Here is a 72,089-nt window from a genome sequence, read left to right on the forward strand (position 1 = left end):
TTTTATTTTACACAACTCAGCACTGTACAAAAATCTTTGTCATCTGCCAAACACATAAGTCATAATTCATTTCATTATTCTCTCTCCCAAAGCCATTTGACATTCTTTCTTCAGTGGAAAAGTACAGCAGAATTGTTGATGAATCTTCATTCACTGTGTTAAATGGAAAGAAGTGGAGTCATTCGGGTCCTCTCTTCTCCACTATAAAATATTTTTCATCAAAACTATTTGGAATCAATGATCTTTTGTTTGTTATGTGAATGCGATGGTTAATAGTGAGAATTGGTTCCCAAACTAAAGTGTGACCAAAATATCTCAGTATGGTCTTAAACATGTCTAAATACCATATAATATTTATTAATAATCAAATCAATGATTAAGACATAAGCATCCCAATTGTGCCATTCTGCAAAAAAGCTGTAGTTTTATTGGCCCTGTAAAAACAAAAGACTTCTTTCACTTTGTGACAGTACAAATAGTTGTGGCAGTGACACTTGGAAGTAACTCCACTTCTCCATACTATATGCAAAATAAAGGTTGTTTATGGGCATCTATGGTTCTTTGAATAAACATTTAACATCCATGGAAACTTTTCTTTGCAGAAAAGGTTCTTTATAGTGGAAAAAGATTCAGGGTTTCAAAGGTTCTTCAGATTATTGAAATGTTCTTTGCACAGGGACCAAAAAGAACCAATTCTGTTTTCGATTCATTAAGGCTCAAGAAATTTGTAGACATCCATGCCCTAACTTCATTTAAACATGCCAACAATCTTTCTAATTCGTAGCAGAGAACGAAGATGTATCATAACGATCACAAGTGCAGTATGGAGTACCTCAAGGCTCAGTACTAGGGATGTTACTCTTCACGCTTTACATGTTACCCTTGGGAGATATCATAAGGAAACATGGTGTTAGCTTTCACTGTTATGCTGATGATACTCAGCTCTATATTTCTTCACAGCCCGGCAGAACATACCAATTTGAAAAACTAACGGAATGCATAACAGAATACATAGTCGATTGTAACGCACTAGAACTTCATAATCATCGGGAAGAAGGAGGCGGGAACCAGCGGAAAATCAAAATCACAACTTTAATAATCAAATAAACTCAAAACACCATGGCAGCCCCTAACGGCCGACTGCCGCACACAAACAAAACTAAAACACAAACTAAATACTATACTCCTCTACATACGCTACGTTCTCAAATCTAAGGCAATTTGATAATACCTAGAATATCAAAATCAACTGAGGGTGGCAGGTCCTTTTCCTATTTGGTGCCTAAACTCTGGAATAACCTACCTAACATTGTTTGGGTGGCAGACACACTCTTGCAGTTTACTGGACTGGAGTGATGTGGATTACTTGTGGATTATTGTGATTGTGTTTGTGACTGTTTGGGCTCTCATTCTGATGACACCCATTCACTGCAGAGCATCCATTACTGAGATACTGATGCAGTGCTACATTTCTCCAGATCTGAGGAAGTTATCTATATCCTGAATGGCCTGAGAGTGAGGAATATTTAAGCTAATTTCCATTTTTGGAAAATCACTATTCCTTTAAGAAATTTGCTGTATAAAGTGTGACATGACTTAATATTAAAAGCTAATCATTTATAGCCCTTCTCATTTTTAGTCAAGCCTTTCTTCACTTATGAGAGCAAATATATAAAAAGCAGTTCTAGAGTCTCCTGAGGTGTTGTCTTCTGAGATGTTATGACTGTCTGATTGACTGCATACTTGGGATGTGGTTGATTGAATGAAAACTTAATGACTTATTCAGACATTTGTTCTGTTCTGAAATGCTCGGATGTTGATCCCTTCATAAACTACAATAGGAAAAATATGACTATGTATCACAAACACAAATACTTTCTAATGGTTTATAATTTTTAAACATTTGTTTATGCTTATATATATATATACCTGATTTGGCACAGGGAATGCATCTGCTATATTTGGATGATTGTCACTGTTTCTGTAGCTCAGTTATATGACCATTTTAATCATTAATTTTAAATAAACAGATAAAGTACAAGAAACAGCTTTCCCATAAGAGCTTGTACATGTACAGTTTTACTATGGATAATGCTGGATTATTCTTAAAATCTTTTGATGCTGAATTCTATGATTGACCACTCACTATCATGTATTCAACAGAGAAAAAGCATTATTATTATTATTTAAAAAAAAAAATCTCAACATTGTGTCGGTAATAATAAAAACAGAAAAGATAACAGAGTCTAAATCTCATGACATGTAATTATTATTATTACAGGCAATTAAAACAGCATGCAATGACTGAGGTTAGCAGATGTGGGAAAATTAAGTTTCATGTCTCACTGCCCTTAAAATATCAGGAGACAATTGCAGATGCAGAAAGTTGGATCTATCCCCCACCACACACGCACACATACTAGGTGCCATATGAAGAAAACAAGAAATGGAGGAGGTGACTGCATACATTTGTGGGTGGTAAGGAGGACCAGCAGAGCTGTGGAGTATAGAGTGGCAAGCTGTTTCAAACTCTTGGAGATTGGAAGACTAAGGTGGAGCTTCTGTGACAGAGTACCAAGATGGAGCCAAAGGGATGGAGATCTCAGGTGAAGCCAAAAAACTTTAGGGCCCAAGGAACCGCTGACGTGCAGGAACCTGGGGCTAAGACAGACGAGGTGAGAGAAAAGGAGATGGAAGGAGGAGTGACAGAGCCGAGAGAGGAAAAAAAAGATTTGTTCCGGGCCCTAGATGCACTGCCGCTCTGCCCTCCACCAGCTGTGTGATCCCCTCCGTGGTGCCTGGTGGTGGCACTGGATGGCCCTCGGTGGACGGCATGACACTCCTCCGCAGACTTGTGGACGGCGACGGCTCCTCTGATTTTGGGCAGCCGGCAGGAGTCCCCGTTCCCCGTTCCCTGCTCCTCCGGATTCCTTCATGGATGGCAGCAGGCTCCGGGGCTGCGGCACCAATGTAACGCATTAAAAACTTCATATTCACAGGAAGAAGGAGGTGGGAACTTCGGCACCAATGTAATGCATTAAAAACCGGCAGACAATCAAAAAATACTTTAATAATAAAAATAAAGACAAAACAGTGCGGCAGCCCCTCACGGACGACTGCCGCACACAAACAAAACCAAAACACAAACTAAAATCCAGGCCTGGTCCTCTCTCGTCCTTCACTTTCATCGCTCCTGTTTTATATCCTTCCATCTCCTCCGTGGGACTCGAGACCGGTGGGTCGAGCAGGTGTTGCTCATTTCTAATCACTCCACCGGCCTCGCACCGTTCCCACGGCTCTCGGCCCCGCCCCACTCATCACAATATTGTTTAATAGAACTGTAAACTTTTAACACAGACTGCACAGGACTACACAAAGTGCACGTGTGCATACTAAAAAAGCAGTGCAGACAACAAACGTGCAAAACTGTGGTGGAAAATAGATTGGGATGTGAGAGTGGTTTAAATCAGTCCAGTGTGTGAATGAGTTGAGGAGTCTGATGGCTTGGGGGAAGAAGCAACATGCAATCTGACTGTGAGAGCATGAATACCTGTCCTCACTATCTGCTGCAGGGTCCTGCGATCTGCAGTGGTGCAGTTACCAAACCAGACAGTGATACAGCTGCTCAGGATGCTCTCAATAGTACCTCTGTAGAAAGTGGTGAGGATGAGGTGTGGGAGATGTGGTCTCCTCAGCTTTCGTAGGAAGTACAGATACTACCTACCTTCAAGATTCCTTGTCAAAGAAATCCCACACGCTATCAGCGTACTACTGTTCAGGGAAAACTGCTGGACAACGGACTGGTGCAGTGGAGAACTCCACAATTAACCCTTCACATTGACTGTCTTCATAAAGAAACTCTCTCATTGCTGGTGCTGGAAGAATCTGCCATTGACATTGTCCTGGGACGCCCTTGGATGGCTAAACACTAGCCTAATATTAATTGGAACTCAGGAGGTGTTGACCAGTGGAGTAATTTTTGTATTCAACACTGCCTCAAATCACTTCCTGTTCCTTTACCAAGAACTGCAATCCTTCGATCGACAACCATTGAGAGCCCAGAAACTACTGTCAAAATTCCAGGACATCTTTAGCAAAGCCGTTGCAATAAAACCATGGGACTGTGCGATAGAGCTCATGCCTGGTGCCAAACTACCGAAAGATAAAATATGCTCCCTATCAGTCCCGGAGCACAAGGCCATGGATGAGTACATCAAGGAAGCATTATACAGGGGTTCATTCAACCATCCACCTCTCCAGCGGTTTCTAGTTTCTTCTTCATGGCCAAGAAGGATGCTGACCTTCAACCATGCATTGACTATTGCAATCTAAACTCCTACATGGTAAAGTTTGCTTCCTTTGGTACCAGCGGCCCTAAAGGAACTGTGTGGAGCTCACATGTTCTCTAAGCTAGACCTATGCAGTGCCTATAACCTCATCCGCATATGTCAAGGAGATGAGTGGAAGACCACAATCCATCCCGGCATTATGAATACCTGTCATGCTGTATGGACTCTCCAACTCACCTTCAATCTTTCAGAACTTTATGAATTAAATCTTCTGGGACATGCTCCACAAATTCGTTATTGAATACATAGAAAACATCCTCATTTACTTCTTCAATCTCTGTGACCATATCAACCATGTTCAACAGGTACTCAGCCGGCTCCATCAAAATCATCTCTACCTGAAACAAAAGAAATGTGAGTTCCACCAACCTACCATCCAGTTCCTCCACTACGTCATCATGCTGGAAGGTATGCAGACGGATTGTACCAGCGGTAAAGAATTGGCCACAACCTCTTAAGATCAAGAATCTTCAATGCTTCAATGCTAAGTATTTTGTAAACTTCTACCATCAATTCATCTGTGGTTACAGTGAACTCTCAGCTCCACTGACCTCTCTCCTACGCAAGAAACCTAAACATCTCTTTTGGATGCCGGATGCAGTCAAACACTTCCAGAAGCTAAAAGCCACCTTCTGCACTGATCCAGCTCTCCACGACCCAGACTCAACTACATCATTCATCCTGGAAGTGGATGCTTCATCCCTTGGAGTGGGAGCCGTTTTATCCCAGCAGAGAGGTGAGCACCCAGTACTCCATCCAAGTGCCCACTTCTTTAAAAAACTATGCCCTGTTGGAGCAGAATTATGACAAGAACTGCTTACCAATAAGCTGGCCCTCAAAGAGTTGAATGAAGGGAGCAAATCATCCATTTGAAGATACTTACTATAAGAACTTACAGTACCTCAGAGAAGCGAAGTGCCTAAATACCAGACAGCCTCGATACAATACAATACAATGTTTATTTATATAGCACATTTAAAACAACCAAAGTCGACCAAAGTGTTGCACAGAGAATGGAAAACAAGTTAACAAGTTAATAAACAATAAAATACAAACTATAAAACTCACACTGTAAAATGGATTAGGTTCACTAAAATAAAGGATCATTGCATAGCAAGTCAAAATTTATTAAATGCCAAGGAGAAGAAATAAGTTTAAAGAGTAGACTTTAAAACAGATAGAGTTAGGGAAGTTCTGATATGAATTGGGAGACTATTCCACAACTTAGGGCCAACAACAGAAAAAGTATGATCACCTCTGTTTTTGAGACATTCACTGGGAATTTGCGATAACCCAGAATCAGCGGATCTGAGTGCTCTTGCCTGAGTGTATGGCTGTAACAAATCAGATAGGTACTGTAGAGCCTGATTATGGAGAGATTTATAGACAAACAGTAAAACATTTAAATCAATTCTATATTTGACTGGCAGCCACTGCAATAAAACAAAACTGGTGTGATAGACTCATGTTTGCGGTTCCCATAAAAAAGCAGAGCTGCTGCATTCTAAACCAACTGTAGACACGAAACACATGACTGAGGAGCACCGATATACAATGAGCTGCAGTAATCCAATCATGATACACCAGACAGGCTCAATGGGCATCAACTTCATAGTCACATACCGTCTGTGATACAAAACAGTTTAATGTTGTTATAGGTAATGTGTCTTTAATCCATTAGGTGGTAACCTAGTGTTTTCTAAGAGTGGAGTTGCAGACACTAAGAAGAACTTGAGTTTGCCAGTTCCTAAGACTAGTCACATTGTGCTTTCATGTACAGTCAAAAGTTCGATGTTAATAAAGCTCAGACTTTGAGGAAACTAAGTTGCTTTATTGAAACATCACACCATCCGGGCCATAAGAATACGAAAGCCGGTGCTCAATTCGGAATCCACTCACCCGACCCTGTATTTGACGAACCGGAACCTGTGCTCCCTCCAAGAAATATGTGTATCATCTGGTCTCTCAACAACGACACCCCTGCCACCACCATAGAAGAACCTGCTCCACCAGGAGTTCCAGAAGGTAGAACATATGTACCAACCTCCTTCTGAATTCCAGGTTCCGGTAATCTAGCAGTGAACCTTCTCACTAGAGGGAAGGTGTTGGTGGCCCAAGATGTCACCCGATTAGTGAAAGGATGCTCAGTCTGTGCCATCATCTCAACATCTTGTCATCTGCCTAAAGGCAAAATGATACCGCTGCCTATTCTGTGTTGACCCTGGTCCCACCTAGGGGTTGACTTTGCCACCGACTTACCAGCCTCTAATGAATTTATCACCATCCTCTTTGCAGTAGACCAATTCTCCAAGGCCTGCAAACTCATCTCGCTCAAAAGTCTAACAGACCTTAAAACAACAGAGGCCCTCTTCAACCATGTCTTCCCTCTTCAACCATTATCTTTATGTTACCTGCATATTCCTTGTCCTATTCCTTGATAAACTTTGACACAATTACAAATTGTCATTAACAATTGACACAGAGGACTTTCAACATATTCATGGAATGGCTCTTTCAGAGCCTGCTGGACACATTTGGCACACTATTTTCAAAATTAATATGATATGTGACTGTTTCATTCTAATCTTATATTCTGTATGTACAGATAGTCTGTAAATGAACATACACTAGCTTGTGATGCTACAACCCAAAATGACTGAGGCTAGAACTGCTTGCAGCATTTATATTTGTGTAATTTCTATATTTGTGCACATCTTGAGCAAACAGCAGAGGAAAACTGTAGCAAAGGAGATTTTGGCAAGCCTTCTTTTAAATTGATTTTTGATATGGGCCAAAATGCTGGACTTCAAACAATATGTGTTCTGGCCATTTAGACTTCCGTCTATTTTAAGTGAATATCTAGTGCTGGATTTGTGCCATTTTATACTTACTGCTGTCAAAAGGACTGAGAAATGGTCTTATAGTTTCAGAAGACTTAGAATATTGAGCACAAGTGATATCAACTTATATTATGATGCTATTTCAGCCCCACTTTTTTATGTGGGAAAAAGCAGCATGAACGATTTGCTAAACTGCGTCCTTTGTGTGCCACCAAAGATAGATAGCTGGGTTTGGAATAACAAGAGGGTGAGTGATTGACAGAATCTCATTTTTGGGTAAAGTGTTCTCCTAAACAGTTGTAGAGGGCAAGAAAACCTTACCTGTGTTACAAGCCTGACCTGCCATGCACTACTGCAACACATCAGAGAAAACACCTGCTTTACACATCTACTCAACAGAGATTCAGACCTCACACACATTCTTCTTTAATAAACACACTCAACATTAGATACAGTATAGTGCAAATCAAAGTAAATGCATTAACAGCATGTGATGATCAGACAAAGATGAGAAATAAAAATTTGGCACTAGATAAGTCTGTAAAATGCAGATGAAGCAGGTTTGTTGAACAGTAATGAAGCATCTGTGAATCTAAACATGTACTTATAATTACACTTGTCACTGTGAGGCATTTAAGCTGCAGATTTGGATGGTTTTTTCTCTCATCCTAGTAATTACATCGTCCCTCTTCCTTTTTAAACTGTTCCTGGGGCTTTTAACAGCCAAGATAATTTGGAATTGAATCTAAATCAAAGCTTCTCTTTAAAAGCACACAGCAGGCTTAATTAAAACATAGAAGACAGCTGAGTATAAATAATGTATGCTTTTGTGTGAGGTGTGATATTTGCAACAATGAATATTAATTATGCATAAACTTTAGTTTTCAATAAGTCAGAGACACATTGATAGCTTTCAATGACATGACAGAGCACGATAATTCCCATTTTATTGTTCAGTTTTCTCCCATTCCTACAAGCCAAACAGAACGCAATTTAGAAATTAAGAAATTCATAGAAATTATGTCTATGGATTCACACAAAAGCTCAACTAAATATGGATCAGATAAATAGTTAACAAACCAAGTACAATGGTGGCCCAATGGTACTACTCTGCCTTTTGGATATTTACATACATATTTATTTATTTATTTAATTTAATTTTTTATTTATTTATTTATTTATTTTTGTTTGTTATTTTATCCATGTTTGCTGTTTTATTAATTAATAACCGATAATACAGGTTAACATATGTTGTGAAATCTGCTGTTTTACTTTATATGTATTTTACATTTCATAAAAACACAGTTATTTTTGTAAAGTCAGTGCCAATAAAAAGACTGGTTGCCATCCTGATAATTTACAGTAATCCAGTAGTTTAAGTTGTTTGTTGATGGAAATTATTATAATTAGCTTTTTATTCCAAAAAGCAGAACTTTTGGCCAACAGTGCAAAGAATAACATAATCATTGACACTCATTTACTTTCATTTGATTAGACACATATACCCTACATCTGATATATATAGGATTTTATCATTATCACATATAAAGTTTTTTAGATTTATTTTAGAAAGTCCTAAAACTTTTATTGTCAGGTTTAAATTAAAAAATAAAACAATGTGGTCTTAGATTTTTAGATCACCTGATATTTATTGAGTTGTTATTACACACTCACACACACACACACACACACACACACACGCACACACACACACACACACACACACACACACAGTATATCTCAAGCCTTTAGCGTACAATGCTCGTGTCGTTGACAAGCAGATAATACGCGTGTTATCGGAGTTATGACGTGATCCCGTCACCATGGCTCCAGCCTCAGCAGCTGATGAGAGGAGCCCTCTGCTGTTCTCGGGCTTCACATCACACACAGAGCTCGGGCAGAGCATGATGATGATGATGATGATGATGGAGCAGTCAGAGCGATCTGCCCAGGTGTGTGTGGGAGATTTATAGATGCACACCCGTTGAAACAGCTCGGCAGGTCCACTAACACACCAACCTGACCCGCCGGATACCAGACGTCGACTGTTTCCCGCTGATGATGGATATTTGATTCAGCTTACAGAAGTACGGGCGCTTGAGATGCAGGTGAGTCAAAGTTCTTCTTGTTTTTTTTTTTTTAGATTAGCTGAATATTTAACTGAAAAAAAAAAAAAAAAAAAACACTTAATGAGACATTGAGCTGCAGTCTGGCTTTAAATAATGGTTCTTGGCAGAAAGCGTGCTTTTATCAGAGATTTGATGGAATTACGCGAAGGGAGAGATTCGAAAAGGACTCATTTGGGTTATTTACTACGAGCAAGCGGCTGATTAGATTCCGCTTTCATCTGAATGAATTCAAGCTGTACGCAGTGGAAACGCGCTGAAGACCAAGTAAGTTTCTCTTATTTATTTATTTACCTGAATATTTATTTTATAAAAAAAATCTGTTGTCGACGCTCCGCACGAGGCTGACTCTGAAGCAACACAGTGTTGTTTGTATTCAGGGCTGGAGAGTAACGAAATAAATGTAAAGTATACAAAATATGATCAACTGTATTTCGTTATAATTACATTTTAAATAAGGGGTAATCAGATTCCAGTTACATCTGAAAAGTATTTTAGATGACCAAAGAGAACCATTTCTCAATGTAATACTTCAGTAAACAGTCTGGGGATTTCAACCAACTCAGCGACTGATTCTCTGCTGAAACAAGAACTGCGTGCAGCAGCTGTTCATTCAGCAACTACTAGTGAGCGATACACACTCATCATCACGACACTTTACATTCAGTCAACAGATCCATACGAACCATGCATGAAATAAAAGTTTATAAAGTCAAACGATAACTTTATGTGCTTTACAGATTAACTTAAAGTCTTTATTTATTTTGAAGGGGTGAAACGGATCGTAGTTGATCGTTTGCACTTTTTTCTAAGTCTTGCCGATTCAAGCGTTTTAAACCATTCGGAGCTTGCGCAGTCATTCAATGCACGCGCTGCGAGCGGCGTTTCAGACAGTGGATTACACAGAACTGATTCATCTTTCACGCATCCTTGCTTCTGAATGAAAACATACACACAATACACATACATACATAAATACACACATCTCTAAATAAATGTCTCTGCAAGTATTATCGTAAACACAGTCGGTAATGTCTTAAGTAAACGTATACAGTGAAGAAAGAAATCATGTGCAATATTGTATTGGACCTGTGCATTCAGTCTTAAAGGGGCAGCAGCCTTTAACTGCTGTTCTGTTAGTAGCATTCATTCACAAAGTAAAATCGGACCATTCTGTTTTTACTTCAAAATGTTTCATTATATAATCCAAATAACATGTATTTAGTATATTTTTGGATAATAATTCAAATGGTTTCCTCTCCATCAGTTAACATATGGAGAAGACAAAAGATTAAACAAATCCAGCATTTAGACATTTTAACTAGAATATGAGTCCATAATCCATAATAAAACCTCCTCCAGTGAAAAAGTGCATCTCCGGTTGTCTCTCACCTCAAAATCCAGCCACAGATTAGTTTAGAGCTGTTTTGGCTTGTAAACGCTGCTTGATTAAACAGGATAAATATGTAAAGTTACATGAGCAAAACAAGCTGTCATCTCATATCAATGCAGTAAAATCACAGTTTTATTTCTGAATAATAACTGCTGTTATGGAATACTTCCAGCTTTTTGACTGTATCCGATGTCCATATCACTCCACCATGTCCTTATCAAATGCCAAATGTTGACAGAAGTTCAAGGAGCCCAAAAACAGTTATGATTCCTCAAACACTCTGCTCAGGGTTTGTTTATAAGAAACTTCTGGACCAATGAGAACTCACCGTGTGTGAGGCACAACGCTGCAGTAATAATAATGAAGCAATCGACAAAATGTCCTGTCACTTCATCTGTTCCTGTCTGTTCAGGAGGCAGTGGTGTGAAGCAGCATTTCATTTACACTCAATCAAAGACTAAATCCTCAGATCACCACAATAATGCAAATCTAGTTTCAGCTGTAGTCCAGAGATTCAGGTGTGTTTATCAGTGAAATGCATGACGTTTGTCTGCCCACATGCTGTTTTCTTGCCCTATGGTCAGTCTGTGTCCAGATTCTGAGCTATAGTTCCTTCTGATTGCACAGCAGCTTTTGACCTCTTACTGTACTCATACACACACAGATACAGAGAGACAGCATCACAATAACAGATCATCTTTACACCCTGAATAGGGCCACAGGGAGCACAGTGAACCCTCTGAATCATTCATTAATGGATGACCTGCTTAAAATGTATCCAGTGTGGCTTTAATATTTCTACATATTGCAAAGATAATGGAAGAAATCTGCAAAGTGCACAAAGCAAATCTTACATCTGAGGTGTTGGTTACACACATCTACAGAACTGGACTGAGTTTCCCAAATGCATTGTTAGCCAACTATGGTCACAAGTTCTGACCTTACTGTCACACTGTTTTGACTAGTTGGTTAGTTTCTCAAAGTTAATCGGCACGTTATACAGTATATCTCAAACACCCCGAACAGAATAGAGGCGCTTCTGCACACAGCCAATTATTATTATTATTATTTTTATACAGTTTTTTTTTTTTTTTATCAAAGAATCGCAACACAACTATTTCCAACATTGATTATAAATCATCATATTATTCTGATATCTGAAGATCATGTGACACCAAAGACTGGAGTAATGATGCTGAAAATACAGCTTTGATTCACAGGAATAATTTATATTTTAAAGTATATTAAAATAGAAAACTATATAATAAACTATAATACATAATATTATATATACTAGGCTATTTCACAAATTTATAGTTTTTTTCATCACTTAGGCCAAAAAAGCTCAATGTGGGTGCTCTACCATGCAAAAATGAGAACAAAACATCAAAGTAGGCATACCACAGATCCAGAGAGAGAGAAATAATTGTGTTCTCACCACAGGTGACTTTTTGAGCTTGAATGACTGATGTAGATCGTTTAAGCTCGAAACATCACCTCTGGTCAGAACACAATTAAATATTTCTCTATCTCTGGAGCTGCGGTGTGCCTACAATGATGTTTTGTTCGCAAATACAAATATGTGCAATAATCTTATACTATTTATTCACTTTACATCCAAGTACATTCCTACAACGTTATTTTGTGTGTGTGCTTTATTTAGAAATACATATGTTATTCATTTATACATATGTGTATTTTAATTCACACCTTTTTTATTATGTGTGTTGTTGTTGTCTCTGTGTACTGGAAGCTTGTGACACTAAAACAAATCCCTTGTATGTGCAAACATCCTTGGCAATGAAGCTCTTTTTAACTTATGATATGCGTGTGTGATATACAGTAGGCCAACTACAGTAAATGCATATTTTTTTGATCAAAGAGAACTTATAGAATTAATATAGAGTGCTTTGGGTGCTTGACACTTCATTGGTCATTTTTTGTTTTAAGAATGATATTCAAGGTCAAGAATACACTGGAAGTTACTTAAATCCAAATTGTTTATCCTAGTTAGGCTATACATTAGAGAAAGACTTTCCTTATCGATAACGTTTTCCCTGAGGTAAAATGCACGTTTTCTTGCATGGCTGGATGTTGTAATCACATTGTTTGCATTCACTCAAACCAATTTGCTGAAGTCGAACTCGTTAGAGTCCTGCTCGCTGTGAAGCGTGAGAGACCAGCCGGCGGAGGACTCCGCTTGGTCTTAAAGCCTCCCTCGAAGTCAAGTCAAGTCAAGTCTGCTTTATTGTCAATTCTTTCACATGTATAGTACATACATAGAGAGAATCAAAATTGCGTTACTCTCAGACCCTTGGTGGGTACAGATAACACTAACAGTAGAACATTAAATACAGATAATAAAATAATAATATATAAAGTACAACTATACAAATATACAAATAGGTCAAATACCAAACAATACTATACAAACTACACAAATAAAAAATAAAGATAAGTAAAGCAGCACAAGGGACATGGCAGATACCAATGCAAACCCGTAAAGTAAACAGCGCAGATACAGTGACTAGTGTAAAAAGAGCTTAGTTTGTTAAAGTGTCAATGCTGAATGAGGTAGTGAGCAGACCAATGCTGCACAAAGTGTCTGGTGCAGGTCACAGAGTGTTTTAGGGAGCTGGTGGGGTTGGGGGTGCTGAATTCAGTGGTGCATGGGGAAAAATAGGGGAGGGGGGAGTTCAGCTTCCTGACAGCCTGGTGGATGAAGCTGTCCTTCAGTCTGCTGATCCTGGCCTGGAGACTCCACAGTCTCCTCCCTGATGGTAGCAGGCTGAAGAAGCTGTGTGATGGGTGTGTGGGATCACCTGCGATGCAGAGGGCTTTGCAAGTGAGATGGGTTCCATAAATGTCCTGGAGGGAGGGGAGAGAGACACCAATGATCTTCTCAGCTGCTCTCACTATGCGATGCAGAGTCTTTCGGCAGGACGCGTTGCAGGTGCCATACCACACAGTGATGCAGCTCGACAGGATGCTCTCGATGGTGCCTCTGCAGAAGGTGTACATGACTGGGGCTTGATGCATGACTAGCCATTCAAAGCACATGAGAATAGGAGTAAGTGCAACTGTACGGCAGTCACTGAAGCAGGATGGAGACGGCTTCTTCAGGACTGGAATGATGATGGAATGATGGTAGCTTTGAAGCATGTGGGGACAACAGCCTGTCTTAGTGTTAATGTCTGTGAAGACATCAATAGCCACGTTTCCACTGTCGGGCCAAAAGCCATGAATCCAGTATCTCTGCTTGCCGCTGTGTTGCGTTTACTGCTTCAATTAAATGATTGATAGTGATACAAGTCCGAGCTGCTGTGATTGGTTTGGAAATATTTTTCCATATTTAGGATCCACATATACTAAATGAGGTAAGGGTGTAGAGTTACATTCAAGCCATTTTAAGACACAAATACATTTTCATAGGGAAAAAAACATTTAAGTGTGTAATTTTCATTAAAAGGATGGCTTTTAAAATTAGTTACTACATGGGGAAATTTAATTTTTTTGTTATATGTGATAGTATGACTGTATTTGTCATGGACTTGCTGTGCAGTTCTCTGAAGTCTTGGACTTTAATGCGGCAGGTTTTATCAGGTCATCTGAGCGACTGAGGCAGAACATTAGGTCAAGGAGCCGACAACTTGACAAATGTTTCTAGCAGCACTTCTGGGCTTTTGGGAGGCAGTTTTTACTGATCACTCTTCAGGCACCACAGCGTCATGGACACAGACTTAATGCTCTTTCTTAGAACAAGGTGTGTCTTTGTGTATGTGTGTGTGTGTGTGTGTGCGTGAGAGAGAGAGAGAGAGAGAGAGAGAGAGAGAGAGACAGAGAGGATGAACTCAAGGACAGGTTCAACTTTAAAGTGGAGCCTAGGACTTTGGCTTGGTTCTCTGTTTTGATCAAAATGTATTATGATAACTGTATGGATATGCATTTTCATTAGTTTGCAATGTGTGCATAGTTAATGGTTGCTTTGACTATGTAAAGCTCTTTGAGAAGCTACTTTGAAAGATGTTTAGACAGTACGAGAGTTAGAAGTCACGAAAAAAGCTTTCTTTAATGGAGAGTTCATGATGGATGTTCCTCTGTCTTACCACTTTTTCAGCATCTTGCCTTGCCTCTGGAAGTATTCTTCTCATTTACTTTCTCTACAGAGATGAACCACTGTAAACTAACTTTGATTATAAATAATTTACATTAGTAAACTGTTCAGTAGATTATTCAAGCAGCTTGTAGGTCTGGGTTTATACAGATTCAAAGTATATAATTGAAAATCAATTTCTCAATTGACAAAATAAGCGTCTGGAGCTCAACTGTTGCTTAAGTGTGCTTAATTGTACTGAATGTGCACTTTTAGTGTACTTTAGATCTTAAAAGTATATTAAAAAACTGTTATTGCAGATCATTTGATGAAATAAAAGTCCCTTGAGTGTACTTAATGAGACACGCTTTCATGACTGTTTCTAACAAACTCGAGTACACCTATACACTTTCTAAAAATGTAAAAATGTAAGTTTTAAATTTAAATCATGTTTTTAATAATCTTTTGTTGTGCTTTAAAGAAGTACACTTATTTTGATACGTTGGCGTTTTAAAATATGTTTCCAGCTGTCCAGCACTCCTTCAGCGTGGCCTTCAAGAGACTATCAGTCAACCCTGAACAGATGAATTCACACACACACATCAGTCTCTTTCTGATGAGTCTCACTGGGAAACTTGCTGGGAAATCTTTTTTTTTATTATATTTCAAACACTATTACCAGCTCGTCACTGCATTTGATGTCAGAAGGAAACCTTCTCCAGTGCACTGTTGTGCTGGTGATGAAACTGTCCTGCTGTTATTGATTGATATCAGATTCCACAAAGCATCTTTGACAGCATTTTTTGTTGTTGTTGTTGTTTTGTTTTTTTGCATGCAACATTTCATTATACCATGGTGTATGTTTTATTGTAGGTTGTATTTATTTATTTATTTTTTAGGCTCTTAATGTATGTAATTGTCATATATTCATGATGTCATGGTTCAGGATAGTCACTAGAAGGGTTATTAGTTTACTAAAATTAAAGCCAGAAGAAAAGTTTTCTCATTACTTAAAATAAAATAAAGAAAACAATGGCAGCATGGTTGCTAGTATGGTACTGTTTATATACAGCTCTTAACTGTTAACTTACAACTATTAATTTTTTTTACAGTGTTTTACTGTAATTCTACCATGGAAATTAACTCCACTCCCATTGCTTCAAACAGTTTGAGTTTAAAAACTAGCATTCATACAACGTTAGTACTCTGACCTTATTTCATTTGAGTCCACTGAGAAGAAATATTTCTTAATATGAAACTGCAAACACTTATAACAGTAAAATAACCAAAAACATGACTTTTACTCAAATCACTGCAGTTCATTGTCAGCTATAACACACATGTATGTGCTGAAATACTTAACTCCGAGATCATCACTGAATCAGTGACTCCTTCACTGTCTTTATATAAAGCAGCAGAAGATCAGTGTTTGTAGCTTATCATTGACTGAAGCACAGGTTCTAGTCTCCAGCACAATGGTGAACCACAAAACTACATTAAACTAACACATCTCTCTTGTTCAAACACACATTAATACAGTCGAGTTCAGTATTTACTCTCCTTATCAGTGTATGACTATGCATAACTTCTTTTCTATGGATGTTCATAAATATAATTTTTACAAAAATAGGTACACAGACAGTGCTGAAGTAACGCGAGTTACTTAATCAGATAATTTTTTTTCAAGTAACTATTAAAGTAACACATTACTTTTTAATCTACAAGAAACTTTTTCAAAAAAGTAACGCTAGTACCATTCGCAAAAATACAAACAGATTTAGTATTCATAAGAATTAATTAAAACTCAGATTATGACACAAACCTGCAATAATTAAATGTTAAACAACAAAAATGTATCTAATCCCATTTTATAATGTCTTTGCTGCTGACCTTTGATAATCCAGTTCAAACAAACCAAAAAGCAACATTTACTTTAGATAAATTAACAATTGTGCTCCATTGTTTTGTTTTGTTTTGTTTTTATTTCTTAAGAGTGTTGAACCTTCTTCTCCTGTGTCCTACTCTACAGATGTGGATTTACTTTTCCCTCATCCTGAGGTTTATTCTTTACACTTTTTGGTGTGAAAGGGCTTTTATACTTGCTATAAATATAACTTCTTATATTAAAAACAATCAAGCCCTGCTCATATTTAAAAAGTAAAGAGAAAGTAACGCAAAAGTAATGTAATGCAATGTAATGTTACTTTCATAAAAAGTAACTAAGTAACGTAATTAGTTACTTTTTTAGGGAGTAACTGTAACGATCGTGTTCCAGTGAGACACAGGAGAGAGATAGATCCAGTAGCAGGTATGATATTTATTAGGGGTAATCCAAATCATCGTAAACACAAGCCAAGGTCAAAACCAGAAAGCAGTCCAAAACAAACAAACAAAGGAAGAAACAGGAAAGGGAATGGAATGGGGACTCGGAAAATGAGGGGTCTTGGAGGACGAGGAGACACTGAAGAATCTCGGAGGACGAGAAGACTGAGAACATGAAAGGTAAGGACTCCATACAGACAACAGGAAAGACTGGTAAATATAGGGAGGCTAATGACAATTAAGTTAAGTCACCTGGTGCAATTAGCAGGAGTAAGGGTAAAGACCAAAGACACAAAGAGACCAGGAGGGAGGTGGAGTGGTGGAGGACCAGGGGGAGGGATGAAGGGCCAGGTAAAATGGGGAAACAGAGACAAGAGGAGTGCAACACAAAACAAGGAGTCCAGGAGGGAGGTGGACCGGCGGAGCATCAGGGGGAGGGACGGAGGGCCAGGTCCATAGGTGGAAAACAGACAGAAGAACAAAAACAAAACAACCACAAAAAACACAAGTCCAGGAAGGACATAACATGACGCCCACCAGGGCGGAGCAGAAGACCACCACATACATCCGTATGGTCGAAACAGATGCCCCCCAGGGCGGAGCAGGAGACCACCACATCCGTGCGGCCGAATAAACAGGAGGGCAAGTCTGGTTGGGCAAGTCTGAAACAGAGAACATGAACAAGTTAAGAGTAGCCTCCGTGGCCACAACAGGATCAGTCGGGTGCTCAGAGAGTTCGACTGAGACGTGACGAGGCTCTGGAAGTTCCGCAGAGGTGAGGAGAGACTCTGGTAGATCAGCCGAGCCAAGGAGAGACTCTAGTAGTTCAGCAGAAACGTGGAACGGCTCTGGTAGTTCATCAGAGACGTGGAAAGGCTCTGATAGTTCAGCAGAGACGTGACGAGACTCTGGTAATCATGGTGTTTATACTGGATTCCAGAAGATCAATGCTGACTTGACTTTGCTCATGAAGATTATTGGTGACTTGTTTTTGTTCATGAAGATCATTGGTGACTTGTATTTGTTCATGATGATCAATGGTGACTTGCCTTTGTTCATGAAGATCAATGTTGATTTGCCTTTGTTCATGAAGATCACTGGTGACTTGAATTCTCCCATGAAGAACCCCGGTGACTTGACTCTGTCCTTGAAGATCACCGGTGACTTGACTCTGTCCTTGAAGATCACCAGTGACTTGACTCTGTCCTTGAAGATCACCAGTGACTTGACTCTGTCCTTGAAGATCACCAGTGACTTGACTCTGTCCTTGAAGATCACCAGTGACTTGACTCTGTCCTTGAAGATCACCAGTGACTTGACTCTGTCCTTGAAGATCACCAGTGACTTGACTGGACTCTGGAAGGTCAACGGTGACTAGTCCTGACTCTGGAGGGTAAACGGTAACTAGCCCTGACTCTGGAAGGTCAGCGGTGACTAACCCTGACTCTGGAAGGTCAACGGTGAATAGCCCTGACTCTGGAAGGTCAACGGTGACTGGCCCTGACTCTGGAAGGTCAACGGTGACTGGTCCTGACTCTGGAAGGTCCACGGTGACTAGCCCTGACTCTGGAAGGTCAACGGTGACTGGTCCTGACTCTGGAAGGTCCACGGTGACTAGCCCTGACTCTGGAAGGTCAACGGTGACTAGCCATGACTCTGGAAGGTCAACGGTGACTAACTCTGACTCTGGAGGGTCCACGAGCACCTGACTCGACTCTGGAAGGTCAACGGGAACCTGACTAGACTCTAGAGGGTCCACGGGAACCTGACTCAACTCTGGAGGGTCAATTATGACTGTCATCCTGTACAGAGGCGCTGGACAAGTCGACCATCTTGTGCCATGACTCTGGACCGGCGGCCATCTTGGGTAGTGGCGTTGGACCGGCAGCCATCTTGGGCAGTGGCGATGGGCTGGCGGCCATCTTGGGTAGTGGCAATGAGCTGGCGGCCACCTTAGGCAATGGTGTTGGACCGGCAGCCATCTTGGGCAGTGGCGATGAGCTGACGGCCATCTTGGGCAGTATTGCTGGGCTGGTGGCCATCTTGCGTCGTGATGCTGGGCTGGCGGCCATCTTGTGCTGTGGCACTGGGCTGGTGGCCATCTTGCATCGTGGCGCTAGGTTGGTGACCACCTTGTGCTGTGGCGCTGGGCTGGCGGCCATCTTGGGCAGTGGCGCTGGACTTGCGGCCATAATGGCGGCCATGTGCTTCCTCTCCCCTCTCCGTCCGCCATGAAAACAACCAGGCAGGTTCCCTCAAAACCACTCCTATCCCGCTCGGTGGTTGGGGAGGAAACGTGAAAAGACATACCACTGGATCTGATGGATGGAGTCCTTCTGTAATGATCGTGTTCCAGTGAGACACAGGATAGAGATAGATCCAGTAGCAGGTATGATATTTATTAGGGGTAATCCAAATTGTCGTAAACACAAGCCAGGGTCAAAACCAGAAAGCAGTCCAAAACAAACAAACAAAGGAAGGAACAGGAAAGGGAATGGAATGGGAACTCGAAAAACGAGGGGTCTCGGAGGACGAGAATACACTGAAGAATCTCGGAGGACGAGAAGACTGAGAACACGAAAGGTAAAGACTCCATACAGACAACAGGAAAGACTGGTAAATATAGGGAGGCTAATGACTATTAAGTGAAGGCACCTGGTGCAATTAGCAGGAGTGCAACTACTGTGATGAAAGGACAAGACTAGTGGAATTCTAGTACCCACGGTGAAGTGCCTATGGTGACGTGAGCCCACTAGTGGACACCCAGGGAAACAGAGACTAGACAGCGTGACAGTAACACAATATTGTAATGCATCACTCTTAACCCCTTTGCGTGCAAACATCGCTGACGGCCCCAGTTTATTATTGTTTCACTTTCACAGCACATTAAACATCACTGTCTTACTTCATCTGGACAAACTGTGCATCAATGGAAAGTTTAAAGACTCAAGCTTCGATATTTGACCAATATTTTGATAAAACATTGTTGCAGTGACAGATATTTAGTGATTTATGTCAGGAGTGCAAAATAATAAATCCGTATTATGCCACATTTTGAATAGAAATTCACAACTCACTCATATTCAGTCACGTCAAGAGCGGTTTATTTGTGTTCACATAGACTCACTGAACAGCGTCAATAAGGATTTACAGACCAAAGATGCATATCTGCGGAGATATATGGATATATTTACTGATGTTTACTTCATATTTCTTCAGACAGAATCGTCATTTATATTCATTTTCCACGGATTTACGCGATCAGATGATAAACAGCCTCTCCCAGCGTTCTGTGTGTGTTTGCTGTGCCGGCAGCTCGTGCGGTGTGTGACTCAGACTCTGATTGGGTCTTTCAAAAGTCAATCTTAGAGTTTCATATCTGGACACCGCCCCATCGTGTCACATGCTTCCTGCACACTTCCTGGTAGTTATCTGGCCAAAACAACACTGAAACACCTCTGTACACACAAAATATCTGAATAATAAACCCGCGATTACGATAGTAAAGCTTGGTATGAGAATTTCTTGAGATCTGGGGCGTTTTTATAAAAAAAATCGAAAATGTACATCGGAAATGCTAACTTGTGCAGCGATGAAAAAGGCTACAAATAACATATTTTTACAACAGTAAACGACCAAATTCCACCCCTGATCGCTAAAGGAAGTTATTATAAACACTCGATCGGGGTTTAAAGTGAGTTTTGAGTAAAAGTGTACTAATAATTTCATAAATTGTCAGATGTAGCTTGATGCTAACGTTAGCACCAATGCTACTAATAGCAGGTGCTTTTCTTCTTCATAATGCATTTTTGTCTCAATAATTCACGTAAGGTCGTAAGAAAATGTTTTGTTGTATTTTTATAGTAAGACTTTTGATAAATAAGGGCTAAATGCAAAGAGAGACTGAAGTGAGATCGCTGCTTTGTTGCTTTGTAAAGCCTGAAAAACCACAATCAAGGCTAATAAAGGTGGAATAAAAACAAAAGAATAATGATAAAAGAATAATGCGGATAATGTGTCATACTTGGCGGAGGTGTGAAAGAACCGTTTGGTGAGAACGATACAATCATGATTCGGGCAGTTTTGAACAGTGAAACATACACAAAGAGCACAGGAGAGTTTACATGTGAGATCTTATAGAGATGACAAGGGCCATAAATCAATCTGATTAGCCTTCTCTAAAAACACACATGACATGGCCTTAGAAAATATTTCATAAAATTCACAGTTTTACAGATTCGATTATGAAATTTTTTATGAAGTCTTGGAAGACTTGTGGCCTTAGCTACACTGTGTTTTCAAACTCATTTCCTACATCAACATTTTTTTAAATACATTTAAAACATATGTTTTTAATATTTTTATTTTTGTTTTTATGTTTGAGCTTATATATCTCTATTATCATAACAGTCTGAGTGATTCTGATTCCTGAACAGTAAACTTTAAAGTGTCAGCTTTGTGAACAAAGGTTGATTATGTATCTAGTCAGAAAGAATCATGAGCAGAAACCTTTTTATTTTGGGTATGTAATTTCGGTCTCCATGCCAAAAAAGGGGGGTTACTAGTAAGGGGTTAAAAGTAACTTTCCCCAACGCTGTACACAGACTAATTTTGAAACAATATATAAGTGTTCATTTTCATAACGTTAGGTAATTTTGATTGACAGATGCTATGAAATTTGATTGGCTGATGATGGCCATGTTTTTCGAAGTCATTTCTTAGGATATGTTAGGACGTCCGCCAAAGAAGATTTGTACCAATTTTCAAATTCATCAATAATATTGTTTTGAAGTTATCAGAGTCTTTCTGTAACGAGGAGTCTCAGAGTCGTTCGGATCCAAATGCAGTGCTTTATTTAAGAATGGTCAAACAGGCAGAATTCAGGAATGGCGCCTCTAACACTCCAAGAAAAAAAGAAGCAAAAGCGGTCACTGGGGTGGTACCTTTACAAAAGGTGCAGTTTTAAACTAATGTATCAATATGCACCTGATTAGGTACATACAAGTACCTTTTGAGAAGGTACCACCTCTGTACCATTTTTTCTATGAGTGTAACTAGCTGTAATATGCAAAATTTGGTGAAGATCAGATGAACTAGGTTTTTTAGATAATTCAAAATGGTGAAAAAAAAAATTATAGATGAAAACTGAAACAAAACGTAATCTTTCATGCCAAACATATATTTTGTAGGATTTGACTAAAGATGTGTGTCTGTGTGCTTCAGTAGCGGTGCATGATTGGGCCATCCTGCTGAGTTTGGGAGCTTTTATGGTCTCTGATCTCGCCCGTGTACTTTTAGGGCAGAAGAAGAAGAATCTGTACAAACACAGTATCCAGCATCTTCAGTGCCTACCCCCCTCATTAAAGAGAATGTTTACATGGTAACTAAAACAAGCCAAGGCAAACTTTATGCATAAACTTGTATCTAAACTCGTATTTAGTATATTAGTGGCAATTTGAGGAGTTATAGTGCAGAACCAGTGACTGCTGGAGCACCTTTACATTCCATTGGCATGGCTGGCCAATCAGAACCCACGGACAGCAAAACAGACTGTAATCATGCTATCTGATGGGATTTCAAATTGAAATGTATCCATGTTTGAGCACTCGGCACACTTCCTCTGGGAGTGGTGCGGCGTGGCTCTGTGAACGAGGCAGCTGCGTGTGTATAATAATTCAGTACAGAGTATAGAGCCTCTGCTGCTGACAGATCATCAGTCACTCTTGTGATATGAGGAGTCATGGCAGCTTTATGCTGCTGCTCGATCACCCCAGTACATTTCACCGTGGAGGGCCATTAATGTGTGCTTCAGATGAAATTATGATGAAACACAGATCAGATGAAAGAGGCTCAAGCACTGACAGCCATGTAGACTCATCTGTATTGGGCTGTTCATGACGGTGCCATTAAACAGTCAGTGGGCTGGAGAAGAAGAAGTCATTTACTCACGGTGGGCAAAGGTAAAGAAGGCATTCATCATTACAGTTATGTTATCATTTGCTCATTGTCCCGTATGCCGTTTGTATCTTTTCCGTGATTTTCTGAAGAATGTTCTATATATATTATGAAAAATATTATGGCCTAAATTTAAGATTCATGAATTTAAATTGTATATACATTTTCGATCAACTACACAGTTTTAACATCTACATTTATGCATTTAGCAGACACTTTTTTTCCAAAGCAACTTACAGTGCATTCAGATACATTTTACCAGTATGTATGTTCCCTTGGAATCAAACCCATGACATTTTGCATCGCTAACACAATACTCTACTACTGAGCCACAGGAACATTTTTAACATTAAATAATAAACAGATGCATATTTGTCAGCCATGCATAAATGAAACAGATGAGAAAATGAAAAATGATATTAAATATAATCAAATGGATGCAAATAATAAATAATAATAAACCATTATATAGACAGAAATGCATCGCTAAACTGGAATATTCAATTTCTATATATTTGTTTAAATGCTCACAGTGATTGTTGAAAGATAATCCTCTGTTTAAAACAAATATGGTGCTTATATCATGACAGAAAAATTTATAACAATAGTATATTTTTTTATGTATACCTATAATATAAAATAATACGTTTAATAAACATTTATTTTTAAATATATAGCTATATTTGTTTTACAATTTCCAAAATAAATTGAAATGTTACATTTGTGTTATAGCACATTATAATATGGTCTGATGATGTTTCTTGATGCTTTCACACCCATCATGTAATCTTATCACACTGTGTACTATGCAGTAAATGGTCACTGAAGAAACATCCTGACACTCGGTTTTTCTGAGGATTTTTTTCCTGCACCTCCCAGACCCACAGGATCTGTGTGGTACGGGAAGAGAATGCTCATCAATCTGAACACTTTCACATGACACTGGTCCTGAACCGGTCCTCCAAGAGACTAAATTCATCAAGCCGAGTTCTTCAGAGACACAAAGGTGATTTAGTGCCGTGCCATTCGTGAAGAGGACCGTGCTCTGCTGAGAAGCTTGGCAGAATAAACGCTGCGGCCAGCATATCGTCTGCCATGTGTAATCCAATATAGCGGCTGATGCATTATTCATGCTTCTCCAGTGGTCTGCGCACCTGGCCCTAATTCATGATGTCTGGAGATCCACCCGCTGTGTGCTGATCATATGCAGCGCTTTGATCCTCCAGAAGAGTAATCTCCCTTAAATAGAGCTTTGAATAATCAATGCACCCACAACAGATGTATCAATAGTGAGCTGGTTGAGCTGTATTTGTGCTCGTTTAGTCATGTTAATGAAAGGAGTCTCTGAAGGAAGTAAGCAGTATCATGACATCCATGTATCTGTTGATGTCTATTATTAGAGCTCAGCTCTGTTGCTGCCTATATTCACATCATGTCAGAATGATCAGATTTATGAGATGTTGAAATGTCCGAGGCTGCGTCCCAAAGCTCAAACAGCTGACATGTTGCCTCGCTTCCCTGTAAGTTCATGACCTCTTAAGCAGCATTTGTGTTAGACTTCTCACTGTAACAAAAGCTTTTCATTTCAGAAAAATGCTGATCTTTGGATCTTTATTACTGTTCAAAATTTTTTGACTGGTAGTGTGTGTATGTAGTCTATGTATCACACTCGTATCTTTTTTTGGATAAGAATAAAACATCAGGTCCGAAAATATGTCTTTTTTTATTTAAATCTAGCTTATTCGCATTGGCCGATGGAAACCTCTATGAACACAGTCTACTTAACCTGGCCAAAAAATAGCGGGGGACAAATTTATTTTTTATTAAAAAATGTGATTACCAATCCACCCCTGGATGTGAGCGTATTTTTCAGAGTTCAGGTCCAGAAACGCTCACCTCAAGCATCATGATGAGTTTGATTGTAATCTTGGAGCAGATCATGAACATGAAACAGGGGCATGAAAATTCCATAGTTTATTATTCTACTTATATCTAACCATGGAAATGAAGACCATGGTTGTACTTGTTGTGATCACCTCTAACTAATTAGTTAAACTCTGGATTATATGCAAGAACTTGTTCATTTCATTGGGGCAAAGCATAATTGAACAGAATAGCTTTAGTAGCTTCTTTCTCTTTAAATGTTTAGTTCTAATTAATTTTGATTGAAGTAAAATGTTAAGAGCATGAGTAAATTCATTCACACACCAGCAGACCTGTAACAGAATCACGGACCCAACAGTTTATTTAGCGGCGTTTTTCTTTCTTATGGTTTTGTTTTCTATCCTAGCAGTCCGACTCCTGTGCCTGAAGCAACTGGACCGTTCGCTGGAGGACCATACCAGGAACTTTCTAGATCTGGTGTGCCTTACCCACTTCCCCGACCGCTCGCTCTCTAACTTCTATTACACCGTCCTCTGTGAGCGGTGTAAGGCACGCCTGCCAGCGAACGGTCCCAGAGAGGATTTCATTGCCTTTGTGGAGTGGGTGCTGGAGAAAAATGGATCTTCATTTACCATCTGCACCGCCAAAAAGGATATCTCCAGCTCCACTTCCGAACCAGAGACCAGCCAGCCGCCATCCTGCCACACGGAGCCAGAGCCCGCCGCAGAGCCCGAGCCTGTCAGTGTCGGAGAACAAGGACCGAGAGCGCGACTGACCAGGTGTGTGAGCCGGCAACACTCGTGGGAGTATTTGTGGAAATCGAGGACGTGGAGGAAAGCCCTGCCCACTCTTCTGCGACTGAGGGTGAACTGCATTCGGCTTCTGGGAATTATATGGAGGACCTTTATAGACTGGTTTGTGGAGGTAAACCCTGAATCTCCTGTTTCTCCGCTGGTTCCACCCAGCCCTGAATCTCCTGTTTTCTCCACTGGCTCTGTCCAGCCCTAATCCTCCTGTGTTTCCTCCCATCCTCCCGCTCTCATCTCCTCCTAGACCAGCCAGTTCCTCTGCCTCATCTCCGCTGGTGCCAGTCAGTCCTGCAGCTCACCCTCAGTCAGCGCCATCTGGGCGCTCCGGTCAGCCTCGGGACTTCCAGTCTCCAGCTCCGCCTTGGCGTAAGGATTCCCTGTCTCCGCCTCCAGCCTCCGAGCCCTGGACTCCTCCTCAGTCCTTCGACCCAGCGGCTCTGCCTCAGCTCTTAGCTCCCTCATCTCCACCGTGGCCCGGGATCCCACGAGCTCCACCGGGCTCCCTCGTCCCTCTGGCTCCACCTTGGTCAGTCGGCTTCGCCTCCTCACTCCATCCCTCCGGCTCTGTCAGGCTCCTTCCCTTTGGTTCCGCCTCCATCCTCATTCACTCTGGCTATGCAGTGGTCTTCAGGGCCCCGCCTCCACCTTGGTCGCCTGAGCCTTCTGCTCTGCCTTGCTCTGCTCTGCTCCATCATGGGCTCCTCACCCACCGGCGCAGTCTCTGTCTGTCGGCCCCCTGGTTTTGTAGGCTCCTCCTCCACCATGGCTCCTCCCGCTGTCGACTCCCCTGTGGGTCATCATCCTGGCTGGTCTCTGGAGCACCATCTGGCTCTTCCTGCTCCGGGCTCCTCCTTGGCTCCTCCCTCCTACTCCATCCTGGGTCCTCTCCTTTGCCAGCCCTATGCCCACCTCCTCCCTCTGCTAACCCCCACCCTCCCTCTGCTGGTATTCCTCTTGCGGTGCGAGGACGCACCATTCCGGGAGGGGGCAAACTGTTACATACATGGACTTTAAGTTCCCTTATTTGGTCATCTTCCTTTTCTTGTTTGGTTAATTGATTAATCCCCACCTGTCTCCATTCACCTGATTTCTCCCTCGTGTTTAAATACACTTTTGAGTTCCTCCTCCTCCGTGATTGATGTTGTATCCTTAGTTAAGTTAATGTATAATGTTGGATGTGCCCTTATTCTACCTCGATCATTAAAAGTACCTTTTTGTATATCGTCTTCCTCATGTGCCTTCATTCACACACCAGCAGACATGTAACACTTATATAAATTAGGTGTTAATTATTTACAAATGCTAAAGTTCTTAAAGGTATAGATCACCCAAAAATGAAAATTGGCATTTATGCACCATCACATCATTCTGTTGAACATAAAAGAAGATAATTTGAGAAATTATTTTTGTCCATACAATCGAAATCAAGGGTAACTAAAATGATTTGGTAACGTGCTGCAAAATAACTTTTGTGTTCCACAGAAGAAAGAAAGTTGTACATGTTTGGAAGCACAAGAGGATAAGGAAATTATTACAGAATTTATTAGGATTACATTTTCTGCATTCTACTGTCAAGTGCATATGAAAAAGTTGGTTGGAGTTGCTGTAAATCCAGTAATATATACAATTATTTGTCTCTGTCCAGTTTTATTTTTTTATTCCAATTTTAGGCCCTGTAACACAGCAAAATATTCACGGGGAACTCATGGACTGGATTTGTTCAGGGATTAATTTTAACCCCAATCCAGCCCTGAATGGTAACAATAGTCTTTAAAATCATCTGTTAGTGTTTTATTGAAGAACCAAAGCCATACATTTATATTATGACAAAATGTATAGGCAAACTAAATTAATCACACTCATTCTGTTCATTCCTGTTGGAAAAGCCCCTCACTTCCTTTGCGACATAAATCAGTATTGCTCATGAATGTATAGACATGGCTGCATTTCTGTCTCTGGCCCCACCACGTGGATGAGTAAAGGACCCCCAGTTATGGATCTTCTCCTTCATCTTGCCGGGAGCTGCAAGGATCCTGACAGTCTGAGAGAAGTGAAAGACGATTCATCAGTGTGACGTTAAGAGGTCACGTCCTAGTGTTTCTGACCAGCACATTAGAGTTTCCAAAGCTCATTCCCGCTGTCATCACACCACTGTGAAGCCAGACACAACAAACACAGCAGTGTTTGATAGACGAGTCCTTGATAAATGAAGACATCAGAGATGATGAAAAGGAAAGGTCTAATGCATATAAAAGGCTAGTTTCAAAAACACGAGCCAAGGTTTTAGAAATGGACTCTAAAATTCATGCTGTTCATGCTGGTTTCATGTGTTTCTGAATTACTTTTGTGTAGCATTTTCAATTTCACTGCTGATTCAATGACTTCAAGTATGTATAGCCATCAAGTAAAGAGTAATAAAATATTTTCCTTGCACCTTTTCCTGATCTCAGTCATTATTTCAAATAGCTTTTTCAAGGTTTTGTTTTTAATTAAATATCATGATTCAAATTATTATTTTTTTCACTTCAATAACCAAACAGACTATATCAAAACTGAAACCATATCACAGCTGTATCAAGCCATATCAAGTCAATGTCTGTCAAATCAAATTTGTAAAGATTCAGTTTGAGATGCCAAATATCAGAGAGCTTGCAGTGTCTGAATGTGTCATTGCTGCACTGTAAAGGTAATTCTTCCTCATGCAGAGCTCGACAGATTGAGATGAAAAATAAGAACAATTTAATTTCAATAGAATTCTTAGTTGTTTATGTCATGACTCCAGGATGTGTATGTCTTATATTGTTAAGTCTTAGTCGAAACCAAGTCATTAAAGGATGGGTTCTGAAGTAGTGCTGAAAATGTGCTCACTCTCAGGCAATGTAAGATGTAGATAAGTTTGTTTCTTCATCAGATTTGGAGAAATGTAGCATTTTACCTCTTGCTGCATGAAAGTCCAAATACCTGATAAAAACATCACAATAATTCACAAGTAATCCACAGCACTCCAGTCCATCAGTTAACATCTGTGTGTTTGTAAGAAACAGGGCCCGGTTTTCCCGATAACGCTCACTCTTAGCGCTAAGAAGACCTCGAAAGATATATCTTACCAAAGTTGTTTATATTCCTAAGTGTGTTCCCCGAAGTGTCCTTTAGGAAGCTTCTTAGCACGCTGCCTCTTAAGTCCGACGTCACAAGAGCGCTGTCCCGAGTGAAGGTGCTGAATTAGTTGGCATCGATTGCTCAGGAATCGATTTTCCACTTCACGCGAAGGAGCAATACAGCGTTAAGAAAGACAACACGTTCTATGCAAATGAAACATTCATCAGATTATTATAGTAACATTTATTTTAACATTTTAAGTTACCAGTATAATATAGACTATAAATTTAATTATCAAATGGTCAGTTATATGTTCACACGATATGTTATGACGGTTGGACGAACTGGGTATCCCTCGATAATCATCCACCCTCCTTATCCCGTTGTGCCACTTGTGCCGCTTCTTGACATGGGTTTAACGACTTATAAAAATTATATAATACACTTTTATATTAATGGTAAGGTACTTTACAATCTGAATTGATTGGCAAGCAGCTGCAGTTACTTATGTTTAATGCAGTATTGATTGCAATTGGTTTATGTTATAAATAAAAAGCAATCTATCTACAATGAACAGAGAGAGAGAGAGAGTTAGATAGAGAATATGATGGGGAAGCAACGTAAAAAAGGGCACCAAGTTTCTCGTCAGAGGAACTTGAAGTTTTGCGATAGGGACGAGTGTGCGATCCACAGGATGTAATCCCCGGCATGGCGCAGAAGGGCGTTGGTGACCGTGTGGACGCACCTCGACACCGAGGTCTTGATTAGGCCGTAACCCTCTCCCACGACCTCGATGAAGCTCTCTGTAGCAAAAAATAAAAAAAGTAGCGCTGGGCTTCAGGGCTCAAAGCAGAATTCCTCCGTGTTATCCTGGCAAGCGCAGGTCTGAGAAGGTCCAGCAGCTCCATAATGAGTTGTCTTGGGAGGCGAATTTTTTTTAATATAGCCATGTCAGGCAAAATGTCAGAAGGGCTAAAGTTTTGTCGAATAAAAAAATTGACATGGACTAAACGGCAAGGACACGTTGGATCGCTGCTATGGTTGGTCGCTTACTGGACACAACCATGATTACCCATTTATAGATCTTAGCCATTTAGAGCCAAAATGTTTGTCCGATTTTAATTATCAAAAAATGTATTGCCAATTCGCTTTAATTACATTACGAAAAAGCCTAGGCTAATTATCACCATATTAGTTCTGATACCACATAAAGTCAACTTCATCAATAGGCCTGTATCCATTGCGAACATAATTTATTATGAGTCTTAAAAAATAACATAACATCATTGTTGATCCACAACATTGTCAACATACCATAGTTTGACTTGTACTGCACTGCGCTGATTTCTAAAGACTGCTGTACAGAGTCTTGAGCTCAAACAACGCTAAGAGAGAGCTTACGAATGGTCCAGACCAACCTTACGAAAGTGTGACTTACAGAAGATATACTTAGCGTACGAACGTGTCGGGAATCGTGCCATAAGGTTAAGAGAGAGGTTAAGGAATAGGTTAAGAACTACTTAGCGATAAGAATGTTTTGGGGAACCGGGCCAAGATCCATTAGGATCTTAAAACCGTTGCTTTCATAATCCATAATACCACTTCTTCAGTGGCACTCAAGTGAACAAGATCACAGAAAGAAAAGCCCCAACTTTGAAAGATGCTGTATAATCGTTTATCTTGATCTCACAAAAGCATTGTTTATTAACCTGTTTTATAGGGAGGGAACCACTAACTAAGGTTTATGTTTAAGGCACAACAGACAATTCAATAAAGCAAGTTAGTAGAATAAATGTTTCTCATTATTTTCATAATTATCTGATATGTCAATATGTCTTGGCGAGCTACCTCCAATCAGCAGTGGTGTCAAAAGTATTGGCATTCATTACTCAAGTAGAAGTATAGATACTAGGGTTTAAAAAGACTTTTGTAGAAGTTGAAGTATCAACTCAAGCTTTTTACTCAAGTAAAAGTGTAAAAGTACTGGTTTAAAAAACTACTTAAAGTATAAAAGTAAAAGTAATGTAAGGAAAAAAAATGCCATTAAGAACAAAAGCTTGGGCCGTGCCACAAGGGCCTATTGTGCACTACCCCACCTCCTCAAAAAAAAAAATTTCTAAAGGCCATAATGACTATAATGTTATATTAAAATGTTCATGTTGAAAAATTTGGGAGGCACCAGGCTACCTGTTTCAGCCGCATATATGCCCATTGAAAATGAACTCATTTTAGTACAATGCAAATACATTAAAGAGCTAGAGATATGATGACTAGTTGCCAATAAGTATTGTTATGGTGCAAAAAGTCAAACTTCAGAGGCATGTCATCAATAACCTTGAATGGAATGTAAATGTACATCGAAGCTTAGCTGCAGGAATCTGTGAGGGGAATGGACAAGAACATTGGTGCAGGCTAAGAAACAATTACTCTTGTGTGGTTGACTATTTACAATAAACATTATAGTGCTGTCAAAATGAATGATTAATCTAAGTGATTATTCAAAAACTAAAAATGAAAAATAACTCATAATCCTGATACCTTCTTGATTGATAGCTTCTTGTATTCGGTACATATGTCTGCTATGTCCAGTGTTCGGAGGGTAACGAGTTACAAAGTTGATATAGAGCTTCACAGTCCCACCCACAGCCCGAGAGAGCTCTGGTGCCGGAAGTAAATTTCCCATTCATTTCTCCCATTCACTTTTGGAAAAATCCGTATCTAAAGAGTTTTAGAGCATGTGTGAGGATAACCAGCTACGGCTGAACTCATAAGCATATAACATATCATTTCAAGTGAAAAAATTAAGACAAAATCCAAAAAAAGTCAAAGGTACAAGATTGTGTACATATTTTCATTTCGAGCGCAGGAACTACTCATCCCATAAACCATCGCGCCCCATTGAATTCGACTGAAGCCACAACTGTGAACAAGGCAACGAGCCTTTTGAGCGACATCCAAATCTGATGACGGCCGCTCGCGCAAACTTTTTCCTCCAGTGAATTTTATTTTATATAGTGAATGTGCAATAATAGCAATTCTTCCAGTATTAATCGTGTAAATAAATAGTGTTTTATATATGTATTGTGTATTGATTTTTATTTTATCATCGTGTATTTTATATTGTCTGCGTGTGTGAAAGTGGTTAACGATCACGTCAGCAATGGTGCAGTGCTTTGTATCTGACTGCAATCACTGCTCAGTTGTCAACACATGTCGTTGCCATTACACAAATGTTCAGTAAATGCACAAAAAGGTATGTCTAGGCTAAATATTGTTTTGACAGTGGCATTATAAAATGCTTGATATGACTCATTTCATATGGAGGCTACAGTAGCCTAGCTAAAGTGGACGATAATGCTAACTAAAGTTACCAACCTCCCTGCAAAACTCTCAATGGCAGCCAAGGAGATCATGATTGCACTGATAAGTCTACCGTGCAAAAACGCAATACAGGTTTTTATTTTATTTTATTTTTTTATTAATGATCTTCAGTCTTCACGGACCTTCGAGGGGTTTAACCAGACGATTATACAAGCTCCACCAATCAGATGCATCACTGTGGGATTGTGGGATTGTTCAGGATTGTGGGTAATGAAGTACTTAGCCAAGACATAGCGAATAAAAGGCATTTAGATCAAAACAAGGTTAGTGCCCCCATGATCTTTTTACGTTTATATGAGCATATACTGTTGCTTAGTACAGCCGTAGCTGGTTTTAAGTCTACCATGTATGGTTACGTTTTAATGGCTTATACCCTAAATGTCAATGCAGAAATTGCATTGAATTTTTAGTTCCGGCACCAGCTGTGGGTGGGACTGTGATGCTCTATAGCCTAGATATCACAACATTGTCATTTGTGTCATTAATCGCAAACGATAATTTATTAAAACATCTCACTACCCAACTACCTACAGTAGCTTAATTTGTGGAGGACGAAGAGAAAGCACCCATTTGGCAAATGAGCCAGTAGTGAGAAATAAATAATAACTTTTAAGTAGGGTCCAGTGCCTTTTCGATACTTTTAAAATGGTACTGGCGCCTCAACGTGCCTGAACCGATACTTAAAAAAAAAAAAAAGAACTATGGATAACATTAAAGAACATTACAAATATTTAAAATAAATCCATAGCTTTCACCTTGGATGCTCTCATTTCCCAAGTTGTGCTTCCCTTAATCTAAGGCTAATAAATGTATTTCACAATCTGGGTCATTATTTAATACAAAAGTACACATAATGTTTCTACTGTATCTCTGTCACTCACTCTGATATTTAGTTAAGATGAGTGCTGTCTGTCACTGTCTTAAATCAGTTCTGTGAATTACTGTATGCTCATTCTTTATAAAGTAGCAACAATCTCGTTTTTAAAATACAGTACTGTGCAAAAGTCTTATGGAAAAGAAAGAATAGTGTTTTCACCCCAAAAAAGGGTTTTAAGCCAGTTATTTATATCTTTTGCTGCAATGTGTCAGTAGGACAGTAGTTTGCCATTAATTTTAATAATAATCTAGTGCGATTTTGAATGCACAAGCAGTTTGACGATGGCAAAATGAATGTTTGGAATTGTAAACTGATATTTTATACTGACAGTGACACTCTACAGCAAAAGATATAAATAACTGGCCGAACACCATTCTTTTAAGTGAAAATACTGCCTAAGACTTTTGCACAGTAGTGTATGTACGTATGATTAAATGAGGTATATTTAAATAAGTGTAAGGAAACAGCTGTTTCGTGATTAGCGGTCACAAGCGAAAACTTTACACTAGATGAGAAACCGACTGATCGTGACCTTTTGTAAACTGTATTTATGACAAAGAACTTCACAGATACAGATATTCTAACAATCTATCGGTAAACACACACCTTGTGTCCTCTGTCTCTGTTTGAGCTCGCGCTGCTCCACCGTGGTCGGTGGATTGAAGAGCGCGCTGAAAGACGGGAGGAGACCGGACTGACGCCGGTTTCATTTGAAATTTAAGCGGACTGACTCTGAGGCGATCGCATACTACTGGTTCCAACCTACTTTTAAGAAATATATTTTTTGATAAACGAACCCAAAACTGTCTATGCAGTGTGCTGTGACTTGTGTCATGTGCAGGTGTGATGGATCGCGTATGGACCAATAGGGTGTCGGAATGGTATATGTGTATACTTCTCATCCAACCACAATCAAATTCACTCCATCCTGATGGCGCGATTTATCTGGATAGGGTTTTTTTCTTTCTCTCTCTCTGAACGATAACAATCCGGTATGAAATAGCAGTAACGAAGCTATTTTTTTTAAATGTAAGGAGTAGAAAGTACAGATACTTGCGTGAAAATGTAAGGAGTAGAAGTAAAAAGTCGGCTGAAAAATAATTACTCAAGTAAAGTATAGATACCCCAAATTTCTACTTAAGTACAGTAACGAAGTATTTGTACTTCGTTACTTGACACCTCTGCCAATCAGGCTGCGAACTAGTGGTAGCTCTGCTCTAAACACATGTCTGTCATCAGGCATATAAGAACATACCACAAAGAATGTGAAGTACTTCTACAATATAAGTGAAATAAACCACATTAGAAACGTAACGAGACAATGCTTAAAGCTGCGGTAGGTAACTTTTGACGTTCTAGCGGTTAATAAACAGAACTGCTTGCGTCTTGCGGAAGAACATCGTGGCCGGAGCTACTTCTCTCTGTTTATGTCTATGAAGAATCACAAAGGTACTGGATTACTCCGCCGCGGTATCCCCGAAGCAATCTAAAATAGTCCGAATATAAATACTTATTATAGGTGCACCCTAGTGATTCAGGACAAGCCAAAAACACGGTTTGGAAAATGGATTCATGGTGTACTCGCTTATTATATACATTTTTCTACATTTTGAACACAAACAAAGTTACGGAGCGCAGCTCTGATTGGTTGTTTCTTAACGGGAGCGAATGGCTTTCTGCAAATGGCAATAGGACACTGGGAGGAGCCAGAGGAGCTTGATTTTTTTCACAGATTATCTGTCTCATATTCTACTGTCAGGACATAATGACAGGTTTAACAAATATGTAAAAAAATATATTTTACAAAAGTTACCTACTGCAGCTTTAAGACGGAGCATAAAACTTTCTCGATCAGGACAGTGTTTGGAACCAGAGGCGTCATTCTGAATCCAGCTTCCAAAAGACAAATCTACTAAATTCAAATCTGCATTCGCTGGCAGGTGTTGAGCCAGAGACAGACTCGTTTATACAGCACTGCGCATTATAACCAATCACACACTCTGTTACAGAATAAAAAGACCAATCAGAGGTCTTCAGATGAGTCATCGCTGAAATGGTGACTGAATACCTCTTTCTGACGAATTCTCTCTTCAGAAATAACAAAGTGCACATTTTTGTACAAATCTGTAAAATATTCATTTCATAGTTTAAACAGCTTCAGTGATTTTAATGGAAGTTTTTGAGAGTGCTTGAACTTTGACCATAATAGATCAACATAATCTATAAAGGTGAGAATCAAGATATTTCTATGATATAGTAAATGTGTTTGGGAATAAAATAAATAAATAAAACATGATTGTTGTTATGGCTGTGTGTCACATGACGAACACCCTCCAATACTTGTGCCCCCTAAAAACTATGAGTGCATGATGCCCCTGTCTGGAACCATTAGCCATGCTTGCTTGCTTCCATTTCAAAAGCTGATTCTTTCTACTACTTACACCCATGTGACAGTGTGAACAAAGCCTCCAACGGCCAGAGCTGAATGGAGAACTGGAAGGCAAGCACAATACTTTTTTGAGGGAGGCCTGGCCTCGGTGGGACTTAGCCCTTTCCTCTTCTTTGATGACAGATCAGGACGGCTTCTGCAGCTCAGAGTCTAATGTCACTTTGGGGCAGGGGCCCTGGTGCTTGGGAACAGGGCAGTGTTTGGTAGACGTAGGGCAATGTTGCAGCTCATGTTCTGGCATCTTCAAACTACTGCCATGCTGGAGTGCTTGGGCAGGAAATGGCACATGGCTTGTGACAACTTCTGTGTTACAGTGAAGCATTCCACAAATCTGTCTACAGCGGAGCCAAACACCCCAGTGGAGGAGACTGGGAAGTCGGGGAAGGCAGCTGTGTTTGCATCCTGAAAATGCAGATGAGCTTGCTATTCTTACTGGGCTGTACACAACTATATTCTCTCTGAAGAAAGCGATCCAGGGTCCTCCAAGGGTCATGCCGCTCGTTCCAGACGAGGGGCAATGATCTTCACGAGAAAAGCACTGGGGAATCATCTTGCTGTGTGGCACGCAGGCCTTGCACCAACATGAGCTCGCTCAAGCCTGTCTGCTCAGCCCTCTGACTCCACTGTTTCTTCTTCCAAGGCTCTTCAATGTAGAAAGTGATCTGCAAATGTAGCAAGACGAGACCCATGCTCTCGCAATGAGAGCAATCCCTCCCCATGAGTGCTGCCTCAGCGAGAGCACAGCCCAAGCAAGCGACATACTCACTGTGCTTGTCTGAGGCGTGCATTGCCCTGCATGTGCCACACTTGTGGTATGACATCTTGCAACAAATCTTGCTACAATTTGCCCAATTAGAAGAAGAAATCTGACCTTGTTCATCACCGGATGGAGAGCGTGTATTTCCTCTGCTGGGGCTCTTCTACAGTGAGTAGCAGTCTTCTTCATTCTTCATCTTCGGAGTCCAGCGAGGAGATAATCAGTGGTGGCTTATATAGGCAATCGGCGCCACCTGTTTTGGCAAGATGAAATGCTGTTGGTTTGTGCAGCTGCAAAAAATGATCAAATCAGGCTTCAGTATTCAGAGGAAAGCTGGGTTTACCCAAGTGTTTCATGCTATTGGAGAGACCATTTCAAAAGGCAACTTACTGAGTGCACATTCAAATCATTAAACCTGTAATAAAGCTTATTCTCTTACAAGAACTTGCAGCTGCAACATTTCCTTTATCTGTAATCATCTCACCTCATGAGTTACATCCCTGGCCTTCACTTAGAGATGTGTGGACAGACGAGTGCTCAGGCCCATGTGTGACGACAGCCACTTTAGAAATATCCCAACAACTGCACATAATGAGTCGGCCAACGCAAACAGCGTTCATGCAAAAGGTCGATGAAAGATACTCGTGAAGAGCACCAGAGGGGATTGTGTTATTGTGAGGCCTGAACCTCTTCTGAATGATGTCAGAGCCTCCTCTGACCTCTAGGGACTGCCCAAGCTATCAATCAAAGCTGTGCAATTACAGGCTACTGTTGTGTGATTGCTCATTCATGTATTCATGTCTTTATCATTAGTGTAATTGCACCATGTTCTAGAGAAGACACAAAACCTTTGGAAAGACATTCGGTCTTCTGAAAACACTTGTGTGTGAAACAGAGTGAGCATGCAGAGAGAGAAGTAGCTTGTGAATAATGATAGTTATCCAGATTATCCAGGGTTATAATTCAAAAATGCATAAACCTAATTCATGAAGGTTGGCAAACTGCGCTGATCCATCACATATTTTTTTTTTTATAATTGTTCAGTTTACTTAGAGTTCAAGCGGTGTAATTTTTTACTACTTCGATTAATCAAGACACTTTTAGACTGTTGCTTTTGGCTAAAATACGAGTTCATAATTCCTAATAACGCTTCTTCCAGTGAAAAAGTGGTCTGGTCTGAATCAGGAGAGACATCTGCACAGATCAAGCACCATTTACAAGCCAAAACAGATGTCAGCCATTCAAGGCACATCCAGCTCGTCTGGAGCAGCTGGGGTTAGGTGTTTTGCTCAAGGACACCTCGACACTTGGTCAGGTAGAGCCAGGGATTGAACCACCAACCTTCCGGTTTACATGATCTTGAGTTAAAGGAAAGGCCTGGTACTGTTAAATGTTAATTTATGTTTGACATTTAAAATAGTTTCTGCTATGCTGAAGTTTTTGTGGTCATCATTGCTCTGAAGAGTAGAAACTACATTGTATGTCGCTTCATTCAGTGAGTAATAGCTGTGCTAATACCCGTTATCAGTAATGGCTTACTTCTTCATTAAATTCACATGTTAGGAAGGTTATATTTAGCTTGTCCTGTGCTCATAACTGAAGGAGATAAGATTAATTGGCTCCACATTTTGGTTTAAATATGAATTAAATTATACAGATCTAATCATGTTTCTGTGTATCTTTGCAATGGTTCTGTTCTCTACAGCCTGTGAAGCAATTTCTTTTCCTCTAAACAACTGCATTAATACAAATGCACATGGACCAGAAACACCTGAAAAAATGCCATAATCAATATCTCTCTCACAAAATCACTTCATCACTGGTCACAATCACCAAATACATCACATAGATCAGAGCTAGAACACTTAATTCTTCTTCCTGGACAATTACAAATATGCAAATAATAATGACTATGTAAAAATAAAGAAAGTTTGCTTTTATAGTTAATTAAAATAATTTAGTAACTTCCCGGCATTACTGTACTTGTAAAGTGCTATATTATCATCTATAGTGAAGTAATATTTACTTTATTCTTAATATCAATAACTGTATCAATATTAGTCAATATGATTACTATGAACATACTGTTATTGAGCTTTCTGTAAATAAATTCAGATATGACATCATATCAGTGATTTTTATATGACAACAGCTGCTTTGTAAAACCCAGACGCAGCACAGATGAATTAATAAAACAGAATATTTATTAACATCTTAATAATTGACCAGCATATGCAGAAATAAATGCCTTGAATCAAACATGGTTGGGGTTAGGTTAGGCCCCTCACAATTAAATTTTTAAATTTTTGCTAAAACAATAGATGCAGTGGTTTTTTTGTTTGAGGTTAGTTGAACATGTTGATAAACTACACCTCTGGTTTATATTTTATTATTTAATGTAACAAAGTTCAGACAAGTGTGATTTAAAGCACAAGATAACTGTGGACTCAGGTGAGCACAGTATTTTTGTTTTATTAGACTTGAGTGCAGCATTTAACACCATAATATCCTCATCTCCTTGTTTTTCCTTAGCTCTTATCTGTCAAACATAAGTGTAACGCAGAGGCTGAGGCAGAATGTGAATCCATTTGCAGGAGTTTATTAAAGGAAGATCGTACAATCAGAGTCGTGTTACCAGGCAATGTGTCAGTACCGTAAGGGCAGTCTGATCCTTCAACATACACACAGGGGTTATCCAGTAAGCAGAGACAGACGAACAGGTCAAACACAAACATCAGTCCAATCAAGCAATAAATCCAAAGGGGCAATCCAAGAGACGTGAACGAGATAACAGGCAGAATCGTGATCAAACAGGCAGTCAGAATACTCACATGGAAACAGCTCGGTAAGGCAGGTTAACTGGCAATACTTCGCAGTGAAGTAACATGTTAGCACATGTTAAATAGTCCCAAACAGGAAATGACTGTAGAATCAGAGGGATTGGTGAACAGTCAATACTCCGGTGAGGGCTTACTCTGCTGGCGTGGCGTTACAATAAATTTCTTAGTCAGTCTTGGAGACTTTTCTTCTGCTGTAGCTCCCCTCATTTGGTGTCCCACAGGGATCTATCCTGGTCCCTGTATTATTTTCTCTATATATGCTTCCAACATTTTTGGAAACATGGTATTTCATTTATTGTTCTGCAGATGACACTTAAATTTATCTGCCATTGAAACTGAAGGACTCAAATGCCTTACAGTTTTTTTTGGATGTCACTTAACTTTCCTAATTTACATGAATCCAAAACAGAGATTGTTGTGTTTAATCCCTCAGATGGGTATGATATCCAAAATCTTAATCTGGAACAGTTGTCTTTCTTTTATAAACCAGAAAAAAAGCTTTTACTAGCTAATGCTCTCTAAAAAATAAAAAAAAATTCAAAAGTGCATTAAATTGTATTTTTGGAAAGTGAACGTCAAGCCCTTTTTCAGTTTTTTCTAGTCACGCTGCACCGATTTCAAAAATTTTCACGTTTGTACTACATAGACAGGCAAGCCCAATTTGCCACCTGTGAATTACTCCTTTATATCGTGTTCCTGTAGCTCAAGTGCTAGAGCATTAGCATTAGTTGGGCGTTCGAATCCCAGGGGACACATGTTAGGAACAAATTGTTAGCTTGAATGCAATGTAAGTCGCTTTGGATAAAAGCATCTGCTAAATGCTTATTAGATGCCACTGTGTCTACATGTTCTGGAAGTTTTAAGTCACTATTAATCATTTTAAGTAACTAATCTGACATAAATGCCTTGTTAATTGTGTGTTTGACAGGCCATCATTGATCCAGTGCATTGGTCTTTGGGACTTTAGTCCTGGACAGAGAGATCCTCCTGACTGAGGAAGAGACTGCCACAGGATAGAGATGGAGCGTTACATGGGAGAAAGCGCTGGCACTCCAGCCAATGCCACCAACACCACCACCACCCCAGGAGCGGCCTTCCACATTGAGCTGATGATGGAACGGTTGGCTGTGGTGATTCTGCTGGCACTGGTGACTCTGCTCACAGCTGTGGTGAATGGGGCTGTCATCGCGGCCATCTGCACCACCAGGAAGCTCCACCTCCCTGCAAACTACCTCATCTGCTCCCTGGCCGTCACCGACTTCCTGGTGGCCATGCTGGTCATGCCCATCAGCATTCTCTACATCACCACCAAAACGTGGTCACTGGGGCAGTTTGTGTGTGAGGCATGGCTCAGTGTCGACATGACCTGCTGCACATGCTCCATCCTGCACCTTTGTGTGATCGCGCTGGACCGCTACTGGGCCATCACTAAAGCCATCGAGTATGTCCGCAAGAGGACGGCCCGGCGTGCCTGTGTCATGGTGGCCACCGTCTGGGTGATTTCCATCTTCATCTCCATACCACCTCTGTTTTGGAGGCAGCGCAAGGACAGGACAGGCCTACAGCAGTGCACTATCGAGCACGACCACGTGGGCTACACCATCTACTCCACGTTCGGTGCTTTCTACATTCCCATGACTCTCATACTAATCCTTTACTCCCGGATTTACAGTGCCGCCAAGACGCTCTACCAGAAACGCGGCTCTTCACGCCACCTCAGCAGCCGCAGCACAGACAGCACCAACTCGCAGAACCACTGCCGGGTCACACACGCCTTCTGCATCTCAGACGTGTCCAACTCTGACAACACTGTGGAGTTTGACCGCAACCACTCCACCCTCCGTGTCCCGGCACTTGATATGGAGACTCCAGAATTGGATGAGAGGAACCAGATCTGTACATCTCGGGAGAGGAAGGCAGCTAGGATTTTGGGGCTCATCCTGGGAGCCTTTATCTTTTGCTGGTTCCCGTTCTTCCTGAAAGAGCTGCTGGTGGGCCTGAATGTGCTGAAGCCCTCACGTCATGTGTCAGATGCCCTCACCTGGCTGGGCTACATAAACTCCCTCATTAACCCGCTATTGTATACCAGCTTCAACGAGGACTTTAAGCAGGCTTTTAAGAGAATGATCAGGCGTAAAGAGCACACATAGATGCTTCTGTAAATGGGAACCTGCTTCGGTGGGATCAGGACATTCTGGAACTCCATTTGAGTTGGGTTTGTACAGCTCAAATTCTAACAGCAGTATGGAAAACAAAAGACACAGTGTACTCTTGGAAGAGCTGATCACATTTTTTTTTTTTTATAAAATCAAATGAAAATACGCTGTCTGTTTTTCTAAAGCACATCATCATCTGATTATTGAGCAATGACATAAAATGGCTTGACAAGCGGACCAGTGTACTTCCTGTTCAAACAAGAGATTTAGGTGGGACACATCCAGAGAGCTTGTCTTGAGCTTATGTAACCAATAGGCTTCAGTGGTGGAGATATTCCCACACTAGGGAATGTCTGATTGGTTAAAATCAGTTGTTACAACCCTGATAAAAACTAACGATACAGGAGTTTACTTTTAGAATGGACAATAAAAGATACATTTATATATACAAGTATGCAAAGGATCAAAAAGCCAGGGCCAGGTTCCCCAAAACGTTCTTATCGCTAAGTAGTTCTTAACCTATTCCTTAACCTCTCTCTTAACCTTATGGCACGATTCCCGACACGTTCGTACGCTAAGTATATCTTCTGTAAGTCACACTTTCGTAAGGTTGGTCTGGACCATTCGTAAGCTCTCTCTTAGCGTTGTTTGAGCTCAAGACGCTACTGTACAGCAGTCTTTAGAAATCAGCGCAGTGCAGTACAAGTCAAACTATGGTATGTTGACAATGTTGTGGATCAACAATGATTTTATGTTATTTTTTTAAGACAAATAATAAATTATGTTCGCAATGGATACAGGCCTATTTGTGAAGTTGACTTTATGTGGTATCAGAACTAATATGGTGGTAATTAGCCTAGGCTTTTTCGTAATGTAGCCTAATTAAAGCGAATTGACAATCAATTTTTTTGATAATTAAAATCTGGCAAACAATTTGGCTCTAAATTGCTAAGATCTATAAATGGGTAAGCATGGTGGTGTCCAGTAAGCGACCAACTATGGCAGCGATCCAACATTGTATTGAATCAAAGACAGAGCCGGACGCGGAGCCATTTAGTCCATGTCAATTTTTTTATTCGGTAAAACTTAAGCCCTTTTGACATTTTGCCTGACGTGGCTATATTTAAAAAAAAATCGCCTCCCAAGACAACTCATTATGGAGCTGCTGGACCTTCTCAGACCTGCGCTTGCCAGGATAACACGGAGGAATTCTGCTTTGAGCCCTGAAGCCCAGCGCTACTTTTTTTTTTTTTTTCTTTTTTCTTTTTTTGCTACAGAGAGATTCATCGAGGTCGTGGGAGAGGGCTACGGCCTAATCAAGACCTCGGTGTGGAGGTGTGTCCACACTGTCACCAACCTCTTCTGTGCCATGCCGTGGATTATATTCTGGTGGATCTCACACTCATCCCTATCACAAAACCATCAGTGATTGATCAGGCGTAGGCTACTTAACGCGAAAGGGATACGCGGCCATAAACGTGCAGGTTATAGTGGACAATAGGGGTGTGATATCTGACCTCATGGCAAGGTCCAGCAAAACTTCAAGTTCCTCTGACGAGAGGCTTGGTGCCCTTTTTTACGTTGCTTCCCCAGCATATTCTCTATCTAACTCTCTCTCTCTCTCTGTTCAATGTAGATAGATCGCTTTTTATTAAAAACATAAACCAATTGCAATCAATACTGCATTAAACATAAGTAACTGCAGCTGCTTGCCAATCAATTCTGATTGTAAAGTACCTTACCATTAATATAAAAGTGTATTACATAATTTTTATAAGTCGTTAAACCCATTTCAAAAGGGGCACAAGTGGCACAACGGGATAAGGAGGGAGGATGATTAGCGAGGGATACCCGGTTCGTCTAACCGTCACAACATATCGTGTGAACATATTACTGACCATTTGATAATTAAATTTATAGTCTATATTCTACTGATAACTTAAAATGTTAAAATAAATGTTACTATAATAATTTGAGGAATATTTCATTTGCATAGAGCGTGTTGTCTTTCTTAACGCTGTAATGCACCGTGAAGTGGAAAATCGATTCATGAGCAATCGATGCGGACTAATTCAGCACCTTCACTCGGGACATCGCTCTTGTGACGTCGGACGTAAGGGGCAGCGTGCTAAGAGCTTCCTAAGGGACACTTCGGGGAAAACACTTGGGAATATAAACAACTTTGGTAAGATATATCTTTCGAGGTCTTCTTAGCGCGCTAAGAGTGAGCGTTATCAGGAAACCGGGCCCAGATGTCTACAAGTGATAGACAGGTGAATTTATTGAGCATTGATTAATTAATTGATATAACACAAAAGTATGTATTTACAATAATTACAGCATATGACATAAGACAAATTACACAAAACAGGAAGTGGAAGAAGGGATGCGGGTGGCGCTAAAGAAAAAAAACAAAAACAAAACAAAACCAAATGAAGTCTAACTTTCACATAAACTCTCACTACCTAACTAACAAATAATAAAAAGAAAAGTCTTCAGTGTCTGTGATGCCCTAACTAGACACTTCCTAACTAAAAGTATAGGGAATGGCACTCATCCTTAACCGAATGTACTAGACAGAAGCAGATCCTACGTGTTGCCATTTATGTCACGTATCATTCTTCCTGTTCATTCTTCCAAGCCTCATAAAATATATTGTGTAAATGCTGATGAAATATGTCACATTACTTCGAGGTGAACAGAGATATAGGATGATCTGGAACATACAAATAAAACAAGCGAGAGCAACAAAATGGTACATGCATGTTTGGGGCTTTCACACTAGCACATTTGGTGCACACCCGGGTTCGATTGACATCAGAGTTCAGTATGTTTGGAAGGTGTGGACTAGGGCTGTCATGATATCAGAATTTTTCACTACACGATTATAGCTGCCTCAAAAATTCACAATAACGGTATATTATGATATTTATAGAAATCTCTTTAAAAAATCAAGCTATCAGTCAGATTAATCATACAAAAGGAACAATTACACTAAACAGAGACTAAAATGCTAACTGTTTGTAGTTTAGCATAGTGTCAGAGTAAGATAACCTTATGAGAATAACTACATATTTTTACTCCAAGCTTGCATTATAGCATCAAATGTTGTCAATAACTTCCGTCTGTGAATTGATTCTTATTTTATAGTATTCTATACAGTGATAAAGGCTATCGATTAGCACTGCAAAATAAATAATTATTATCCATATGAAATTACCTGAGATGGCTTGAAGAACACAGAAAAACAATACACTGTTGTAATCGTGTAATTTTTCATCGTACAAAACATTTCTTTCTGCACTTTAATCAGCTACAGTGACAGCTGGATGCCTTTGTTTTTGTGGATACCATATAAGGGATTTCCTGGAAAGTCATGTTCATTACTCCTATGAGTCTCGCTTGTGGACTTTCTGCGTGAGGGTGCCCTCTGGTGTCGAGTAGGAATTAAACAAATCACACGTGAGAATTTAACGCTTCATAATGGCACTGGTGCTAGATTATTATGTCATAATTATATGTTTACTATTAATTTTTTTAAATATCCCAGAGACCAGTATATTGCTACACCCCTGAATAACATGATAATGATCATTCATTATTTGAATATCATGATTATCGCCAATACCGGTATATCGTGACACCCTCTAATATGAAGGCTGTCTTCCGACCTCGGGTGTGCACTCCACTTAAAAAGGGGTGGTCTTGGGTACTGTTAAAGTCATAGTTATGTAGATTCCTCATTAGTGACTGTTTCTATTGGCCTCTTCACAGAAACCATCCGCTGTGTTGGAATGTCATAGCCAGTCCATCAAGATGTCTTTGACAAAATAGCAGCAAAGCATGGCTGGCAAGTGGTCTTTTCTGATTGGTGACAAAAATGATGGATGATGACAGCAGCTGATATTGATTGACATTGATAGAACCTATGTAAACTTCCAAATATTGTAGTGCCAACATCAATGCATGAGCTTCCTTTTCAGTGGTTGAATAGCTAAAATTCAATGGCTTATGCATTTTAGCTGATTCAGCGAGGGGACCAAGCAGTAATACCATTACAGGTGGAAGAAGTTATAGTGAGCAGTTTGGGGTGAAGACCGGTTCAGAAAAAATTTGTGGTGTAAGTGTGGATGGGGTACGCCGATGCCCACCGTATCAGAGTCCATCTGCTGTCTGGAGCCCGGTCTTGACCATGGAGCCCGGTCCTGCATCACCATGGTGCATACATTTAAGGTGGACGTGTTAGATGTGGTGATGCTTTCTCTTAAAGATGCCCGAGCGGAAACACTGGAGCGTCCTGTTAACAGCAGGTAAGCTAACTGTATTTGCAGGTGAATGTAAAATGTGTTACATACCACTACTGGTGAAGGAGTCAGAGTAATGCAAATATGACTGAAAGGTCTGACATGTAAACAATATTGTATGAAGCGTTGTTTGTTTACATCACATTATGAAAACAATGTTTGGGAAACCACAATCACAACATAGTGATGTAGACAGTTTGATTTAGCTGAAAAAAAAAAAAAAACATTTATTCACTTTTAATAAAGTGTATTGAAAAGGCATTAATAAAAGACCCAAACAAAAAAATAGCAACACCAATATAACTTCAGAATTTATTATAGCATTTGATATGTTGGTATGTACATCACCTGTGTTCCAAAATATATTGTAATCCAAATCGAATAAATACATGAATTACTAATAAAGTAATTGCTTTTGCTTTTCCATTAGTCTCTTTAGGTTGACTGCATACAGACAGTTACACTTTGGGCAGGGGACATCTGGGGAAGAAGAAGCAGTGGATTTGAACATGCATTCCTGTATGAGGCTTTTAAAGCAGACAATGATGATTACAGATGATGAACTAGTCCTGTCATACGTGCACAAACTGACAGTCACCACTTATAAACTACTACTTAATATTGTATTGTAAAAAGCACTATACAAATAAACTTGAATTGAATTAAATGATTAACTGTACTATTTCACAGACTCAATGTACATTTTGAAGGTTTACTATCAATAAATATTTATTATTATTATTATTATTACTGTAATGACTTGACTCCCCACTGAGCTCAGTCTCGTGCTAATATTATATCTCCTCACCGGTGTCTGGGAACTTCTGGGGGTTTGCTGCACGTCTGCCTAACCTGTAAACAAATCTGAGGTGTATATTTAGCCGAATAATGTTGATTGCTTTGACATAAAAGAGCTTACATCCTGACTAGTATCATATACAATCATATCCCTTTTTATTGTTTTTTTCTTATACATATTATCATAAGAATAATCTGTAAACTCTGGTGATGAATGATGCTTTTGATGGACATTAAACAAAATGAACAAAAATGATTTTTTTTTTGGGGGGGGGGGTTGTCTGCAAATGTCAATTTTTTTCCTTTTTCTACATCAGTGCATAATACAGTTCTGTATTATTAACACAGTGGGATTGTGACTGAATGTAAATCAGGATGGGAGGAGTTCTGCTGTTTGGAATGAGAAGCGTTCACTGGGAGAAAGGCGCTCATATAGAGATTTGTTTTGGACATACTGGATGTCTTATTCATTCAGTCCAGGCTTTTTTGGGTTACCATACCTGTCTCTTCATTACCTGACTGGCGCGTTGAGCCTTTCCCTGCAGTGTACTGATGTTTCTGTGTTACTTTTGTCACAGAACATTGGAAGTCACTTTATTAAATAATGTAAACTTGTCAGACTGCTTCAATTCCCCCTTAAAGCCTGCGATGATGAGGGGCACAGCATAACAAACTTTAATACTTTCAAGTGCATGCTGACACTCAGCTGACCAAACGAACTGCTGGGACGGACAAAATCAAGTCAAGTCACCTTTATTTCTATAATGCTTTATACAATACTGGTTGTGTCAAAGCAGTTTCACAATGTCAAACAGGAAAACTGTTTGTCGATAATGCAAGAGGACGATAACAAACAGTCAATTTTTCAGTTTCATTGATGATTCAGTGATGTCATCATCCAGTTCAACTCAATAAATTCATAAGGGGATAAACCAGCAAGTATGTCACAGGTCTCAGCGTGAACGTGATCTACTGACAGTGTCGCCCTCATGTGGCCCTGTGCAGTCCTGCAGTGTCTGACCCTGAGTTTAAGGGGTCATCGGATATCCATTTGATATAATTGATATGATTCTTTAGGGTCTTAATGAAAAGTCTGTAACATACTTTGGTTACAATTTCTCAATGGTAGTATAAAAACACCCTTTTTACACTGTAAAAATCAGCTCTGTTAATGTCCATGTTGCTTTAAATGCTAATGAGCTCTGCTGACTCCACCCCTCTCTTCCATGGAGTGATGAGCAAACTGTAAACTTTAGCCACGAAACTTGCTAAGTAGCACATATTAAGAAAGGCAATTTGCAAAGATGCATATAGAACCTTAAGAGTAAATGAAGACTGCTGTGTTCATTACTACATCCAACAACAAAACATTGCAACCGCTTAATCGGAGACGTTCTTTTCTACATCTGCACCAGAGTCGACACAATGGTGGACTGTTGACAGCTCACTCAGGGCGGGTCTAAGGTATGACGCTCTTGTCAATCAACAATAGTGGGAGGGGCCTGTGCAGAACTACATCTTTCTGACAGGAATCTCAGAACAGCTTGATTTGGGAAATGGGATTTTAAAATAGGGATTAAATATACATATATGTGTTTTTTTTTTTTTTTTTTATCATTACGTTGGATGTTTACACACACTTCCAGCACACATTTATGTTCAAACAACAACAAAAGTTAATTTTGCATCCGATGACCCCTTTAACCACAAAAACAAAGAGTTAACAGAGACTGGGGGATGTTTCACACCACTGGCTTTTAGAGAGAAACGAAAATTATTATTACCATTTAAATTATTTTTAATAATTATTACTATTTTAAATTACTATATAATGTAATAGTAAACTGTAATGTATTTCTGTGATGCTCCGCTGTATTTTCAGCATCATTCCTCCAGTCTTCAGTGTCACATGATCTTCAGAAATCAGAATAATATGATGATTTACTGCTCAAGAAACATGAAGATTATTATCAGTGATAAAAATTTTAAGAAACATTATAAAAACTTCAATATCCCAGATAGGAATGTTATTGTTCTACGAATGTTATGAGAATATTATATGTTCTGGGAATGTTTTCAGTGGCAAGTTTTATTTAGTTCCCAGAATGTTTTCCTAAAAGGTATGATAACATTTTCTAAAAACATTCTAAAAATATTTATTAATAAAATGATTAGAACATTATCCCCTAACATTCTAATTAAGATTTAAGCCGGAAACTTTGCATTGGACATTGGACGAGGACTCAAATGTTGCTCAGATGTAAAATGTTGAGCATATGTTGTTCTAGAACTTGGAAATACCTTTCAGCATTGATGGAGCTCATCTTTCCAGATGTGTAAGCTGCCCGTGACACATGCACATGCAGATATGTCTTCTTATTTGACCTATAGAGTTTTAGCCAACCACGGCGAATGACACGGTGGATTGTGTTCATGACAATGTTTTCTGGAAGTATTCCTGAGCCCATGTTGTGATCTCCATTACAATATCATTCCTGTATGTGATGCAGGGCTGCCTAAGAGCTGAAGATCACGGGCATCCAGTATGGTTTTCAGGCCCTGACCCTTACACACAGAGATTGTTACAGATTCTCTGAATCTTTGGATGATATTATGCACTGTAGATGATGATGATGATGATGATGATGATGATGATGACTTCAAACTCTTTGCAGTTTTTCTCTGACACTGTCACTCTGAGAGACTCTTTTTATAACCAATCATGTTGCCAGTTGACCTAATAAGTTGCAAATTGGTCCTCCAGCTGTTCCTTATATGTTCATTTAACTTTTCGAGTCTCTTATTGCTACCTGTCCCAACTGTCCCAAGCTCTCATGAAATCCTAAAATGAGCCAATATTTGGCATGACATTTCAAAATGTCTTACTCTCAACATTTGATATGTTATCTATATTCTATTGTGAATAAAATATAAGTATTATGAGTTTTGTAAATTATTCCATTCCTTTTTTACTCACAATTTGTACAGTGTCCCAACTTTTTTGGAATCGGGTTTGTATTTCAGGGAACTTTTACTTTTACTCCACTACATTTCCCGTAAGTATATTCGTGACTTACTACAAAATATTCAGAAGAACACAGACTGCAGGAAACAGGCACGTGCACAGGTAGGGCTCAACCTGTGCAGAGCACATGCCCTTTTTGCCCTTACACTCGGAAGTGCCCTTTTTTTGGTGGTGTATTTTTTTTTATATTTTTATTTATTTATTTTTTTTATCAATGCTATTGGTCACCCTTTACGTCTGTCTGTCTGTTTTACAAATATATAGCAAAAGAAAGTTCTTAAAACGAGCTTGTGTAAATCTTATTCGATCCTCAAGCGGTCAGTAAGCTGATAACTCCGCCCCCTCTATATTCATTGAATCAACTGAAGTTCTACAGCAGCCGCACAGTAGACAACAGCTGAGATGAACACAGTTTTGCGAAGGGTAAATAAATATCTTGTTGTTTGAATAAGTACTACTAAACACTATGTCTATAAAGGCTCATATTTTATTTATTTGATGTCTGACTGACTCACTGACTGAGACATGTGGGCGTAGCCTGAGAGAGAGAGAGGGCTAGCATTTTGCCATCTAGTCATAGCCAACACTTAAATAGCCTGTGCAGATAGTAGCATTTAATCTTTTATAAAATGCGATTTAGGCCAAATGCATTTTACCACAGGAAAAACTGAGCGCTCCGTCTATATAGCTAACGTTACAAAAACTAGTTTGTAACCTGTAGATGAAAATGTAATGTGATGCCGGTGTAGCAGTCGATTCTGTTCCCCTCGGAATGTCTGTTCCCCTTTACGCAAACATACTACAATTGTTGCGTAGTTGCCGAGTTACTATACGTACGATCAGAACTAGCGTGCGCAAGAAGCGTGACTGGATGTACGGCAAGTCAAATAAATTTAGGACGAGAGGTTTTTCAACTTGAAATGTAAAAACATAAGACAAAAATAACGGAACAACTGCAAGATGAATAATAATAAAAAAGAACATAAACGGGAGTGTGAGAATCATTTTACTATGCAGCAGTGTAGCAAGAAATTTGTCCCTTTTTGCTTTCATCCAGGTGTGTTTGGTTTATTTGCATGCGGGAATGTTGCCAAATCCGCGGAATTTAGGCTACTTTGGGAAATGTTTGATTAACTATTTGGTTGGGTTTATTACACGGACCTGGCAACCCGAGGGGAAACAGACATTCCGAGGGGAACTGAATCGACTGCTACACCGGCAGCGGCAGGCGCCGTCGCCGTTTTAATGACGGCCAAAAAAAAAATCCACATTTGCACACATTCACTGGTCAAAAACTTTATATTGATAAGTAATACAACAACATATAATTTGTTTTTACCATCGAAAAATCATAACAGGTACGCACCCGCGCCGTTTCGTACCTCGTCCCCTTGATAACATATATTTCTAAGAAATTTTCTTCTTTGATTTATGATTGCTGATACACTTAATTTATTAACATTTAGGCTAATCATGTTATGGTATACTCTCCGCTCGTCCTCACATGTATAAAATGTAGTAAAACATGGTTTTACGACAGTAATGTAGTAGTAACTAAAAAAAAATTACAGAAGATCTCTGTGAAATCTTTATATTTTATCGTGCAGAATGTAATTCATGATTCATTCCAAAGCTTCATTTATTTGATCCAAAATACAGCAAAAACAGTAATATTGTGTAATATTTTTACAATTTTAAATAACTTTTCTATTTGAATATATTTTAAAATGTAATTTATTTTTGTGATCAAAGCTGAATTTTCAGCATCATTACTCCAGTTCAGTTCTCTTCAGTGTCATATGATCCTTCAGAAATGCTTTTCACTGCAACTGTACTTTTCACACTATTTTTATTTATTTTTTCATTGCTGGCTTATTTTAGGGAAAGTGTAGTGAATAAGAGACCTTCAAGAGACCAACATCCCTGGTCCACCACAGTATACAATTTTTGCCAGGTAGGCGGATACATGTTGGATATGTTATAGTAACGGTATGGCTATAGTTTCTTATAATCTGGAATTGAGTTGGACATAATTACTTAAATTATATTTAAAAAAAGTTTGTCAAAAATACTTGACTCATTGCTCACCTTCCCCTCTTCTCAATGTCATTCATAATCTGTTAATCATAATCTGTTAACCAAATAATACAAATTAGCTTATAAAACCAAACAGAATAGCTAAAAAAGAGAATATATATAATTGATATAATAAAAGGGAGGGGGGTGCCCTTTTTCAGTTTCAGCACATGCCCCTCAAAAGGTCTGTGCACGGCCCTGGCAGGAAAGCAGGTTTGACAAATCAGTGGTCTGGCGTTTGCAAGTTAGACTCCTAAAAACACTTTTGCTCATGTGAAAACAAGTGTGCGCCGCACACAACCACAGATGATTGAACTTTTCCACTCAAATCAGGGGAGTCAGGGGTGTGCGTTGCACAGCAATGTCTGCAATGACATGGTAAGTGTTATTGTAATGATGTGCAATCTGACATTATCAAGTCTATATCTCCAAATCATATTCCAGGCATTCTAAATTGTAAACGGCATATATTTTTCTGTATGCTTTTTATATGTAGATATAATCTATATCACACAAAGAGTAAAGTTTTTCTTCAGATGCATGAACACATTTAGTAATCATTTCATACAAGTTCAGTAAAGCAATGAGTGACTTACATTTTAGATACAATATTGCTTGTTTTTGCTCAATTTTGCCAAAGAAAGTAGTTCCAAACAAAGATCACAGCACTGTTTTGCGTCACTGAGCAATGGACAGTGTTTACTTATTGAATGAATCAGCTTTTTGAACAAATTGGTTGAATAAATGATTCAGTGATTCACTCATTAACAAGGTCAAATGCTTTGTTTCTGAATGAATCAGTCGTTTGAATTAATCGGTTGAATCTCAGTGACTCACTCATTAACATTCACTTGCTGTCACATACTGGCGGTTTTACATTTACCTTACACCTTTATCCAAAGCGACTTATAATTGCTATATATGTCAGAGGTTGCACGCCTCTGGAGCAACGAGGGGTTAAGTGTGTTGCTCAGGGACACATTGGTGTCTCACAGTGGGTTCAAACCTAGTTCTATATTTATATATTTGCTTTTTTATATTTACTTTTACTTTCATCATACTTAAGTACAATAAATATCAAATACTTTTACTCAAGTAATATTCTAAATGGTGACTTCAACTTCTACCAAAGTCCTTTTCTGGTAAGATATCTGTACTTTTACTTGAGTATGACTTTCAGGTACTTTATACACCACTGGTATTCAGAGAGAGAGAGAGAGAAAAGTAAGCCAGCAGGGACCATCAAATAATTGGAGACAAACATTCTTCAAAATATTGTCTTTTGTGTATAACAGAAGAAAGAAGCTTATAAAGGTTTGTAACTAATCGAGGGTGAGTAAATGATGACCACATGATCATGTTTGGGTGCACTGTCCCTTTAAGACTTTTTGCAGACTTTGCAAGACAGCGTGTTCCAGTTCCTGCCAATATCCAGCAACTTCACAGCCATCGAAGAGGAGTGGACCAACATCCCACTGGCCACAATCAACAACCTGTTCAACTCTATGAGAAGCAGATGTGTTGCACTGTGTAAGGCAAATGATGGTCACACCAGATACTGAAGCCCCCCCCCCCCCCCCATTTCAGTAAAACGGCACATTTTAAGAGTGTCCTTTTATTGTGGCCAGCCTAAGGAACACCTGTGTAATAATCACGCTGTCTAATCAGCAACTTGATATGCCACACCTGTGTGGTGGATGGATTATCTCGGCCAAGGAGAAGTGCTCATTAACACAGATTTAGACAGATTTTTTTAGAAACCATGTTTAAGTTTCAAGATTTTTATACGTCACATACACGATTATATAGAGAATACATAACCAGCTTTGAAATGTGAGTCAGTTCAGCTCCATGGATAGTGTCTAAACAGATTTGTGAACAATATTTGAGAGAAATAGGCCTTTTGTTTACATAGAAAAAGTCTTACATAAAAGTGTTGCATTTATAATTTTGTTCATAAATTGTTATCTTCTGAATCCTCTGTGGGTACGTCAGTCTGGTTTTATAATTTTTTTCTGGATCAGGAAGTTGAACTCACTTTTGTCTGTACAATTTATCTAAAGATATTCTTATTGGTCTGTCTGTCTACCTTTGTTAATTGCCTTTTTGAAATGTACAGTATTTCATGCAGGATATTAGTTTATAACACTTAAAAGTACAAATAGTTTTGAACCCACCGTTTAGAATATTAAATTGTATTACAAAATGCTGCACAACAGAAACGATTGACCCGAGCGCAGTGTCACGTGACTCAGCAAGTACGTCATGACGCACAGTGTCGGGAGTCACGTGACGCGCTGTGCGTACGCGGCGGAATTGGAAGTGAAGATGGCGGACGAGGAGGCCGAGCAGGAGCGCGGCGAGCGGAGCGACCCTTCCAGCGCATTAAACGCGCTCACGACGCGACTGGAGGACATAGCAGCGGCTCTGAAAAACAGCCAGGACTCTCCCGACGAGCGAGCGTCACAGTATTGCTACGAGTTCTGTCAGGTGAGCGCAGATTGTCCCGTGATGCTGCCTGTGGCATAGCACTGCTCAGCTGCACGCACAAACACTGGCTACACCAACACTAATGCGATGAAAGACTGCTTTAGATAGTGCTTTGCTATACTAGTGCACCTATAGAGGGTTATTCAGTCACTCGGAGTCGATGGTGAGGCTCAGTTAGCTCGTGTGTGCGTCGAGCAGGACTGTAAACAAGCAGCTGCAGACGCTAATGACTGATCACCTCTGCACCGCATTATCAATAACTGCGCTATATATCCTCACTGATGACTGATCACTGCCATCATCTGTCACTCTCTGCACCGCATTATCAATAACATATCCTTCACTGCGCAGAAGTGCTGCTCCTCCTCATCATCATCACAACACTAACATGATAATCTGACACTGCTAGGCCTGGTTCTATAATCAATATATTCACTTATCGCGCAATATGTCTACATGACCTTAATCAATTAACGTTAATTAATGTATGTACATAATAATTTTTGTTGACGCAATATATCTCCCTTAATATCTCACCGTGTCTTATTTATTCATTTATTTTTCATTCCACTGTGTGTTTTGCAGCTTCTTGAACATAACATGTATTCATGAGGTGCTCGTCCCAGTTTAAAACATGCTTCTTCATGAACCGTTATCTGCAGACATGGCTTTGTTTAGGGATGTGACGTACATCTGTCTGCTGAGCAGTGATTTTCAACAATACTGTGCTCCCTTAAGTTATAGAGAAAAGACGGTCTGGGAAAAATCTGTAGAAGGAAAAATCTCCATGCAAGTTCTTTGTGCATTTATCAACTCATTATTGTGTACCTTTTGTTTTATTTGCTAGTTATTCAATGTTTTTAAGGTATCTAATAATTTGATACGTAATTTCCATGATCCAAATATTATAAAAAAGTAAAAGTTTCTTGTCGTTTGGGAGTGTGTAAGCCATCTTGCATTATTATGCTATTACATTAAAATTAAATATTCAATGGCATAAAATGGTCTCGAAAATATATCTGTACGATAATACATCTGTGGTGATGTTTCCCTGTGATATATACACCTGTGGTGATGTTGTGATATGTAGATGGCAGTGTATTGTGAGACAGTCATGCTTCATCTGTTGTCTCAGTTCAGGATAAGAGTGAAGCACTGGTAGGTTGTTGTTGGAGAATAATCAGATGTTCATGGTTTTACTGATTTGGGGGAGATTTCAAACAGTTCAGATGCTGATGGAAACAGCAGGGACATTTGTAGACCGTGAGCAGTCAGACGCGCTCTCAGTCACTCAGCAGGTTTATGTGTCTGGAAATATAAAGAGTTTAGACAGTGTACAGTCTGTCCTCACTACAGATAGTGACTGAGTAACAATAACTATCGGTTACTAGGGGTGCGCGATAAATATCGTATGATAATTAATGAGTGATTAGAGAACCGGCTTTAATGATGAGATGCGTATTAATTGTCGTACGATATTTATCGTGCACCCCTATCGTTTACCCAGTTTTACTCCTTTGCAAACTAAAAACATTCAGGATTTGCTTTGTCATATTCTGTCCCATTTAACTGATGCTTTCAAGTCAATCTTACAGTTTAAAGGGATACTTCACCTTAAATAATAATCTGATGTTTATCTGCTTACCCTCAGGGCATCCCAGATGTAGGTGACTTTGTTTCTTCAGGAGAACACAAACTGAGATTTTTAACTCAAACCGTTGCTCTCTGTCAGTCTTATAATGGCAGTGGATGGGAATCACATCTTTGAGTCTCAAAGAAAACATACACAAACAAAACAAATTAAACCCTGCGGCTCGTGACGATACATTGAGCTGTAAAGAGATGAAACGATGAACAGTATTTATATCGTTTTTACCTCCGATTCACACAATGTCTAAACAGTCCTGAGCACGTTTGTGTCTAGACATACTGTTTAGTTTCTTGCACAGGCAGATCCTTTCGTGTCTTTACATTTACATTTGTGTTCTCCTGAAGAAACAAAGTCACCTACATCTGGGATGCCCTGAGGGTAAGCAGATAAACATCAGATTATTATTTTCGGGTGAACTAACCAATACAGTTTTTCATCCACAGATCCAATGGTGATACAAAATAAATTTAGCATATCGGCCAGTACCCATCCAATATCAGTGTATAATATTGGTTTCTCCCTAATTACACACTAATAAATTATAAATGAGGCTGTCAGAAGGATCACATTTTTTTTATACATTATTAGTCATACTGTAATTATGATTAATGGCATAACTGTCTTCATTATTCACTCATTTCACTTGATGTAAAATCAGACTGTCTTTCATTCATATTTAACTTCTAATCACAGTCAAATAGGCCTGGATGATTTCCTTGGAGGCTTTCAAAACATTAATATTTAAAACATTAGCCTAAATGTAATACAAATATTTAAATTATTAAATTATTATTGAGTCTTACCTATCAGATAGGTCCTTCAAAGTATATTGGAGAGGTGAGGTGTCCAAGTCACAACATCTAACTACTGGTGTGCCTCAGGGCTCAGTTCTTGGTCCACTTCTCTTCTCTGTCTACATGGCATCATTAGGTTCTGTCATTCAGAAACATGGCTTTTCATACCACTGCTATGCTGATGACACTCAACTCTACTCTCATTCCATCCTGATGATCCGACGGTAGCTATTCGCATCTCAGCTTGTCTAACTGACATTTCTTCCTGGAGAAAGGACTACGATCTTTTAGCTTTAACAAACCCATCACTTCATCACAGTTTCATCATCCAGCTCTGCACATCAACCATAATTCCTTCAAACACAGCCAGAAACGCCAGAGTTGTGATTGATGATCAGCTGAATTTCTCAGATTACAACTGCCCCGTCCTGCAGATTTGTTTTATACAACATTAGGAAGATCAAGCCCTTTCTTTCAGAACCACTCCTTGCTCAAGCTCTTGGTCTGTCCAAACACCCCTCACATCAGATTCAGGGCATTAATGTTTGCCTACACAACCACCCCTGGCTCTGCACCCCTTCACCTAAATGCACTGTTCAGAATTGTGTGTCCTCCAGAAGTGAACAGCGGATCATAATGCCCTTCTAAAGAGACACAATCACTTCCACGGACTCTTACAGGAAGTGTTTCCTGCTGATGGAGTGACCTGCTCAACTTAACACATTTTATTGGGTTGTCCTGGACTTATTACAAGCAGAATCCTCTTTTATGAAGTTACTTCACTTAAGGACATATTTAATGAGATTATGCCTGAAAAGGTTTTGGATTTTTTTTATCATGTGTTAATTAAAAAAATCTTATATAATATGACTTGCTCTGTTTTTTGTTTTCTTTTTATTGTATTTATATGATATTTGTATTTTTCTAATTGTATTTTTGCCATGAAAATAGCTTTGAGTGCTGACATGGCATTAAATAAAATAATCTGAATCTGACCTGCTCAACTCAATCCTTCACCATCTTCAAGAAACGGCTAAAAAACACACATCTCTACATGTGACGCTCTAGAAGAACTTGTAACAGCATATTATTGCTCTTTTGTTGGTTTGATTGCTTCTATTGCACTCATTTCTAATTCACTATGGATGAAAGTGTTTGCTAAATGATGATGTGATTAAGGAGTAAATGCAGCAGTGCATGCTTGTCCTAATAAGATCTCCACACTGATGACCTTTGACCTTGTCTGGTCTGATATAATGACCCTCATACTTCTGATGAGACACGTTTATGTCTGACTGCTGTGTTAGGGGATGTTCAGTTTGTAGTATGGCATTGGTGTCAAACGTACTGGTTCTACAGAACCAAATCTATATCCACATAACAGCGTCTGTCTGTGTGCACCGTCATCTTTCACGTGTTTAGGGCTGCATGATTTGAGACTTCACAACAGCACACGCAATGTAACCCACAGAAAGTTAAAGATGCATTCTGTGGCAGAAATAAGATATTTATATAACATGGTTTAGGTAAGCAACATTACAAGACCAAGATGTTTCCCTGATTATCAACATCATCACGATTGCAATGTGACACTGATTTTATACAATAGTGTTTCAATAAACAAGTTGTTATAATTAAATGACTTGTATTTTACATATAATTTACGGTTTGGCTCAATTTCCCTGATGAATCTTTCCAATCAAAGCCACATCAGTGTCTCGGAGCAACACCGTGGTGTTTCGTTACTGAATGAATCCATGTTTTTGAATGAATGAGTGAGTTAATGATTCAGTGGCCCATTCATAAGACTGAATGAATCAGCTGAATGACTTGCTCATTAAAAAAGCTTTTATTTGTATGTTTAAAAAATATGTAAATCTTATACAATTATTTATGCAATTGAAATGCATTTGAGGCGTAAATACATCTAATGCCACTTCAGATGCAGCCTCTGTGTTTCCTGCAGTGGAAAAGATGTAGTGTGTTGACACTGATTTCATTACACAAAAGGAAACTCTGTGTTCTGTGTGCACGCGACACTGTTACTGAAAATTGTGATTTATGCTGGACTGTATTTATTTATCCAGAGTTGTTCAAGTTGCAGAAATCAAATATGTTTTGATGATAATTCCAATATGAAATGGTCAGTGATGAGCTGAAGGTCCAAATTTCAGTTTCAGTGTAGCTTCAAAGAGCTCTACACGAGCAATAAGAGTCTCATCCAAAAGAAACCATGGCTCAGTTTTTCTGTAGTGAACTAATATTTTAAAGCACAGTTCCTGCAACAATTGCAGCTGCAACAAACCCCATGCACAGTAGGGTTTTCAGTTTGGTTGTGATGGCTCAGCACATCAGTGTGGTTTTTGAGATTTAAAATGTGATTAATTTAAAACATGTAAACAACAGCAAAAAAACTCCCGTACGCTTCTGTGTGAAAGACATGAATTATCAAATGTCTGCTTTAAATTACTTATGAGAGATGTATTATTGGCGGTGCTAACTAAGATAATTCACAACAGTCTTACACTAGTATTCTCATTATAATGTCATGTTTATTACAGATTGGTACAGCAAGTCTTGCACTTAACCAAATCTTTTATTTATTTTTATATGTAAAATGATCACGTTTTCATGATTGATCATCTCAGTCACTTTTGTAAATGTTGTCATGGGTGTTTGTGCTGGTTGCAGACGCTGGTGGAGTCTGTGAGTCTGTGGAGGATTGAGGACGAGCCGTTATCAGTTCTGGACGTCTACATCACTGCACTGATGAGCTTTGCACAGGCGTCCCCGTACCTTTCCACCCGGTGTGAAGAGGTGCCAGTCCTGCTCGACAGGCTCTCACTGTAAGTGTGCACTTAAGTGTGCTAGTAATTCACAAAGCTGATCCTCTTTTTCTGTTCAGTTTTACTTTATTTGAGTTTAAATTGAGTATTTGGTGCTTTTCTTTCTGTAGGAGTTGTGCAGAGTTGCTGCTTTCTCTGCCCCGGAATATCCCAGATGCATTGTGGGACAGGTTCAGGTCATCTGTCCAGGTAAGTTTACCAGGCTTAAGTTCTTAGAGTCTTAGGGCTAATAAAAATAATAATAATAATAATAATAATAATAATAATAATAAATATAATAATGCATTTTATTTCATGGCGCCTTTCAGAACACCCAAGGTCACCTTACAAGCAATATACAGGTCACTACATAAGACAAAACAAACAACAAACAAACAGCATATACATATAAAGTGGATTTAAGTCTAAAAAACTTTAAGTAAAAAATGTTATAAAAAAGCCTGTATAAAAAGGTATGTCTTAAGACGCTTTGTAAAAGTCAACAAGCAATCACTATTGCGAACATCGAGGGGAAGGGGAGTTCCATAGGCGGGGGGCAACATGACTAAAAGATCTGGCACCCATAGTAGTAAGTCGAATCCGAGGTACCACAAGAGAAATTGAAGATGAAGATCTAAGTGCACGTGAAGGAGTATAAACCTGGAGAAATTGAGTAAGGTATTGTGGTGCAAGATTATGAAGTGCCTTATAAGTGAGTAGCAAGATTTTGAATTCAACTCTATATTTTACTGGAAGCCAGTGCAATTGCTGGAGAACTGGAGAAATGTGATCAGTATAAGGTGTTCTAGAGAGAACACGAGCTGCAGAATTCTGAACCAATTGAAGCTTATGTAGCAGTTACCTGTGAGAAGATCATTGCAGTAGTCTATACGTGAGGTGACTAGTGCGTGAATGAGAACTGCAGTATTATTATTTGAAAGAAATGGACGTAGACGATTAATATTGGGCAAATGGAAGTATGCAATCCGTGTGATATTATTAATCTGAGCTTTAAAAGATAGTGTGCTATACATGATGACACCCAAACTTTTAACCTGAGAGGAAGGACAGATTGCAGTATTATCAATGTGTAAAGAGAAACAATTAGATTTAGACACAACAGATCTAGTGCCAACAAGCAGAGCCTCAGTTTTATTGCCATTTAATAATGCTAAACAGCTTGACAAAGATGGCGGAGGAAAAGAACAGGTAGGTTTGGCAGACAGGTAAAGTTGGGTGTCATCCGCATAACAGTGAAAATTAATACCATATTTCCTTAAAATATTACCAAGAGGGAGCATATATAAATATATAATGAAGAGAAGCGGGCCCAAAACAGAACCTTGGGGAACACCAGTGGTGACTGTAGATATTCTTGAACTAAAACCTTTTAATTGAATACGCTGACTGCGTCCAGATAGATATGAACTAAACCAAGACAGAGCAGTGCCAGTAATACCAATGGAGACTAATCTGTCAAGAAGTTATAAAAATAGTTTTTACATGAGAATGCTAAGCAGGTGTAGTGATTAGCTTAATATTAAAGGCTACAAGTAACATATTTCAGCAACAGTATATGACCAAAACCCTCATTAGATCACAATCTGAAGTTATTACAAACTATTCAGTCGGTGCCTAAAAAGTAATCAAAAGAGCTGTTTGAGAATCCACACAACAGCGCGGGAAATGCTGGTATTGTCAATTTTTTTTAAATTACTTTACTGGCTGGTACCAACATCGGCACTTTTCACAACATTATTCTACAGTAATGGACAGCATTAGTTCTAAAGATGTCCCTAGTCCATAACTTGATAGTAAACAACAAATAAGAGGCATGCCGTTTGCAGTGCAGGTTGTTTTATATTGTGTGCTGTCATGTCCCTGTAGGTTGTCCATCCTCTGGTACAGGAGAAGGAAATCAACAATCTGATGATTCTCTCCAGCATCGCACGAGAGCAAGGCGTCTGGAGCAATCCCACACTGCAGGGCATTCTCACCAACAACATGCCACCGCAAGAGAAAGGTGCTGCTTGTTATCCTCAGATGTTCTCCAGAACCTATAAATGAAATATGACCTGACAACAGAACTGAGATTTTAGTAGAGTTAGCATTGAAAATGCATTAGCATAGCATTGAAAAGTGTTTTCTCTCTAGTGCGTGAGTTCCTGGCTGTGGAAGGCCCAGCACTGCTGCGGATGCGATTGAAGCACTTGATCAAAGAGAGCTGTGTAGATCAGGCTGCGTCGCTGGCCAAGGCCTGTGCTGAGCTCTCGGAGTTTGAGGAGAAGGGACACTTCAGACAGATGTACCTGGTGTGTTTGTGCACTGCTGCTCCACAGGACGTTGTAATGGAAGAGGTAAGACACTGGACGGTTTACTGAGAATATATACTTCTATGTCTGCATCTCACCACTTCTGTTCAGATTGAGTATATATTGAATACTGTATTCTAAAGCTTAACTCTAACTGCAACATATTTAAATGGTGTGAATTCAAGCTTGGTTGTTGTCTTAAGGCCTTTGGAAATAGGCATACATTTTCATATTTCAGTAGACAGACAACATCAGTGGTCTCTTTCCCTACCCTTTCAGCTCTCAAGAGTGGACTGTCGTGATGCTTTAGAGATGATCTGCAACCTTGAGGCTGACGGTGATGAGAAAGCTGCGTTTACGTTGTGTTCTGGTTTTTTGACCCGTCAGATTCTTCAAGAGGACTCCTACTGTGCTTGGCAAGTCACAAATGTTACCAATGCCAGAATAATTGGTGTAGAGTTAAGAAATGACGATTAACAGTTTGCTGCAGCTAAGATAAATATCTTTGAACAAGTGGTAATTTAACGTGTTATTTTTCATTTCTAAATAGTTTGACAGATGTCATGTGTTCTCTGGCAGGGAGTTGACTCTGTTCTGGGGGAAACTGCTCAAACGATTAGAGACTTCAGAGCAAGGCTTTTTGGACCGATGCCGTCAGATCTCATTTCTGTCTAAGACTGTGTTCCACCTGCTCTTTTTCATTAAAGTCATTCAGTCAGAGGTGAGCCTGCTCTTTTTCTCACTTCATGCAGTTAGTTTTTAACAAATACTAAGTACTAATTATTCCTTATCCATATCACCAGATGGACAAAGCTGGACTTTCGACTTGTGTTGAGCTCTGTATACGAGCTCTGCGGTTGGAGTCGTGCGAAGGGAACACCAAGGCCACTGTCTGCAAAACCATTTCCTGCCTCTTACCCTCAGACCTGGAGGTCAAAAGAGCCTGCCAGCTGACAGAGTTTCTCCTGGAGCCAACGGTGGACTCCTACTATGCTGTTGAAACTCTTTACAATGAGCCAGACCAGAAGCTAGATGAGGAAGATCTACCAGTACCGAACTCTCTGCGCTGTGAGCTCCTTTTAGTCCTCAAAACCCAGTGGCCTTTTGATCCTGAGTTCTGGAACTGGAAGGCATTAAAACGCCACTGTCTAGGTCTTATGGGAGAGGAGGCCTCCATTGTGTCCTCCATTGATGAACTGAACGACGGTGAACCTGAGGGATTAGACGGAGAGACCAGCATATTTAGTGAGGAGTTCAAGGAAGTCTCCCAGCGTTTTGTGGATGCAACAAATGAACTAAATGAAATAGAAGATCAGAGACAGAAGAACAAAGAGTTGAAAAAGTTAAGAGAAAAAGGTTTTGTCTCAGCTAGGTTTAGAAATTGGCAAGCTTACATGCAGTACTGTGTTTTATGTGATAAGGAGTTTCTTGGTCACCGAATAGTGCGTCATGCGCAGACTCACTTCAAAGATGGATGCTACACCTGCCCGATATGTACAGAGACATTCGAAACCAGAGAGACTCTTGAACCACATGTTGCATCTCATGTGAAGCTTTCATGCAAAGAGCGTCTCGCTGCAATGAAGACTAGCAAGCAGTTAGCCAACCCTAAAACAGCAGCTCCTGTCATAGCTGCCCTGAAAGCTAAAAGCAGTGAAAATCAGGTGCGTAAGACCAAGACAAAAAATAACTGTGGTGGGCAGTACAACAAACTTAGCAATGGAGATGCCAATGACTCATGCGAAGGGAATATTTGTCCAGTCCATAGCTGCAGGAGGGGGTTTAAATATTTCCGTAATCTGGTTGCCCATGTGAAGGATCATGGTGACAATGAAGAAGCAAAGCGATTCCTTGAAATGCAGAGCACAAAAGTGGTGTGCCAGTATTGCCGTCGTCAATTTGTCAGTGTTGATCACCTGAACGATCACCTCCAGATGCACTGTGGCACCAAACCATACATTTGCATACAGCTAAATTGTAAAGCCAGCTTTGACTCCAATACCGAACTTATTGTGCATAAGAAAGACCATCCGGTCTTCAAGGCTAAGTGTATGTTTCCGGGTTGTGGCAAGATTTTTCATGAAACCTACAAACTGTATGACCATGAAGCACAGCATTATAAAACATTTACCTGCAAAGCACCAGACTGTGGTAAAGTGTTTCATTCACAGTCTGAGTTAGACCTCCATGCAGAGGGCCACGTCACAAAAGTGGAAGGCCAGGGGACTGATAGTCAAAGTATTCAACCAGCAGAACCTCATCCAGAACACTCCAGTCAAATTGATCAGGGCTGTGCTAACCCTGGCTCGCTCTCTGTCACCCACTTGAATGACAATGGCACAGACTCTCAGGTAGATGGTCCATCTGGCATGGTGATAAAGCATTCTGTTGAAAATATGCTAAGTAGTGCTTTTACGGTTTCTGATCAAGAGTGTGTCAATCCTGGGACAAGTAAACCTGAACAACAACACATCCATCAGCCTATCCCCCAGATCAATGACCACCTGTCAGCCGTGGGCCCTCACATGCCTCACCTAAATCAGCCAAGACCAGAGGAATCTCTTCTGAAGACCTTGATGAGTGATTCAGATCCCATGCCATCTACATCTTCATACAAGAGTGTATTAGAGGACTTTCTGCCTGTCCCACCAGCTGACGGTCAGCTGCAGACCGTTGATTCAGGTGCTGCTCCATTATACAACAATAGCAATGAACTATTTCGGCAGTATAATCCCAACCCTTTGCCTCCAGTTCAGGCATCATATCAGAGCCTGTATAGCAGTGACATGACAACTCCAACACCGGCCTCCCACAATGCAACACCACTTGTCTCGTTGGGTCAGATGCTTCCTCCTGTTTCTCAGACGCTTCCTCTACAAATAGCTTCCGTACCTAATAATGGGCAAGTATTGGAGAACAAATCAGTGAGACCGGTCGACACTGACATTATCCAAGACAAAGAGAGACACAAATGCCCACATGAATCATGTACGCGAGACTATAGCTCTTACAGAAGTGTTACTAAGCACATGAGGGCTGTTCATCCCGATTTTTACACGCAGTGGAAGCTAGCAAGGAAGAAAAATGTGGGGGTCAAATCCAAAATCAGATCTGTTTCTGTAAATGGAAGCCGCAATACAGTTGTCAAACCACAAATCCAGCTGGGCCAAAGGGTCCCTGGGCCCGGTGTCCAGACACAGAATCCCCTCGTCCAGCCTGCTCCCTACACAAGCAACTGTACGAGCCCCAACTATCCTTCTGTTTCCTCTCATGTCACCGCTTCCCCAGGGCATATCCGTACCAATGAAATGGACAATATATTAGATCCTATTGTTCTCTCTCATCTTGGAAACGGCACAAATCAGCCTCAGATGGCAGCAGACCATTTGTGGGACCCCAGGAACAATTCAGTACTCCAGCAACAGACGTGTCATTCTCAGTCAGTGACCCAAAACATGAACGCTCTTCCTAACAGTCATTTTCCTCACCTGAATGCAGCTTCTAGTGATGGTGCACAGCAGAGAGTAATGAGCTATACTACTCTACAACCAAATAATAATCCTAATGTTAACCCAGCACCTGCTCAAGCAGACAGTGCTCAAACACTCAATGGCACCTCAGGTGGCAGTCTGCATTCACTCTGTGATCTCATTCCTCCTCAGCAAGTCATGAGCCCTAATGCGCCCATTAATTCTGTAGCAGAGACAAATCTGGGATCTGCTCAAATGTCTGTGTTGTCCTCTTACACTGACAATTTGAACAATTCAGTTCCCAGGGATTCTCCAGCAGACTATCTGCAGCAAACAAACAACGGATTGTTCTCTGCAGTGGTGAAGTTGGAAAGATCTGGAGAGACAGCTGTAGGTTTACCGCTTCCTAACAATGAAATTCCTCCATCAAACGTGAGTTCTCCAAGTTCTCAGAGTAACACTGGAAATGTGTCAAATGATGGGGGCAAAAAAAGAGTTAAGCGAAGCAGCAGAACAAAATGGCCTGCCATCATTAAAGATGGCAAGTTCATTTGCCGCAGGTGTTATAGAGAATTCCAGAGTCCCAAATCTCTGGGAGGACATTTATCTAAGCGGGTTCATTGCAAGCCATTTGATGAAACTGACCTGACAGCAGATCTCCCCAGCTCATTTCTTGATCTTCTTAACTCACCTCATTCAACATCGTCTTCATATGTGAACCTGACACAGCCTAAGGGACCCCTTGATCCAAAATTATTCCCAAATGTTACTTTTCCCCAAGCCAATGGCACCTACGCTAGCAATGACAAACAAACGGGAGGGGTATTGAAGCAAAGCCCGTCAAATCTGTGTGTGAGCTCTGGACAAGAACAGCAGACAGTTTCAATCCCATGTGATCCATATACTCAGAGCAGTCGTATGTCAGAAACTAGTGTCATACAGCACACTGCTAGTGTCAAACATCAGCTACAAGTTACAGGTTATTCTGAGATGTCTGAACCACTGTTTAATGAGAGTGTCAGTGATCCTCTTCTCTCTCAGTTGTTGGCTGATGACCAATCTACGTCCAGCCTGAACAGTGGTTTTTCAGATCATGTCAGTCAAATTCTTCAAACTGAAACTTCAAACAAAATGAAAGAAATCAAGGAAAAAACACCCAACAGCAATGCTAGTGACGTATCAAATGATGGACTCCTGGCAGCCATGGCAAGTCTTGCTCAAAACCTTGGGTCTGAAAAGAGTGTCAAAGAAAGACTACGTGAACAGATATTAGCTGGAGACCTTCACAAAAAAAGCAGCATGCCTCGTGGATCGAGTGTCGACAGTTCCTGCTCACAAATGTCTGTTGCAAGTCCCGTCAGTGGGGATCCACAGCGTATCTCAAACCTTATTCAGAATGAATCTCAAAGTGAGCAGCAACTTGCCGGAAACACAGCCGAAGTCCCTGTCGATGCGGTTTCACAATTAGATGACATTAGCCCAGATGATGGCCTAATTCACACGATTTCATCCGTGTTTTCGGGAAGTGTTGGCAATGATCAGCCCAACCATACACCCATAACCAGAGAGGATGAAGTGTTGGAAATCCAAAAAGCTCTTGAGAAGCTTGACCTAGACCGAGAAATCAGTGAAGTCACCAGAACTGTGGATAGTCCTGTGGTGAATGATGAACCGCTTAATAAGCCAGAGTCCAAAGATTCACCCATTAAGTTACCAAGTTATGCGAAACCATTTGCATGTGACGCAAATGGTTGTAATTACAGTGCCATGACAAAAGATGCTCTTTTTAAACACCTTGTCAAGCTGCACAATTACACAGATGACATGCTTACTCAAATGAAAGACCAGTTTAATGTTGCCCCTTTCAGCTGTCAGAAATGTTCCAAGTCCTTCACACGCAACTCCAACCTCAAAGCACATTATTTGACAGTTCACAACTTTTCACAGGAAGATATAAAGAAGATGAAAATGAAGTCTCAGTCCAATCACAGGCTCCCAGAGAGTGCTAGGGGAAGCCCTTGTCCAGTGCCAGATAACCCCAGTTCAGTTAAAAACACTAAACTTGTGGATGCATGTCAACAGCAGAAACGTGTTAAAAGTGCTTCAGGCTGCATTAAAAAAGAGAATGTCAAAACATCACGGTGCATCACTCCATCGCTTGTCCAGAAATCGTCTTTTGTTTCTCAAAGCAAAAGTCTTGCCATGGAAACTCCTCCGGTAACTCCGCAAAATCAGATGCCAATACAGCCATCAGTGATTGTGTCTGGCTGTTCTTCAGTGACTCCAAGGATGGATCAGAATGCAAAAGGATGGTTTTCTACAAAGTCCCCAGATTCTGGTCCGACCCATGTGTCCCCATTAAAAGAGATTCTGCCCATTGCCTCTTTTACCCAAAAGCCTTCAGCACCAGTACAAACACAAAATCAGTCCTTCGATAAAAAGCCCAAAACTCCCAGCAAGCCTCGAGTGGCAAAGCCAAAAGAATCTCCCAAAAAAACGAAAGAGAGAAAATCTGAGTCCGATGACATTTTTAGCCCGTACAGACCTTACCGTTGTGTTCACCAGGGCTGTGTGGCAGCTTTTACAATTCAACACAATTTGATCCTACATTATAAAGCTGTGCACCAATCTGCTTTGCCTAAATTTGAGGTTAGCGGTCAAGAAGAACAGAATGAAGATGAGGCCGAGGACAAGGATAGAAGTGAAGAAAGCGATGAAAAGTTAGACATGGACATCAAGGAGGTGGATGAGTTCAGGTGTCAAGTCAAAGACTGCTCTTGCATTTTTCAATCAGTTCCAGACTTGCTCCAGCACTACCTTCAGCTCCACAAATTAACCCTTGAGAAAGCAGGTGCCATGATGTGCAGTATCAACCTGGGCAGGTTTCAGTGCGATCAGCCGAACTGCTCCGAGACCTTCACTGCTTTCTGGAAATATATCAACCATGTGGATCAAGAGCATAAACAAATTGAGCTCTCAAAAGTTGACCCCATAGAGGGGATGTTCAGATGCCCGTTGGAAGGATGTGAATGTGCATACAGCACACGGTCAAATCTACTGCGTCACACTATGAAGAAACATCAAGATGTGTACAAACGGCTGCTCATGAACCCTCGAGAAGGAAAGAGTGGGGTTAAACTCGGTCGTCCCAGGAAGTATGAAATTGATGTTGTTGAGAAAGAGAACAGAGAAACTAACAAGAAACCCGTTAAGAAGGGAGTTGTTAAAAAGAAAAAAGTCAATAAAAATAACTGGACCAAATATGGAAAACCCATTTTGAAAACGCAAGAAGAAGCCTCTGCCATGTGCACCAAACGCTTGCAACTGCAGTATGCTTGTATGATAAAGGGTTGCGAAACGGTTACCAGTTCAGAGCGGAATATAATGAAACATTATCTTCAGCATGGACTCCCAAAACAGTATCTAGAAGAACAGAGGAGCAACTTCATATACTGTAAAAGGATACCCCGATCCAGATACAAGCGCATCGCTTCCAGAAGCGACGACACAGATAATTCAGAGGAGAGCTCCATCGAGACGACTGAGAACGAGGAAGTCGCTGAGCCTGGCCAGAGTGAGTCCGAGTTCTCCAAGCCTACTTCTGAGAAAGAAAGCACAGAGGATGCCGATCTGTCCGACGCAAAGCCTTCTACAGACACTTGCTCGGAGATATCTGTGGTAGTTAAGAGACGGAGAGGACGTCCACGCAAGGGAGAGAGGGAATCAAACAAGTCCTTAGGACCTAAAAGGGTGACCAGACTAAGAACCGCAAGGAGTTCTGCAGTCAGTTATGTGGACTTAAACTCTGACTCCACGTCCTCCAGCACAACCATGGCACAGGAAGATGCCTCTGGTCAAAATACACCACTGAGTTCATTCAAGCCCATGGGATTTGAGGTGTCCTTTCTTCAGTTTCTGCAAGAATCAAAGACGTCCCAGAAGAGAAAAGCTACGGTACCCTTGAACGGAAATGCACGCAAAAAAGCCACTACTTTCCACCTGAAGACTGCGACGGTCGTGTGCAAAAGATCCGATGCACTATTGCATTCGAGAGAAGTTCTGCAACTTGTTGAATTTAAAAATCCCCAAAAGTTGACCTCACTCAGCAACATCACCTTTGAGGTGCAGAGGGTTTTTTCGGGTGTCTATGAAATTCTTCTCAAGCAGCTTCATGAAATGCGACCCACGGTGATCCTTCATAAAGAGGATTGATGTACAGACCCTTGTGTCATGTTGTCTGAACTCAGGATAAGGTTGATGGCTAACTTGCTGCAAACCAGTGCCCAAGCATTAGTTGTACCTGGTAGTTGATCTCTAGTTGGATGTGAATGCTGAATGATCGTGGCTTGTCAAGGAGCTGTGGGATGTTTGGTCTGGAAAACACTACACACCCACTATCTTAAAGGTCCCTAGTGCGATGTTTATTACTTAACTGTGTACGTTAAGCTCACTTTATAGTTGCAGTAGATGATGAAATACCTCTAAAGCATGTATGTCCTTATGAAGCTGTTCAGCACATTTCTGTTGCCTTTGGAGCTAATTTTATTTTTGAGTGTTGGATAGACTCGTAAGTTTTAATATTCCATTGGACTTTTTTCTATCCAGCTGAAATTCTGATGTTATGTAGTGCTGTGTATAATTCGTAACTGTTTTGGTCCTGTTTACCTTGTAAATCTGAAATTTGTCGATAATGTGTGTGGCTCTTTGATCAACTACTGCCACCAGCAGTCTGTATGTTAATCAATAGCAACCAATTTAATACAGCTTGCATTTTGTTACTCTGCGTTGGTCTGATCCTTACATGTCTCCACGACATGTGATTTTGAAAGTTCAGCATTGTAAATGTTTTATTGAAATTCTAAAACTGCTATGAGGGATTAGCTCTGTATAAAAACAGCTAAACCATATATACAGTCATGCCCACAAATATTGGCACCCTTGGCAAATATGATAAAAAAAGGCTGTGAAAATTCATCTGCATCGTTAATCCTTTTGATGTTTTATTTAAAAAATTCAGAAGAATGTATCCTTTCATTGGATAATAAGAATTTAAAACGGAGGGGAAATATCATTATGAAATTAATGTTTTTCTCAAATACTCGTTTGACACAATTATTGGCACCCCTAGAAATTCTTATGAGTAAAATATATCTGTAGTATATTAACATTCATATTCACAATTGTGAGCATTCCAGCATGATTATAAACATGAAATCATCCAGCCATTGATTACTGTTTCACAGAAATATAAAGTGGAGGGAAAACAAAGCCCAAATTCCCTTAATTATCCATCAAAATTAGAAAAACCAAAGAATATATTTCTGATGTGCAGCAAAAGATGATTGAGCTTCACAGATTGGTGAAGTGGCTTTAAGAAAAGAGCTAGAGCAGTGAAAATTCCCATTTCCACCATCAGGACAATAATTAAGAGTTTCCAATCAACAGAAAATGTTACGAAATCTGCCTGGAAGAGGATGTGTGTCTATATCGTCCTAATGCATGGTGAGAAGGAGAGTTTGAGTAGATAAAGACTCTCCAAGGATCACAGCTGGAGAACTGCAGAAAATAGATGAGTGTCTGGTTCAGAAAACTTAAAATAAATGGTCAAACAGAACCAACATCACCACATGTTGTTTGGGAGGGTTTCAAGAGAAATTATCCTAGCTCATCCAAAAACAAACTAAAGCATATTCAGTTATCAGACACGACTGGAACTTCAAATGGGACTGGCTTCTATGATCAGATGAAACTAAAAAATGAGCTTGTTAGCAGCAAACACTCAAGATGGGTTAGGGTTAGGGGTTTGGTGAACACAAAGATAGTACCCTATGTGTACAATGAAATATACAGCTGTATTTCTGATGTTGTGGGCCTATATTTCTGCTGGAGGTCCTGGACATCTTGTTTAGACACAAGGCATCTTTGATTATATCAAATACCAACAGATAAAAAATCAAAACCAAGCTTCTGCTACAGCCTTCCAGTCCTGACCTGAACCCTACAGAAGATGAGAGGAGTGAACTGAAGAGGAGAAGCTGGGAATCTGAAGGGTCTGGAGTGATTCTGGGTGAAGAAATGGTCTCTGATCTCTTGTCAGGTGTTCTCTAACCTCATCAGGGGTTATAGGAGAACATTAGAGCTGTGAAACTGGCAAATGGAGGTTTCAAAAATAATTCAATAAAAGGGTGTCCTTAATTATGGCCAACGAGTATTAGAGAAAAACATTTATTTCATGATATTTCCCCCCATTTTAAATTCATTTTATCCAAAGGATACATTTTTGTGATTTTTTTTTTTTAATAAAAAATCAAAAGGATTAACAATGCAGATTAATTTTCACAACCTTATTTGATCATATTTGCCAAGGGTGCCAATATTTGTGGGCATGACTGTACATGGAAACAAAAATGGTTGATTATTTGTTGACATTGACTGAATATGTCAGGACATAGTGGTAAATGCTTTTAAAGATGTAGTCATTTAGTTTTTCTTTCTGTTCTCAAGCCACTTAATTTTTAATAACACACTGATCCACCTTGGATATATGACAAGGTTATTTATTTTAGACATGTAAAAGAAACAGTCCACATAAATACAGTTGGTTCCACTTTATATTAGGTGTCTTTGACCAACTATTATGTACTTAGATAAAAAATAATGAATGGTTTGGTAAAGTGTACTTATGTTCCTGTTGAATTGCAAAACCCTTTATTGAAGTGTAATACGGTTTAAGTTAGGGGCATGATTAGGTACGGTTAGGATTAAGGGTCAATGCAAGTACACAATAAGTGCATTGTATCAAATGATTAATTTAGAAGTACATAGAAAGTTAATAAAATGAAGTGGGTCTATACGATTTAACCGAATGGTCCTAATCTGGTTTTGTAATTGGACAGTACCACACTTATTTATTAAATAAAAATATTAACATTACCATGAAAAAAAATATATGCAAAATGATCAACATGACTCTCTTAATAATGAAATGAAACAGACAGGTTTGATAAAAATAGT

General features: G+C 39.8%; 3 protein-coding genes across 4 annotated transcripts in view; 2 read left to right on the forward strand and 1 right to left on the reverse strand.

Moving 5' to 3' along the window:
• Positions 1–8,938: 8,938 nt before the first annotated feature.
• Positions 8,939–41,885, forward strand: htr1e (5-hydroxytryptamine receptor 1E). Its single transcript, XM_026233907.1, has 2 exons — positions 8,939–9,297; positions 40,103–41,885. The coding sequence occupies exon 2, from the start codon at positions 40,194–40,196 to the stop codon at positions 41,322–41,324; it is 1,131 nt and encodes a 376-aa protein (XP_026089692.1). The 5' UTR covers positions 8,939–9,297; positions 40,103–40,193; the 3' UTR covers positions 41,325–41,885.
• An 11,945-nt stretch (positions 41,886–53,830) lies between these two features.
• On the forward strand, positions 53,831–69,858 carry LOC113063473 (zinc finger protein 292-like). Its single transcript, XM_026233908.1, has 8 exons — positions 53,831–54,023; positions 59,160–59,314; positions 59,425–59,503; positions 61,181–61,316; positions 61,448–61,650; positions 61,885–62,021; positions 62,185–62,326; positions 62,409–69,858. The coding sequence occupies exons 1-8, from the start codon at positions 53,862–53,864 to the stop codon at positions 69,285–69,287; spliced, it is 7,893 nt and encodes a 2,630-aa protein (XP_026089693.1). The 5' UTR covers positions 53,831–53,861; the 3' UTR covers positions 69,288–69,858.
• Positions 69,859–71,433: 1,575 nt separating this feature from the next.
• The window catches only part of LOC113063474 (gap junction beta-7 protein), a 3,520-nt gene continuing 2,864 nt past the window's right edge, over positions 71,434–72,089 (reverse strand). For both annotated transcript variants that reach the window (XM_026233910.1, XM_026233909.1), the window contains exon 2: positions 71,434–72,089. This exon is cut by the window's right edge. The gene's annotated coding sequence lies outside the window, so the exon portion shown is untranslated.

Source organism: Carassius auratus, chromosome 45 (assembly GCF_003368295.1).
Source record: "Carassius auratus strain Wakin chromosome 45, ASM336829v1, whole genome shotgun sequence".
In the NCBI taxonomy this organism is placed as follows: Eukaryota; Metazoa; Chordata; class Actinopteri; order Cypriniformes; family Cyprinidae; genus Carassius; species Carassius auratus.

Excerpts from the sequence above, each read along its gene's own strand:
- LOC113063473 (XM_026233908.1), top strand. The coding sequence starts at position 53,862 with ATGGCGGACGAGGAGGCCGAGCAGGAGCGCGGCGAGCGGAGCGACCCT. Across the intron at positions 59,315-59,424 it reads CTGCTCGACAGGCTCTCACT|GAGTTGTGCAGAGTTGCTGC; the intron begins GTAAGTGTGCAC and ends TTCTTTCTGTAG. Across the intron at positions 61,317-61,447 it reads CATGCCACCGCAAGAGAAAG|TGCGTGAGTTCCTGGCTGTG; the intron begins GTGCTGCTTGTT and ends TTTTCTCTCTAG.
- htr1e (XM_026233907.1), top strand. The coding sequence starts at position 40,194 with ATGGAGCGTTACATGGGAGAAAGCGCTGGCACTCCAGCCAATGCCACC.